The following is a 72,089-nucleotide window of genomic DNA, read 5'->3' as shown; positions in this document are numbered from 1 at the left end:
AGGGACAAGAACCTTGCCATACTCATTTTCAGATCCCCAACAAACTCAATCCAGGATCTAGCTCAGAGTAGTGCTCACTAAATGTTTGCTTAGTGAAAGAATGTGTATGACCTTGGACAATCCCTTCACCTCTCCACACCTGAGAGTGCTAGGAAGATGGCCTCAACAGTCCTTCCTGACTGGGAAGAATCAATGGCAATGCCTCTCTGAATTCTTCTAACACCTGTGGGTACTGCATGTCAATGGGGCAATAGTCAGTCCATCCAGCCCCTTATGTCACTCAACACTTGTGTATTCATTTCTTATTGCTGCTGTACCAAACTGTGACCAAACTTGGTGGCTTAAAGCAATACAGGATTTCTGTGGTGGTGCAGTGGGTAAGAATCTGCCTGCCAATGCAAGGCACATGAGTTTGATCACTGCTCCAGGAAGACTCCATACGCCGCAGGGCAACTAAGCCCGTTTTCCACAGCTACTGAGCCTGTGATCTAGAGTCCTCGAGCCACATCTACTGAGCCCATGTGCTACAACTACTGAAGCCTGGAGAGCCCTAGAGCCCGTTCGACAAGAGAGACTACCACAATGAGAAGCCTGCACACTGCAGCTAGAGAGGAGTCCCTCCCTACTGCAACTATAGAGAAAGCCCCAAGGGCAGCAACAGAGACCCAGCACGGCCAAGAATAATTAGCAAATCAATTAAAAACAATACACATTTATTCTCTTTTAGCCTTGGGGGACAGAAATCAGCTTCATTGGGTTAAAATTAAGGTATCATTTGGACTGGTTCCTTCAAGAAGCTCTGAAGGGAGAAACCATTTCCTTGCCTTTTTCAGCTTCTAGAGACCACTTGCATTCCTTGGCTTGTGGCCCTTCCTTTGTCTTCAAATTATATCATTCCAAGTTCTGCTTCCACCATTACATCACCACCTTAACCTCTGTGGCCAAATCTCCCCCTGCCTCCCTCTTCTCAGGACACCTCTGATTATATTTAGGGCCCACCTAGATAAGTAACATTCACAGGGATTAGGACTGAATATTCTTAGGAGCCATCATACAGCCTACTGATGATCATTTTATTTACAAATTCACCTCTTCATTGTATATTTGCCTGTCTCTCCAGTAGGCTGTGAGCAACTTGAGAGCAAAGTGTCTACCTTATTTACCTCTGTTTCTAATATGGTGTTTGACACATAGTTGTTGTTGTTTAGTCTCTAAGTCTTATCTGACTCTTTTGCAACCCCATGGACTGTAGCCCACCAGGCTTCTCTGTCCATGGAAATTTCCAGGCAGGAATAGTGGAGTGGGTTGCCATTTCCTACTCCAGGGGATCTTCCCAACCCAGGGACTGAAACTGCATCTCCTGCATTGTAGGCAGATTCTTTACCACTAAGCCATCTGAGAAGCCCTTCAAACACAGTTGGTGCTTAATAAATAATTATACAAATAAAAATAACCATATATCTATGGATTGTTTCCACAGAACAACATTCCAATAAAATCTAACTTCAAAGGAGCCTTAGAAGATGAGTCAGTCTTTAGCAAAATTCTCTTGCAGACATAGAGGAGGAGGACATTACATGGAAAAGCTTCCTGAAAATGCCCTGGAGACATGCCTCCCTCTCCTCCAGGCCTCTTCACTCAGTCTCTCCACTTGCCTGCCCATCCAACTGTCCCAGGCAGCCAAATTTGTAACTGTTCCCAGGGAAAACACGAGCATCAGGATTTAATTTTGACAGTACTCGCTTTTAACCAATGGCCAGGCTATCAAGGGAGGAAAAAAACCCACCATCCACTTCCTAAACTCTTGGGCGTGTTCCTGGATCTGTCTGCCACACAGCAGGGTCTGAGTCCCCGGTGGTCCCATTTGGACATATTTAGGACCAGTTCTCAGTCACAAGAAGAAATTCAAGGAGAACTGCCTCCAGCCAGGGCCCAGAAGCTGACTCCAAGGAGGAGTCAGGGGAAGAGAGAAACCTGCCTGACAGTCCATCAGCCTGAATGCTCAGGGATGCCCCACCTCCCCAAGCCAGCACAGCATCTCCAGTGTGAACGCCTTGAAGGCATTCCTTCTTCCTCCTCCCAAGTTCATGTCAAATCAACAGCAACAACAACAAAAAAATGAGTGTGGCTAAAATCTCACTTGGTTCAGTAACTCTCAGCTCTAAACTCCTTATGCTCCTGTGTGATCTAGCCCTTTCTGATTCTCCAAGCTGTGCTCGTAGACACTTTGTTGTATGAGCAAGTCACCCCAAGTGCCTAAAAATGACAAGAGCTCCAGTGTAGGAGGTGTGCCTGTTCTGTTGCATCTACTCCTCACAGCGACCCTACGAAGTAGGTACTATTGTTATCCCACATTATCCCCAGGGGGAAGTTGAGCCACAGAGAACTTAAGTGACTTGCTCCAGGTAACTCGACTAACAAGTGGTAGAGACGGAGTTCAAATCTGGGCAGCCTGGCAACATTAAGCAAACACCTCATCTTCCTGCTTACCTGGATTGTGAACTGGACAAATAAACTGCTGCTTCTCTCCATCTTACCGTGTCCTCTATCTAAGCTTTCAGGGATCCTGCCTCATATGCAGAGGGCTCTGGAGCCACATGAAATTCCTTAATGTTGGACCTTTCCTCTGGCATTTTCTTATCCTCAGGTTTGCCACCCCTGTAACTTCTGAGAACAGCTCCCAAGCCCAGGGCTCCCTGTGAGATCCTCTAGTTTCCAAGAACCTTTGAGACGGTTTACTGCTTCCTCCTCTTTGGGTTCTCAGCCTCTAAGGAGACATTACATTACTTTGCCAACAAAAGTCCATCTAGTCAAAGCTATGGTTTTTCCAGTAGTCATGTATGGATGTGAGAGTTGGACTTATAAAGAGAGCTGAGTGCTGAAGAACTGATGCTTTTGAACTGTGGTATTGGAGAAGACTCTTGAGAGTCGCTTGGATGGCAAGGAGATCCAACCAGTCCATCCTAAAAGAAATCAGTCCTGAATATTCATTGGAAAGACTGATGCGGAAGCTGAAACTCCAATACTTGAACCACCTGATGCGAAGGACTGACTCATTTGAAAAGACCCTGATGCCGGGAAAGATTGAAGGTGGCAGGAGAAGGGGACGACAGAGGACAAGATGTTTGGATGGCATCACCAACTCAATGGACATGAGTTTGAGTAAACTCCAGGAGTTGGTGATGGACAGGGAGGCCTAGAGTGCTGCAGTCCATGGGGTTGCAAAGAGTCGGACACGACTGAGTGACTGAACTGAACTGAACTGAAGGAGGCTGGGCTCAGCGTCTGAACTGTTCAGTCCTGCCTATCTCCTCCTCCATTTAACTAACTGCAGGGTAAGTGTGTCCACAAGACCAAGTTAACAGCCACAAGAGCCTAAGTTAAATCCTGACTTCCAGCCTCAAGTCTCACCAAGGAATTCCTTAGATTTTTCATTCTGAAGAGTTGCCATCACTCTGTGTAAGGCGGTCCTTCATTTGCTACAATTAGTGCTGCATGCCTTGCCCCAAAGGTGAGAATTCTGATCCCAAAGTTGACCTCTGCTTAATTATAGAAAGATCACACCTAAGTTCAATGCTTTGGACGGTAATTATGCTGTGTTGACATTCACATTCCCAAGTGTTAAAAAAAAAAGTCCCCACATTGCCAGTTTTAATGGTCCAACATGTTATTATAAGAAAGCTTGCTTAGAAATTCCTTTACTATTTGGCACTTGGGCCATTTCCAATTTTTCACTTTTTTACATAGTATAAAAACAGATTTTTTTGTTTGTTTGTTTGCTTAATTTTTCATTTATTTACTTCCTTGTTGATAAGTTTCATAAAATAGAATAGTCTGGAGGAGATAAATACTGTTGTAGCTTTTGATACATATCACCTGATTGTTTAAATGTTTAAGAAAATAAACAAACTCATATTGTCACCAGCAACATATCAGTATCTATTTCCCCACAGTTCTGTTAACAAGCAGTCTATCACTTTTATTTGTTTTAATAGTTTGATAGTTCTAGAATATCTTTAATTTGTTTAAATATGTATTTTTATTGCTTTCAAAACTGTATATTTTTCTATGTGATATTTGTTCTGCCATTTTATTTGGAAATAAACTCTTCATCTTTGGCCACTTACAGACTGGAATCCAGATACAAACTATATATTTGTATCAGTTCTTCCCTATTTTGGAATAAGCTGCTAATAACTATATTTTTCATGTATCTTTTGTTTCTATAGCTTTGATTTATATGTGCATGGGTGTGTCCATGCTGTGTCACTCCAGTCGTGTCTGACTCTGCGACCCCATGGATGGTAGCCTGTCAGGCTCCTCTGTCCATGGGATTCTCCAGGCAAGAATACTGGAGTGGGTTGCCATGCCCTCCTCTAGATCTTCCCGACTCAGGGATCCAAACTATGTCTCTTATGTCTGCTGCAGTGGCAGGCAGGTTCTTCACCACTAGCGCCACCTGGGAAGCCTGTTTTATATGTATCTACCATAAAATTTAGAATAATCTTTACATATTCATATTGCTGTCTTGTCCTTAATAATATTTTTCATTTCTTCAAATCAGAAATTTATCACCTCTTCAAACATGAGATAATCATGTTATTTTTTCCTATTCTTAAAAATACTAGTGTACATTTTACTTTAATGCATCTGAAATTTATTATTTATATGATGTGATACATTACTCTAGAGTAAATAACTTCCTTTCTATTGTCCCATTGCCCAGATAATTAATAGCCAATGGAGTCTTGCCGCATTTTTGTATTGCTTCTCTTTTGTTGTAATTAAGCTGCTAAAGTAGGACATCTAAGCTACAGGAATTTCTGTTTTGTTTCATTCACTCAGCAAATATTTATTGAGCACCTACTACACCCCAGGCCCTGTTCTATGCACTAAGTGTAAAGCAATGAAAAAACAAACATACCTGTGCTCATGGAGCTAACATTCTGGTAGAGGAACGAGGGAAAGAGACAAACGTTTAAAATAGATGGTAGATGGATAGAGAATAAGTAAGGTGGAAAGGGGCTTCCCAGGTGGCCCCAGAGGTAAAGAACCCTCCTGCCAATGCAGGAGACATACGAGATGTGGGTTAGATCCCCGGGTTGGGAAGATCCCCTGGAGGAGGGCATGGCAACCCACTCCAGTATTCTGCCTGGAGAATCCCATGGACAAAGGAGCCTGAAAGGCTACAGTCCATGGGGTCGCAAAGAGTCAGACACAAATGAAGTGACTCAGCATGCACGCACAAGGTAGAAAAGAATAACAGGGAGGCTGACACTGGGGGGGTGAAAGTTGAATTTTTGTGTTTTTTTTAAGTTAATTTATTTATTTTAATTGGAGGCTAATTACAGTACTGTAGTGGTTTTTGCCATACATTGATATGAATCAGACTTGGGTGTACATGTGCCCCTCATCCTGAACCCTCTTCCCACCTCCCTCCCCATCCCATCCCTCAGGGTTGACCAGTGCACGGCCCTGAGCACCCTGTCTCATACATCGAACCTGGACTGGCGATCTATTTCACATATGGTAATATACATGTTTCAATGTTATTCTCTCAAATCATCCCACCCTTGCCTTCTCCCACAGAGTTCAAAAGTCTGTTCTTTATATCTGTGTCTCTTTTGCTGTCTCGCATATAGGGTCATTGTTACCATCTTTCTAAATTCCATATATATGCATTAATATACTGTATTGATGTTTTTCTTTCTGACATACTTCACTCTGTATAATAGGCTCCAGTTTCATCCAGCTCATTAGAACTGATTCAAATGCGTTCTTTTTAATAGCTGAGTAATATTCCTTTGTGTATATGTACCACAGCTTTCTTATCCATTTGTCTGCCGATGGACATCTAGGTTGCTTCCATGCCCTGGCTGTTGTAAACAGTGCTGTGATGAACATTGGGGTACACGTGTCTCTTTTAATTCTGGTTTCCTCTGTGTGTTTGCCCAGCAGTGGGATTGCTGGGTCATATGGCAGTTACATATGGCAGTATTTCCAGTTTTTTAAGGAATCTCCGCACTGTTCTCCATAGTGGCTGTACTAGTTTGCATTCCCACCAACAGTGTAAGAGGGTTCCCTTAAAGCTGAATTTTTCAATGGGGAGCTTAAAGACCTCACTGAGAAGATGACATCTGAGCTAAGACCTGAAGAGAGGGAGGGAATAGGCATGTGAACAGCTGAGGGAAAGAAGGTTCCAGCTGAGAGAACAGCGGTTGTAAAGGAATGCCCAGGTCCTTGAGGAGGAAGGTGCCGGATGTGGAGTGGCTGTCGTGCTAAGACAGACTGTAGGAGAGCAGTGAGGATGGCGCCTGTGCTAGGAGGTCCACAACAGGGACCGGCAAGAGGCAGTGGGGACTTCGTCAGGCGGATGGAGGTGAGGCAGCGCAAGGGGGCAATTCTGGCTCTATTTTTGACCTCTTAGATGTGGAGGGTGGTGAAAAAGAAGGTCAAAGATGACTTCAGATATTTGGGGCAGACCGCTGAAAGGGTGGTTTTGCCATTTACTTAGATGGAGCAAACTCAATTTTGGATTTGGAGAAATATTTTGGACTTTGGAATTGGTCCTGTTTTAAGTTTAAGATGCTATACCAATTGGAGATGTCCCACTACTGATTTATTTTTTCTGTTTGGGGACCTAGGGTTTTGATAAATTTTTTTTTGTAATTCATTTTAAATCTTATGAGAGTCCATATTTTTTCCCACTATTCTCTCTCTAAGGTTGATATCAATTACTCAGCTTCTGTAAGTATTTTATAAAGCCTTTAACTACCACTGCATTAAATCTATTAACATTGTCACATTTATCAGATTTTTTTTTCAATAATGATCTGGTGTATCTCTCCATTGGTTCACATCCTCCTTTTCTTTTCCTGTTATGATTTAATAATTTTCTTGGAATAAATCTTGTGGCTCAAAGAAGGTCCTCAAACTTATTTTTGGTTTGTGGTTATAAATGGAATCTTTCTCCCTTTTTTGTTTTATGTTTTTATTAATATGCAGCTGTATTTCATTGACAGATGGAAATGCCATTGTTCTCTGTGGGTTTCTTCTGGCTGTATTTTTGCTGAATTCATTTTATTAATTCTAGTAATTTAGGGGTTGCTTTTCTTGGAACTTTCAGGTGTATAATCATGTCAACTATAAAAAGCATGCTTTTTATCCCTAAATTTATATGTCCTTCCCAAATAGCTATTTGGGGCTTCCCCACTGGCTCAGCTGGTAAAGAATCTGCCTGCCAGTTCAGGAGACGTACGAGACGTGGGTTCAATTCCTGGGTTGGGAATATCCTCTGGAGAAGGAAATTGCAACCCACTCCAGTATTCTTGCTTGGGAACTTCCATGGACAGAGGAGCCTGGTGGGCTACAGTTTATGGGTCACAGAAGAGTCATAGATGACTTAGCGATTAAATACTGACAAAATTTTTCTTATAGGTAATGAATAGTTATATTTATCTTATAACCCAGTCTTTAAACTTATTTTCTCCTCATAGAGAAGTCTATCTCCTTGACATGTAATATAAATAATATGATCTTCTTTGTGCACTTATTTTTATTGCACCATTTTTTACTTCCCTCTTTTCTTTAAATTTGTGAAGAAACAGAAGCATCAACCTTTATTGTAATATTTAGACAGTCTTGAATTCCTTTTGAAATTATAGTTTTTTAGGTAGGATTTGGCAGATATTTGAATGTGGACATTTTTTTCCCAATAGTGTCTCATTGACATGTGTTAACAAATCTGGGAAGTAAATATTATTAGCCTCGCTTTGTATACTTTGAGGCTCAGAGAGGTTAAGTGACAATATTTTACACCTAGTAAATGGTAGAACCATAATTAAATTGTATTAAATATTATATTACCAGTTGGGTTTACTTTGATTCATTAGCCTTGTCTTTCAGCAATGTCTCAGGTGGATTACTTTTTCCTAAGGGTTTTTCTGTTTTGCAGACTTTTCATCCCTGGCTGTGGTCTTTGCCTCTGGGCTCTGCTGATAAATAATATCCAGACTCTTCCTTGCTCTTCAAAAAGAGAAGTTGGAAGCGGTCAGTCTCACTTGCTTATTGGCAGAGAGGAGGCTCAGATCCAAGTGTGCCTCTCTCCAAAGTCATGAGGTAACTTCTATGACAGTGTTTCTGTAGAGGCGGCCTAGGGACCTCGCCTTAGACACAACTGAAAAATTAATGGCACACCAGCAAAGCAAATTCCCAGACCACATCCTGGACTTACTGACTCAGAAACTCTGAGGATAGGTTCCAGGAATCCTAACTTAATCTTAATAGGCTCCCCCAGGTGATTTTTACACACATTAAAATTTGAGAATCTCTGCCAAGTTTGGAAAGTATGCTTCCTATGGTGACACATGTAGAATGGCCCCAATGACTTATGTGCTTGTGTAACCTTCTCCCCTGAGTATGGGCAGAATTTGTGACCTGCACCTAACCAATGGTAAAGGTGATGGGGTAGATACTCATGTGATTATATTACATTATATAAAACTATATCAGAGGAGAGAGATTCTCCTTACATGAAAAGGTAAGTTGCCATCCCACAAAAGGAAATGTGGGTGACCTCTATATGCTAAGAACAGGCCCCAGATGACAGCAAGAAAATACGGACCTCGGTCCTACAGTCACAGGAACTGAATTCTGCCAATAGCTATGTGGGCTGAAAGAGGACTCCAAGGTCCACAAAAGAATGCAGCCCAAGCTCAAATCTTGATTGCAGCTTTGTGAAACCCTGAGCAAAAGATCCATCAAAGCGACACCCAGGCTCCTGACCCACAGAAACTACCAGATAATAAATGCAGATTGTTTAAGTTGCTAAGTTTGTGATACTTTTCTGCACAGCAATAGAAAACTTATATCCCTCCTTTCTAAAAATTTCAACATCTAACTCTCTTATTATCACATTAGTTACAGACTTGGGGAGAAAGGCTATGAATAAATATCCATTTTTAATCTAAAGTGTATCTTTTAAAGCAGGTAATACACCATCATATACTCATCATAAAATTTAAAAGATCAACACCAAGTATTAGCAAGGATGTAGAACAACTGAAATTCTCATACACTGCAGGTAGGAATGGAAAATGATCTAATCATTTTGCAAAACTGGCATTTCTTAAGAAGTTAACATACATATACCATACAGTCCTGCCTTTCCACTTCAAGATAATTACTCAAAAAAAAATGAAGACATAATTGCATTCAAAGACTTGTACATAAAGGTTCACAACAGCATTATTCACATAGTCCAAATCTGTAGACAACCCAAATGTTAACCAACAGTTGGTTACACAAACAAAATGTGGTACAACTGTATGCTGCTGCTGGTGCTGCTAAGTCGCTTCAGTTGTGTCTGACTCTGTGCAACCCCATAGACGGCAGCCCAGCAGGCTCCCCCGTCCCTGGGATTCTCCAGGCAAGAACACTGGAGTGGGTTGCCATTTCTTCTCCAAAGCATCAAAGTGAAAAGTGAAAGTGAAGTCGTGTCCAACTCAGCGACACCATGGACTGCAGCCTACCAGGCTCCTCCGTCCATGGGATTTTCCAGGCAAGAGTACTGGAGTGGGGTGTCATTGCCTTCTCCACAACTGTATGATAGAATACTATTCAGTAAGATAAGGTAAGGTGAAGTCACTCAGTCGTGTCCAACTCTTTGCAACCCCACGGACTGTAGCTTACCAGGCTCCTCCATCCATGGGATTTTCCAGGTGAGAGTAGGAGTAGGTTGCCATTTCCTTCTCCAGAGGATCTTCCCAACACAGCAATCGAACCCAGGTCTCCTGCATTGTAGGCAGATGCTTTTACCATCTGAGCCACCAGGAAAGTCACTATTCAGTAATGAGCTATCAATACACATAACAACATGAACGAATCTTGAATCATTATGCAATGTGCAAAAGCCAGATACAGGAGTACATACTGTGTGATTCAGTCTATATCAAATACACACTAACCTCTAATGTTCAGTGGTTGTGAAGGACCAGGGAAGAGAGCGAGATGGACAGCAAAGTATTATGGGGAATCTTTGGGGATGATGTAAATGTTCTGTATCTTGATCATGGTGATGTTTTTGCAGTGTATAAAATTTTCAAAACTCATAGAATTGTGCCTTTTAAATGGATATAGTTTAACTGTACATAAATTACTCCTCAGGAAAGTTGATAAAGAAAAAATAGATCCATGTGATACAAAATTCAAAAGGTACAAAAGGTGTAAAGTTAAGACTGTCCACCTGAGAGGCAGCCACTGGTACCAGTTTCCTTCTAGAGATATTTTTACTTGATATAAACTGAAACTCTTTACATCAGTACATTTAAAAGAAAAATACTCTCACTTTTTAATAGTTGTATAGTTGTCCCTTTATGGATGTACCAGAATTTACTGAACCAGTTTCTAATGGAGGGAACCAGTTTTTAATTATTTCCAGTCTATTTACAAAGAAAACAACAATGAGCTTATTAAATTGTTGGGTTAAAAAGTATGCAATTTAAAAAAAAATTTTTAAAGATATTGCTAAACTATCCTCCTTAGAGATTGTATAGATATATATTTCCACCAGCAATGAGAGTGCCTATTTTCTTCACACCTTTCTAGCACACTATGTTATCAGGTGAAAAATTCAACTTGACAGGTGAAAAATATATATCATTATAACTTTACCTTGTATTTCTCTTATTATGAGTGAGGTTAATCTTTTCATATTTTTAAAAATTATTTCTAGCGGCTTTTAAAGTAACATTTTTGTGAACTATTTTTTCATGTCTGCATACTTTTCTAGAGCATTGTTGGTCTTTTTCATATTGTCTTCTAGTAGTTCTTTATATGGGCTTCCCTGGTGGCTCAGATGGTAAAGAATCAGCCTGCAATGCAGAGACCCAGCGTCCATCCCTTGTTTGGGAAGATCCTCTGGAGAAAGGAATGGTTACCCACTCTAGTATTCTTGCCTGGAGAATCCCATGATCTTGACTCAGATTCCCTAGGAAACAGAGGCTGAGACAAAGTTCACTTTCTCATGCTTTACTGGGGGAGTACAATCCTATGAGAGTGAGAGTGAAGGGGGAAATGGAAGTGAGGAGGGAAAGCAAATACGAGGTCGTATAACATAGTGCTGGCTCCAGCTTCACGAGGAAACAGTTACAAGAATGTTGGGTGGAGGGAAGGCAGAAAAGGGGATGGGAATTTTATTCATGTCTGTCATTTCCTCACCCTCCATCTGTAGTCTCTCACAGTTCAACATTTGCCCACAAGGCATCACTTCCCTGCCCTTCCAGGTTGCATCACCCAGTATAGCTGGTGGGGAAGCCAAGTTCCATGTCCTATAGCATGATGCTCAGTCTGAGTCCAAAAGAGGGAGGGTCTACATCTTTCAGATCTGGGCACCAATGCAACTGTGGTTCTAGTCCAGGCTTCATCCTGGTGGAGGACGAGTTAGGCAGTGTGTTGGGGACAAGGTAACAAGGGCAGTGGCCAGACACTTCACTGAGCAAGCAACTGAGGTCCTGCAGGAGCAGGTAGATATGAGCAATTCTGGAGGGAACTGGAGGAAAAAAAAAAATATATATATATGTATACACACATGCATAATACTATAATTTTGTATATTAATGAATATGTAATTCCCTCCAGAACTGTTTGGATCTACCTGTAATATCCAAAAATAACAATTATCTGTATTTTATATTAATAACATATAATCATATATTAAAGTATATATTACTATATTAAAAGGATATTATATATTGTCCTTTTTGCTAATATTAAGTTTCAGATATACCTTCATCCAAGTTTGTTATTTTACTTTGACCATTTACAGTGATTTTTTTTGTCATGTAGAAATGTTTGATTTTCATGTGACTAAATTTATCAACACTTTCTATTATCAACAAACAGATTTAGCTGTTTTGTACTGCAGGATTATGAAAAGGAAGACACAAACTCCCTCATGTTTTCCTCTAGTGCTTCTAGGATTTCATTTTTCAAAGATTAAATATCTCTGATTCATCTTGATTTTATTTTGGCATATAGGTATAGAATATGGATCAAATTAACTTTTTTCCAAATGGCCAATAGTTGATAAAAAAAAAAAAAAGATGCCTTTACCATATATTAAATTTCCTTATTTTTGAATACTTATTATTGAATCTTGTACTTACAGAGTCTGAAGTTCAGTAGATCCAAAAAACGATTCATGAAAGGAGAGTCATACAATTGGACAGCTAGACTTTGCCCTGCATTGTTAGTCACTCTAAAAGGGGCAACAGTGGACAAACAACAGGCAGTTAAAACATAATTAATACTGCATTTTGTAATACTGTGGTCAATGTTTCATCTCCTTCATTTACCAGATGTTGCTGGCTGTGGAGACATTGCCCTATCTTGACATATTGTGGTTTGAATTATAGCTTCTTCCTCTGGAGAATATCATAAAATATAAATGCAGTTTGATATGGCCATTTTTATCTGGCATGGTCTGTGGAATATCCTCAAAGGTGCTTAAAGTGCCAAGAGACTGGGGTGAATAGGAAAAAGAAGAAAAAATACATTTAAGAACCTAGACCTCTGAAATAACCCTTGGCATATAGCATCAACCATTCCTTGTGCACCCCAACACAATTTTAATGTTGAGTTATTCGCAGTCTATCCCTCCAGGTTAGACTCTAAGTTTCTTAGGGACATATACTGGATGGAGACTTGCCTGTGTTTAATCCCAGGGCTTAGCCTAGAGCCTGAAACACAGTAGTTGCTTAAAACATGTTTGGGGGATTAAGGAAATAAAGATCAGGATAATGAATCAATTCAAACCACCTCCTTTGAACGCTTTATCTGACACCAACACTACTCCCTTCAACCTGACCTGGATTCTGAGGTCCCAGTAAGCCCTTGTACTTAATCATTGATTTCCTCACTTATCCACTTGTCTGTCTTCTCCATGACAGTGTGAACTCTTTTTTTTTTTAATTGAAGTATAGTTGATTTACAATATTTTGTTAGTTTCAGGTATACAAGAAAGTGATTCAGATATTTATATATATATAATTTTGGATTATTTTCCATTTATAGATTATTAAGATATTGAATATAGTTCCCTGTGCTACACAGCCAGTCCTTGTTGTTTAGTTTATATATAGTAGTGTGTATCTGTTAAACTCAGACTCGTAATTTATCCCCCTTCCCCTCTTGTAATGGTAGGTTTGTTTTCTATGTCTTGAGTCTATTTCTATTTTGTAAATCAGTTCATTAGTACCATCTCAGATTCCACATATAAGCGTTAGCATATAGTATTTGTCTTTCTCTGTCTGACTTACTTCACCTAGTAATAGATAATCTCTATCAACGTGGTCCATCCATGTTGCTGAAGAGTGTGAATTCTTTAGAGACATGGACTCTTCTCCAGTTTTGAATCCCTATAGCACCTAGTGAACACTCACTAAACATCCGTGGAATGAATAAATGAATTGCAGTTACAGAGGCAAATTATTAGAAAAGGTCTGAAAGTTATTTGGGGTAGCTAGTGTCTCTGGTCTTCATGTCCAGAGAAGAGATGTCTTCCCAGGAGAGACAACGTGGTTGAGAAGAAAGAGTATATGCTTCAGAGAAAGAAGACTTGAATTCTGGTTCCAACTCTTGCCACGTTGGACAAGGTGCTTTTTCGTTCTGAGCTTCAGTTTCCTGCACTGTAAACTAGAAATAATTAGGACTGAAGATAAAGTTTGGAAAGTTCCACCACAGGGCAGGGCATGAAGCAGGCCCACTATAATAGCTGGGCTACTGCTATTGTTATTAATATCTACTATTATTGTTAATAAGTGGTATAAAGGAAATACAGAGGAAACTGTTAGAGTTTAGATAGCTTTGGAGGAGAGAGTTTGGGCATAGATTGGAGTATGGCAAAGGGGCCTCCAGTAACCATCAAAGACACCTACTCTGTCAGGCACTCCACATGTGTCATTTCATTAAACCCTTGCAACAAACCTTAACATCAGTGGTATCATCCTAACTGTCAAAGTGAGGAAACTTAATCACAGAGCAGTTCCCTGAGTTTCAAAATCACAGAGCTAGTAAGTGATTAAACTTAATACTTATCCTATTCTGAATAATTCAGGAGCTGAGAATGTTCTGGGAATAAAACCTAGATTAGAGACCTCAAGAACTTAGATTTTGAGTTAAGCTGGGCTAAGGTCTTAAGTAAGATTACAAGGCTACCCATACTTATTTTTTCATTAACCTGAAACTTATCACCCCTACTGTTATTAAAGATGCCTTAGCATTTTTAAATAACTGAGCTTGTTATGAACCACATGGATTGCATTTGGTGTGGGAAGCTGGTCCTTAGAAAAAAATCTCTACCTGTACCTCTGCCTTTAGCAGCAGAAAGTTACCAGTGGTTTTAGGAAAGCTGCCTTTTAAGGAACAGCCCTGGGCCTAGCTTATCACATGAAGAGAGAAGTTCATTGGTTTGCATTTCCCGAGCACACATCAGATGTTTGCCTTAGCATACCACACATTCTCAAAGGGCACAGAACATGGAGACTCACCCCAGGCCTGGCTGTCGCAACGCGTCATCTCGCTGCAGCTTCTCTGACCCCCTCTCTGGTGTATCTGAAGTATCTGACCTCATCTTGGTTATACACGTCTCTTCAGCATCAGTTCCCATGCATTGCCTGCCATTGTTGTGCAAGCCTGCTCTCCACCAACCAGATGGTCTTAAATGTGCTCTGACTACCCCCCGCCCAGTTCCCAATAAGTTGCAGAGTGCTTGATAGGTATTCCAAAAATATGCTCTGAACTGAGAGGTTCACTGAACAAGAGGACGTGAGCAATACCTCCTCTTGGCATCAGTTTTATGTAGCATCAGTATTCAGGAGGGGTGGAGGGGGTTGTGGAGCAGGGATAACTTCTTTAAAACCTCTCTGTTTGTGTATACGTCTCCCCTACAGAGAGTCCTGCTGAAAATAAACATACCCTCCCCTGTGTGTCTCCACCACAGGCGGGTCATAAGACATGGATAAGAACTGGCTTCTCTAGAGGAGCTTTTCCAAAGGATAGCATCTATTTACTCAGCAAATATTTGCTGAGCAAAATGGGAGGAGGAACGGCATTCCAGGGAGAGGAAACAGTTTGAACAAAGCTAAAGATGAGGGAAAGCTAGGTGTATGTATGGGGTCCAGTGAGCAGAGAAATTTAGACGATAAAATCTGAAAGCAGGAGGGAGCTGATCAAGAAGAGCTTTGAATTCTTGGCAAAAGAGTTTGGGCTTATTTCAACAGGCAAGAGGGAGTCAAAGAAAAATTTTGAGCAAGAGATGGACAGAATCAAAACAGTTCATTAGGAAAATCAATTTGACAGTAGTGGCTAAAATAAACTGAGATGAAGAATAATTATATAAAGCGGTCAGCAATGGTAGAGTACTTACTATGTATCCAGCACCATGCCAAGCCCTTTATATACATTGTTTCATTCAATAAAAGTAATCCTGCATTTAAGATTCTGTGCCTGGCACATGGAGTCTTCCAATCCTCATAATCACCTTGGGAGTTGAGTATTACCACCTTAGTTTTACAGATGATGCTCGACCTCAAAGCAAGGATGTTAAGAATATTACGTTCAAGGTCAAAAACAGAGAGAGTGGCAAAGCCAGGATTTAGAGTCAGATCAGTTCTGGTTTCAAAACTGACTTTTTTTTTTTTTTTGGACTGAGCTACATGGCATTCAGGGATCTAGTTCCCTGAGCAGGGATCAAATCCGTGGCCCCTGTAGTGGAAGCAAAAGTCTTAACACTGGACCACCAGGAAAAGTCTCCTGAAGCTGACTGTTATGAGAGAGAGATGTTAGGAAATAATTGTAAAAGTCCCAACAAATGGTGATGAACTGGGGGAGGGGCAGGAGGTAAGAAAAAGAGAAAATGGATATACAGCTAAATTCTGAATACATAATAGATGGGACATGGCAATTGACAGACGATTGGAAAGAAAGAGTAGCCAAAGAGGGCCCAAGGTTTGGAGTATGGGTGACCAACAGGAAGGCGGCACTATAATGAAAATCAAGAACAGAGGAAGCAAAGTGAGTTAGAAGGATTTAAAATATGCTGAAATATGTCGATGGCATTATCAAGTACAGGTATCTTGCAAGAATTTGGAAAAATTACCCTATTCCTTACATGCTGTTCTTCATATATAAATTCTAATTCTTTCCTTTGAAAAAAAATTGTTTATCATTTAAAATATACATAATATAAAAGTTACATTTTAACCATTTTAAGAGTCCTTTCTTTTTTAAATTAACATAAATGGATTTCTGGTCTAGCATGCAAGGAGCTTGGAAGTCATCACTCCATCATAACACCAAGTAAAAATCTGGACAGATTGGAAAATCAGCAATTCTTCTTAGATCCATCAGAGAAATGAGGTCTCAGGGCAAACTGCTGCTCCCCAGATTGGAGAGACAGACAGACAGACAGACACAGAGACAGACACAGAGCATCACTACTTCCCAGAGCAGGAACTTCCGTGAAAACAAGTATTGGGGTGGAACAACATACACTGTAATTAATTAATTGCTAGATGCTCAGGATGGACAAGTATGAGAGCTTAAAACTCCAGGAGGTCCAATCAGGGGAGATTCCCCACACTTCTGTGAGTTTTAGCTATAGGAACTCTACCAGGCTCTCATAGAGCAAGTCAGAAAAAAGTCCCCTCGTGATTCTGGCAGGGGAAGGGGAAAATGACCATACTGAAATAAGCTAGCAAATTCTTTCTGTTCCTCTTAACAAGGCCTGCTCTCAAGAGGAACTGCTTTACCCAACTTATTGGACCCAACTTATTGGGGTTTTATCACAGCTTAATCAACCTGGGGGAAGGGAAATACTCAATTCCACCCACTCTTGACATTCTATTCCACCAAAGGGGAGAGAAAATTGAGAATCACATATGAAATTCACAACCCAGGGGCAGAGACTCACTAACAGCCCAAGTCCTAGTCATAGGAGCACAGAATGCTTACCTTCCCCCCACACCTTCCCCCCACAACACGAAAGGCCTTTTTACCAATGTTCCTTTTATCCAGTACCTCATGTCAGGCCTTCAACCAATTTTTTTTAAGTTGCAAGGCATGTTAAGAGGCAAAAAACACAGTTTGAAGGGACACAGCATACACATAAAAACCAGATTCAGATATGGCAGTAAAGTAGGAATTATTAGACCAGAAATTTAAAACAACTATGACTAATATGCTAAGTGCTCTAATGGGAAAAGTAGACAACATTCAATAACAGATGGATAATGTAAACAGAGAGATGGAAAGTCTAAGATAGAATCAAAAAGAAATGCTAGAGATAAAAAAAAGAATACAGTAACAGAAATAAAGAATGCCTTTGATGGATTTGTTAGTAGACTGGATATGGCTGAGGAAAAATAACCCAAGTTTGAGGATATGCCAATACAGCTCTCAAATTGAAAAACAAAGAGAAAAAAATGCTGAAAAAAATGGAACAGAATATCCAAGAACTGTGAGACAACTACACAAGGAGTAACATTTGTACGGTGGGAATACTAGAAGAAGAAAAGGAGAAAATAGCAGGAAATATTTGAAGCAAATCATGGCTGAGAACTTCCCCTGAATTACTGACAGACACCAAACCACAGATCAGGAAGCTCAGAGTACACAGAACAGGATAGATGCCCAAAAAAATAATAATAATAACCCTACAACTAAATATGTTATATCCAAACTGCATAAAATCAGAAATGAATAGAAAATCTTGAAAGAAGCCAGAGGAAAACTCCACTACACCTATAGAGGAACAAAAATAAGAATTAATTTGACTTTTCAGAAACCATGCAAACCAAGTATTGACAGAAAAAAATCAACCTAGAGTTCTATACCTTGTGAAATTATCTTTCAAAAATGAAGGAAAAATAAAACCTTTCTCAAACAAACAAAAATTGAGGAAATCTGTTGCTGGTAGATCTGACTTGTAAGAAATGCTCATTTCTTCAGAGAAAAGGAAAACTACATCAGTCAGAAACTCAGATTTACATAGAGAAAGGAAGAACATCAAAGAAGAACTAAATGGAAGTAAAATTAAAACTTTTATTTTTCTATTCTTAATTGATCTGATAGATAACAATTTGTTCAGAGGGAGAAATTAGGAATACTTTGTTATTAGAAGATACAGCACTATTTCTGCAGTGGTATGGTGTTATTTGAAAATGGACTTGGATTAGCTGTAAATGCATATTATAAATTCTAGGGTACATTAAAAAAAGTTGTAAAAGACCTATAATTGGGGTCCTCCCTTGTGACCCAGTGGCTAAGACTCCATGCTCCCAAAGCAGGGGGCCTGAGCTAGACCCATGGTCAGGGAACTAGCTCCCACACGCCACAGCTAAAAGATTCTGCAGGCTGCAAGGAAGACAGATCTCATGTGCGTCAGCTGTCACCTGGTGAGCCACAGAATAAACACTTATTTTAAAAAATGTATAAGTGGCATGCTAAGAAAAGAGAGAAAAATGGAAATATAAAAATGGGTCAATTAAAACTACAAAAGCCAGAAAACAAGTAAAAGAAATAAGAACAAAGAATAAGGATAATGAATAGAAAATAGTAACAAATATGGTATATATCCATATATCCAACTATATCCATAATCACTTTAAATTGTTAATAATCTACTACCCCAAGTAAAAGATACAGATTGTCAGAGCGGATAAAAAACCAAGACCCAATTACATGTGGTCTATAAGAAACACTTTAGATGTAATATAGATTCTATATAAATATGATTAAAACTAAAGGGACGGGGCAAGATATGCTCTGCTAACAATAACTAAGAGAGTAGGAGGGACTTCTTTCACTCAGCATAATGCCTCAGAGATTCATCAAGACTGTTTCCTATATCAATAGTTTCTTTCTTTTTAATCCATTATATGGATGAGCTATAGTTTTTTTGTTTTGTTTTTTAAAATCTATTTACTTACTGAAGAACATTTGGATTGTTTCAATTTTGGCAATTGTGAATACTTTGGCCACCTGATGCGAAGAATTGACTCATTGGAAAAGACCCTGATGCTGGGAGGGATTGGGGGCAGGAGGAGAAGGGGACAATGACTCTATGGGTATGAGTTTGAGTAAACTCCGGGAGTTTGTGATGGACAGGGAGGCCTGGCGTGCCGTGATTCATGGGGTCGCAAAGAGTCGGACACGACTGAGCGACTGTACTGAACTGAAATATTCCTGTACAGGTTTTCATAGGAACATAAATTTTCATTTCTTTAGGGTAACCACCTATGAGTGCAACTGCTGGGTCGTATGGTAATCTGTGTTTCATGTAAAAAGAATTTGTCCAGTTGTCTTCCTGCAGGGCTGCACCATTTTGCATCCCTACCAACAATGTATTGGGACAACATTCCATTGTACGAGAGCACCCATACAATGAACTTGGTATTGTCAGCAAGCACTTGGTATTGTCAGTATCAGTATTTTTATTTTAGCCATTCTAACATGTGTTGTGCTATTTCATGGAGGTTTTAATATGTATTTTCCTAATGATTAATGATATTGAACATCATCTCATGTGTTTATTTGCTTTGTTTATCCTCTTTAGCCAAATGTTTAAGTCTTTTACTCATTTTATTGGATCATTTGCCTTCTTATTGTCAAGTAAGAAACATTTGAGAATTCTTTAGATATTTTTACACGTCTATTGTTGGACATAAAATTTGCAAATATTTTCTCCTAGTCTGTAACTTGTCTTTTCATTTTCCTTAATTGCTTCTTTTATAGCAAAAGTTTTTTACTTTGATGAAGTCCACTGTGTCAATATTTTCTTTTTGGACCATGCTTTTCTTGTCAAGTCTTAGAGCTCTTTGCCTAACTTCAGGCCATGAAGATTTTCTCCTATTTTTTATCTGAAAGTTTTGTGGTTTTATGTTTACATTTAAATTCATGATCCATTCTGAGTTAATTTTTATATAAGGTGTGAAGTTTGCTTTTCCTTGTATGGATGTCCAACAGCTACAACACAGTTTGTTGAAAAAAAGCTATCCTTTCTGCAATGAATTGACTTTGCACCTTTGTAAAATATCCATTGTCCATATTTATATGTTTACTTCCTAGAGTCTCTATTCTGTTTCACTGATCTATGGGTCTCTTCTGTTGCCTATATCACACTCTTTTGAATACTGTATCTAAGAAGTAAGTCTTAAAATCAGGCCAAATTTGTTTTTCTTTCAAAATTGTTTTAGCTATCCTGGTTCCTTAGCTGTTCTGTTGTATCTGTCTACCAAAAATCCTCTGAAGTTTTGATCAGAATTTAGTTAAATTTCCTTATCAATTTGGAGAAAATTAAAACTATACAGTGAGTCTTCTAATCCCTGAAGGGGGTATGTCGCTCCACTATTTAGCTCTACTTCGATTTCTTTCATCAGTGTGTTATCGTTTTTGGCACATAGATCTTCTATATGTCTTAAGAGATTTATATTTAAATATTTCATCTTTAGCTATTGTGAATGGTATTGGTTTTTAACATTTTTTTATTTCCAAATTTTATTTCTAGTATATAGAAATATGACTGATTTTTATGTATTGACCTTACATGCTACAATTTTGTTAAACTCATTTATTAGTTCTAGGTGATTTTTGTGTGTGTGTATGCAAATTCTTTGGTCTTCCTTGCGAATAGGGACAGTTATATTTCTTTCTTTGCAATTGGCCTTCCTTTCATATCCTTTCTAAAATCATAACCGGATGTTTAATTCTGTCAAATGCTTTGTGTGCATCAACTGCTGTCATCATGTTGCGTCTTTGCTTTGGGTGGTGGAATGGGCTGGTTAATCGAACATTTAATGTGGCAGTATAACCTGATTGAGAAATTCATCATATCTGGTTTTCTTGGTTGTGGACTCTTCAGAAAAGAATGTGAAGTATTTTTCCCACATCCTCCCAGGACGACAGCTGGGGCTTCCAGTCCTGGAGGTCACAGAGGACTGGGGCTAGTTTTCCAACTGGGAAATGGGAGTAGCCTTACCTGTGGGGCGGCACTGATTTCTGGTACATGAGAAGAGGGTGGGGGGTCATGAGCATCCACACGTGGCAGAAGTTGAGATCCAACTGGAACACACACAGCCTCCAGCCTCTCAAGGTGGCAAAACCTGATATGAAGATGGCCATGAAGGGGAGGCAGGAAGAAAGACCACTAAGTGGTCAGCTGTTGGGAGAGGACTCTGCGAGTGGGCAGCCCAGCAGTCCGACTGGAGAAGCAGTGCCCACAGACAGAAAGGACCAGCACTCAACACCAGCTACAAGGAACAGAGGCACCAACGCTATCTCCACTGAACGAGGACCAGCTTCCCCAGTTCTACAAGACCAGGCTCTTGGTGTGCTTGTCTGGGGAATTTTTTTTTTTTTTTGGAGTTTTATTCTTAAACCCAGTGAGCCAACAGATGGCTATCACCCTAATATGATATTAAAATTCTCACCAACTATAATGGTGCTTGGGACCTGATTAAATAAACTTGGAAAAATAAAGAATATTGGCCTTTCTTTCCTATCCAGTATCATGGGGCTATTCATTCTTTGCTTACATGCAACATCATGAGGAACACTTGTTGCTAAGTCACTCAGTTGTGTCCAGCTTTTTGCGACCCCATGGACTGTAGCCTGCCAGGCTCTTCTGTCCGTGAGATTTCCCAGGCAAGAATACTGGAGAGGGTTGCCACTTCATTCCTTAGGATATCTTTCCGATCCGGGGATTGAACCTGCATCTCCTGCTTGGCAGGTGGACTCTTTACCGTTGAGCCACCTTGGAAGCCCAAGTAGCCAAATTTTTGTTTTCATCCTTGCTAAGATGTGGCAAGCTTGCTGGGTCAGTCAGCTCATGGATTAAACTCCTTGGACTAAGGGACCTGTACTGGACCAAGACAGATAAGGGTGAGGGAAACTGGTTCTAGTCCTCACTGTATCACTAATGTATTTTACAGCTCCCAAACAAGTTTCTTCAACCTCTCTGTGCCTCCGTGTTCGGGTCTATACAATTCTCAGAACCAAAACGTCTTTGTCTCTTGGGAGCCCTCAGCCTGCAGCAAGGGTAGACAACATACTTGTAAGTTAAATGACACGTGTGTGGAAACTGTAAACATCTCAATACTCTCCCATGTGCTCCAGTCAAACCAGACTGTGGGCCATGTTCCAGAACATACTGTTAAGTTTTGCGCCCCTATAGGTTTGCTCTTGCTGTTCCTTCCATCCAGAATGAATGCCCCTCATTTCTGCCTTTTGAAATCCTACTCAGTCTTTGAGATTCAACAAAAACAACTCTCCTCCACAAGTCTGCTTCCACTCCTTACGCAGAAAACCATCTTTCTTCTCCTGCAGGCATCATGTGCCTTTGGCTTTAGTCACAGGGAACATTTTACAAGCTCCCTGAAGGCAGAGGCTGAGCCTCATTCATCTCTACATCCCCTACAGGACCCAGCCTAGGATTCTGCAAGTCATGGTGCAGCCAAATGTTTGTGGAACTAAATTTGGGACCTGGGCCTAGGCTTGGATGAAGTTTCAGGCTATTTCAGGCCCTGAAATGGGTGGGGTAGTGAGGGGAAGGCTGGGGCTGGGAGATGAAAGTCCTGAGCAGGAATGTGGCCTGGGCCTTACTCACTGGAAGGGCCTCTCTGCACTCCTCCTGTCCCCACCACGCCCCCCATGCCTCCTCGCCCAGCCCCTACAGGAGCAGGGAAACGCTGTGTACTTGGGACTCTCCTCTATCAGCTCCTTGGGCCCCTGAGGACCCTCGCTCCACCACACCTTCCCTGGTACCTATAAACAGGGCAAAGGCCTGAGCAGGTCTGTAGGAAACAGGGTGCTATGGAGCCAGGCCAATGTCCATGCGCCTGGATTCTGGCTTGGGCCCCGCTCTTCGTCTTGGTCTGAAACGTTGTGTTGACCCTTTGTCCGACTCTGTTTGGAGTGTGGAAGTGGCATGAGCTCATGATGGAGGCTGAGCGTCTTTCCTCACTGCTGCAGAATGGGACAAATGCTGAGGGTGGGGATGAGGGAGGTTAACTCTTTTCCTGGGGAAGAAGCGAGGCATTCATTGGGGAAGGTGGGGCCTCCAACACCCAAAGGGCTGCCAAGGCAGAACACCTGTGCATCGTGAAGCAGAAGGGAAGTGTTTAAGGTCTGGACAGGCAGGCTCGAGGGACAGCCTTGGGGATCCAGGTCTGCTAGAGGGAGGCCCAGGAGGACGAAATGGTTAATGATTTGTTGAAAAACAGGGAGAGTCCCTCCTCCAGGGGCCCAGCTGGCTGCAAAGCCAGGAGCGGAGGCTCCAAGGGTGATGCAATGGGGCCCGCCCTGCACACCAGAGAGGGTGAGGAAGGCGAGTTCCCACCCAGCAGCAGCCTCCACACAACCAGCAGCTGACCACTTTGTCTCCTCCAGCTCCAACAGACTGACCACAGGCAGGGCCTTTGGGGTGAACAGGGGCAAGACCCTGGCCACTTGAGATTTGAGAAGCTGTAGCTTCCACCTGTCCCGCCAGTCCCAGTAGTATCTTTCCAATCAAGACAGATGGCTCTACTAGCTCCCAGCAGGGTCTCTAACTGACCTGGCAAGGAGCAGGTAGCAGGCAGTGGGTGGGGAGGCAGTATGTGTGAGAGGCACGGATAGGCCCTGCTGCACCAGCTCTCAGCACACTAGCACCTCCACCAGCCCACTCTCCATTGCCTTGGGAAAGGATATCTGTCAGGGAGACAGTGTTCTAGAAGCTTCTAAAAGACTCGGGGCAACTCCAAGCATTGGTAAGTCAATCTGAACTCGGGCTGGGCTGGTGTCCTCCTCCCCACCATGGGGTCTGGCAGCATCTCAGAGACATGGAGAGGATGACTTTTACTTCTAGGAAGGACTCTTCAGGGTGGGGCACAGGGAGAGAGTAAAGAAGAGGGCTCCTCTCTCAGAAGGAACCCAGATTTGGAACCCAGATTTGGTGACCAAGGTCTGCTATTGACTCTAAGCCCCATGAGGACAGGAAGTGTGCCTCTCTTGCTGACTTTGGGCTCCCTGGCACCTAGCAGAGTTGGTGATCAATAAATAACTGACTGGCAGAGACATGGGCAGAGGCTGGAGGCCAAAGCCAGTTTCACAATTTCTGGAGTCTGCCTTTTCGGTAAACTCCTCACCATAAACACACACACGGAAAAGTACACAAAGCAGCACAAAGAATCATCAGCACAGATTCCTTGAACATTGTTTACAATTACTGGATGACTTCTCAGCCTTAATTTTTATGAGTTTCATCTTTTCAGCTTCAGAAACTAAAAAGAGATATATCAGACTCTCTGGTCCAACCCAGAAAAAAGTACCTGTGGAAGTCTGGAGAGGCTGCTAGACACACAGTAGCCAGACCCGAGGCCAAGTTGAGCCAGTGAAGTGACAGCTGCTCACGGCTGGAGCAGGTCCGGCCCTCCTTTTCAAGGAAGTACAATCCCAGTGTAAACAAGTACTCAGGATCAGCAGTGACAACCCTTTTCTGCAGCCAGCAGGTTTCTGTTTATTCCTATCATTCTGGGAAGCAGGGCACAGAGAGAGTTCCAAATTCTCAACAGTAACTCCATTCCCATCCAGATTTCTAGCCTGGACCCACATCTTAATAACTGACATTTGCACAATACATGCGACTTGTTCAAAGCTCTTGGATATTTATTATTTTGCTGGACTGGATCATCACAAGCCCTAGATGGAGAGCTTTCATCCTGTTTTCCATGAGGAAGCAGAGACCAGGAAAAACACAGGATTCCAGTGGCCAACTTGGTAGTCGAGTCAAGACTGGAGGCCACACCTCCATCTGCTTGGATGCCCAGCTTCCCTCCACACCATGCAGCCTCCACATGAGTCAGCCCTCGTGAATTCCAGGCACTGGACCTCACATGCCCTTACGGCCAAAGTGTGACTTCTCCCAGGCCCTGTTTACAGCCAGGACAATTGACCCCACTGCTTAACATTATTGCTCCCTCTCTCCAGCAGGATCTGGTGCTGTGACCCTGGCTTGTCGGCTTTGCTTGAAAGCCATTCCCATACTGTTCCTACCCTGACACACACTCTGTTTATATTGCACTGAGTTGGAAAGAACTCTAAGAACAAGAGGATAACGGCTAAGCAAACTCCTATGGCAATATGATGGCACCCTTGGGAAGCACTGACAATGATGAGTATGTAAACAATCTCAGTATGTGGTAATGTGTTTTCAAAATACTGTAATTTGACCAAAACAGAATGACATGTACGTACCGATCACAGGTATGCAAAAGTGAACTTCTGCAAACTGAGAAGAACTGCAAGTGAACTTATGGGGGTCTAGAGATTTTCATCTTTATAGGTTTTGCTTTCCTCTAAAGATTATGTTCAAAGTGAGCATAAATAGTAAAATAAATCATACATATGGTCATCATAAGCAGAAGAGGAAGAGGAGCCATTCTCCTTGGCCTTGGCCCTCGGAGAATCTTCCCAACAGGACCGGGATTGCAGAAAAGAGCAGGAAGGAGGCTAGAAGAGGGGAACAGGGCATTGAGGGAAGTAGGAGAAAGGCCACCAGCGCCCACAGACACAAAGGTACAGCCAGCAGTCTTGTCCCAGGCGTCCCCGCAGGGCCAGCAGGGCAGATCAGCAATGTGAAGCCGTGTTCCCAGGGCACCTTCCACATCACTACTACACCTATGGTGCCTCCCAGGGTTGCACAATCAGGCAGCTCTGGGACAGAAAGAAGATGGCTAAGGTGGGGCCAGTACCACAGGAGGTGAAGGGGCCTTAGGGAGAGCACAGCCCTGCCCTGAGTGTGCCAGGCCAGCAGGGAGCAGGCAGGTGTGAAAGGCACCCCCCTAGGATCGCCGGGGCCTCTGGGATATGTGTGCACGGCACACACATATTAAACTCAAATGGCTCAAGTTCACCCCTTATCTCAGCAGTCTCTCCACCTGACCTGCTTCTCCTCCTCCTCGCGTTCACCACTACCCACCCACAGCTCACGAGGCTCCACAGGATGTTGCTCTCAGAGCGGCTCTCATTCCACACAGCCCTGCCCCTATGCCCCACCCACACTGAAATCTTTACAGTTCCCCTAATATGCCAGGATGCCTCAGGGCCCTGCCTTTTCTCAGGCTATTCCTTCAGCCTGAGATACCTTCTCTGGATTGTCCAGCTGCTTATCTGTCAGCTGGAGCAGCATCTTGTGTACAAAGCCTTTCTTGCTCACCCTCCCATCCTCCACCCACTGTCACGCCCAGGCAGGGATCAGCACTTCACTTGTCTCTGTGGTCCCAGCATCTAGTACTGCTCTGGATGTGTCTTCAGCAGTCACGGTGTGTGTCAGTCACTCAGTCGTTCCTGACACTTTGTGACTCCATGGACTGTAGCCCGTCAGGCTCCTCTGTCCATGGGATTCTCCAAGCAAGAATGCTGGAGTGGGTAGCTATTTCCTTCTCCAGGGAATCTTCTCAACCCAGGGATCGAATCAGGGTCTCCTGCATTGCAGGCAGACCCTTTACCATCTGAGCCACCAGGGAAGCCCAGCATTCACTGTAGATTTTACGAATTAAAAAAATAATGCACATGGAGTGTAATTTGGGGGATAGACAGAAGAATGAATTTGATTAAGCTGTCCCAGCCCACTATGGTAGCTGTGTGCTACCATGCTTGTGGTGACACCTCCTAGTTCTCCTCTCTCTCCTCACAGTGCTCTTTTCTAGAGCATGGGCCCCTCTGATTTCTAGACTCTTCGGAGACTACTTCCCTCCACCACACACAACAGGTGCACCTGTCCTTGGGTCCCTGCTGTCCTCAAACCTTGGGTCCCCATAGCATCTGCCATCTCTGGGTGAGTGGTGCAGTTCAGGGGAGTAAGCCCTGACTCACCCACCTGACTCAGCATAGAGGCTCAATCCAGAGAGCTGGGTGGGTAGGCTTGTAGCAGACCCAGGCCAGGCTGGGTAGGACATTTATTTCTTTCACGCATAAGCGGTCACAGCCATGGCGGTGTGCGGCCATCTGGAGGGAGGAGGGAGCATGCAGTGGTTCTCACCAGTGTCATGTCATCACACTCTGACTGCGTGAACTCTTTGATCTGCAGCCCACACATGGCGGGTGGGATGGCAACCACCCACGTCCTCTGCAGAGGGCTGGTTTCCAGGAATGCCCTTGGTGGCTCTCGCCTGACATGAACCACCTAGGCCTACTGCCTTTCCACCAGGGCAAGGAGTGCTGGCCCCCCCACCTCCAGTGTAAGCACTCTGACTCCCCTCGGTCAGCCTCCCCGGCCTCCATTTGGGCCGGGCACTCAGGTAAGTGAAGTCACATCTGTTGATCTTCTTTCGGCTCAGACTGCAAAGTTACTGCTTCCTCTAGGTCTGGCCCTGTTGTTACCATTGTCCACAGCAGCAGCAGGCAATTCTGTGAGTCAACTATGAGGAGAAAACCTGTTACTTTGGTTCAGGCGGAATAAAAGAGAGGCTGAACTCCACTCCCCAGCCAGCTCTCTAGCAGTCTGAACATTAACATGCATGGCAGAGCTGGGGCTGAGACACAAAGCTCTCAGACAACAGGAGTTTTAAAACATCAAATCCAAAGACACCTATGCTTTTTTCTTTTTTTTTTTTTTTTCAAATAAGCTAACCTAAGTCACATGCTTTCCTATTCATGGGATATGGAGTTTTCACCTCTGTTCTAGCTAGCTCTGTCTCTGTTCTCTAAGGAGACAGCTCTGATCCCTGGATGCTGACAACATTTTGGGCAAACCCACATGATGAAAGCTACTTCAGGCCATATATCCAAAGAGTCCTGGCTGGGCAGTCACAGCTCCTGGCCCCAGCTGAGAAATAAGAAAAGTGCCGACTGGCAGACTTGGCACCCTTATGGATCAATCTTGTATTCTGCTCCCCAATCTCTTTGTCCCTTCTGCTACACGAATACTTCTGAGAGGGAAGTCGAGGGGCCTGAAAGAGGGGCATAAGTGGGACTTCCTTGGTGGTCCAGTGGTTAAGACTCTGTGCTTCCACTGCAGGGGCTTGAGTTTGATTCCTACTCAGGGAACTAAGATCCCACAGGCAGGATGGCGCGGCCAGAAAGAAAAAAAAGTATTTACACCATCGGAAACTAACAGAACATTGTAAATCAACTATATTTGAATTTACTTTTTTTTTTTTTAATTAAAAAAGAGTGGGCAGAGGAGAGAATCCTAAAATGAAGATTTGCAGAAGTGCATCCTTCCAGACACTTCCACAACCTATTTCAAACAGGCAACCTCATGGGGCTGGGTGGTTGAAACATGGGATTCTCTGACTAAGACTTCTGAGGCCCCAGAAGCAAGTATTTCACACTCTTCCCAGCCTTTTGTAAACCAGTGGGGAAAACGTTACTTCAAGCCACAACTTCTTTCTTCAGAGTTGACCTGCTGGGGCTCTGAGGTGGGAGGAAGAAGGTGGGATGGGAGGAATTTAGGAAAAGGGCCCTGGGAAGTCTTGAACACTCAGCAGAGTGGAGAGGAATCTGGCTTCCTAGTCAATCAAAGAGGGAAGGGTGAGGCAGAGGGATGAGAAGGGAGGAACAGGAGGAAGGGGGATGAGACCAGCCATGGACTAGGGAGCTTTGTGCGGTGGTGGGGCTAATGAGAAGTCCCCGGTGACGAGACGGCCAAAATAACTTTTCAGAACATTTCAGAAATGTGACTTCAAATTGTTTGTGGTGTGATGTAACCTCTCCCTTGTGGCCCACAAAACTTCATTAAAAGTTCTGCTACATGTTACAGCATTATTTTTGTGGTTGTTTTGGAATAGGGGTGGGAGTTGAAAGGAGAAGATACTGTTCTCTGCATTTGAATTGACAAGCAGGAACTAAAGAAACAGCCACAAAGACCAGAATGGTGACTAAAACTTCAGATGTGGCAGAAAACTAGAGCCAGAGATAACCTTGAAAATTTCTGTCCCCCCAGTAATTCACAGAAATCGGGGAGGGGGGAGCATTGGACTTTCCACAGGACATGGAAGTTTGAGCCAATGTCATTTGAATGTCAAAGGACAAGCAACCTCAGCTGACACTGCCTCATCAGCTGGACTAAGCCTTTAGAAACAAAAAACGTATTACACACATCTGTACTATCCAGGGCCTTGGCACAGGGGTAGCACATAGCCGGGCCCAGTAAAAGCATGTGAATAGTTACTGAGTGTCCTAGTGCTGCCCTGGAAGCTGGCAGAGTGAAACGCTTGGGGGTGGGGGTCATGGAGGGGCATGTCGACTTCTCTTCCCCTCCCCCACCCCTTCTTCTCTCCCACCCACTTACCCATCATTAACCCTATCCCATCAGCCTCGCGACATGAAGAACTTGTAAACAAGCAAGGCCCAGCGGAGACGGTGGTGGAGGAGGTCACAAAGTGTTGCGCAGAAACCACACTGCTCTGGTTCTGTTCTGCCCACTCTTACAGTGTCAAAGAGGCAAACGCTGCCTCTTGGGAAGGAGGTTCTGGCTCAAAAAACTTGGGCATGGGGCAGTAAGCTAGTGGGCTACCTAGGGCGCCGGAAGCTTCCTAGGACTGGCTGTAGGCTGTGTTGTGTAAGGCTCTGCTACTCGTTCCCAAGCATCCCTACACCATTCTGAGGCCTCCCCTGGCATCCCGCAGTCCAAAGGCCCTCCAGCACCGCGGCAACCTTGCAGGAACCGCGCGCTGCTCGCAAGGTAATGGCGCCACCTGGCGGCATATAAGGGCTCGGCGCACCCCTTGAGCTTCCCTTCACCCGCGAGCGAGGAAGAAACTGTGGCTTCAGCGGCCCAGTCCAGCGTGGTGACGTCATGACAGAGCGCCGTTCTCCCCGCCTCTCCCTCCGTCCGCTGGGAGCTGCCAGTACTCGACGTGGCGTCACCGCCCTCTACCCTTACTTTGCGTCCGTGTTTGCGTGCGGCGGAGGTGGCGGCGCGGGCCGGTCGGAGCTCTGCGTTGCTGCTTCTGGTGCTCCTGTCGCCGCTGTCGCTGTCCGGCTGTCTTGGACCGCGGAGCAGAGGAGGCGCGGGCCACAGCACCTCAGCACCCGACGCGGCTTGGCGCGGGGCCCGGCGGGAGGGTGGGCGAGCGCGTGTCGGAGGGCGCCGCGCGGGCAGGCGGGCGGGCGCCGGTGAGGGAAGGAGGCGGGGGCGGCGGGTCAGCCGCGGGCCCGGCCGGCCGGGGGATGTCGATGCCTGACGCGATGCCGCTGCCCGGTGTCGGGGAGGAGCTGAAGCAGGCCAAGGAGATTGAGGACGCCGAGAAGTACTCCTTCATGGCCACCGTCACCAAGGCGCCCAAGAAGGTGCGGGGGCTCTGGGTGGCGGCGGGGGTCCGGGTTGGGGCCTCGAGGAAGGGGCGCGAGCCAGCCCCGGCCCCGGGCCCCAGTTAGTTTGGGACTTAAGGAGCGAGGTTTCAGGGACCCAGGACTACGGAGGTGGTGTGAGGGGTGGAGGGTGAGCGGCCCCAGGCCTATCCCAAGCTGGAAAGGCCGACCTAGACCTCACTTTCCTTTGTCCCTCGGCCCAAGTCCTCTGGGATCTTTTCGAAACCCGGCAGGGCCAGGCCTTAAATTTGCTGTTGACTTATCCTAGATGAAGGGCCTCAGAGACGGGAGTGGGAGAGAGGTGAGCGAAACCTGCTGACCCCAGTGACCAGCCCCAGGGGATGAGGGTGTACGGGAACTCTCCCCTCAGGTGAGCGGGTAAATCTGATAGTGCTTCTTTGAGAGCAGTGGCCGGCTTATCCAACAACTGCGTGTGATCTTGGAGGCAAGATGGGGAAAAAAAAAAATGCGTGGAGCTAGCTAGCTCTTTTATGCAGGTTAAAAGCATGAGGGCAGCATGAAATTGAAGACTAATTTTCATCTTCTGTGGTCGTCTAGTTGCTTTGACACATGTAAGAAATTAACATTTGGAGGTTGGTGACAGCAGACACTGTCATGGATACAGGTTGATCGTAGAGTCGTCTGAATAGATCACTTCGGCATCCCTTGAGAAAGGAGCTTGGGTGGGTTGGAGGGGTGGGTGGTAAGGAGCGATTGCTCATTCTTTACTGCACTTACTGAGGCAGAACGAGTTCAGTCTATTATGCTGTGGGTTGAGCCCAAAGAACATCCTTCTAATTCTTTTATTTTGGAAGATTAAATGGCAGCCTTTGGAAGTATTAATCTAACCAGTTCTCTGAGTGGTGGAATTGGGATCCTTGGTGCTTTCTGAGTGTTTGCTGCCAACCACATTTTTATTTTCTACATCACTGGCACCAGTTAACGGAGAACAAGAGAACCTTTGCAGAGAGGTGACCTTTCTGAAACCAGTGAGAACCTGGGTAAATATTTCCCTCCTATATAAAGACAGAGTTTCAAGGCTGTCCACACCTGCAGTGTTTGATGGGATGACTGCTGTTGTAAGCTGCACAAAGCAAGATTTGTAGATAGTGACAGTCCTTCAGGCTGTGGGAGAGATGATTTTTTTGTTTGTTTTTTCTTTTAAGGAAATTAACCTACCACTCCAGAAATCTAATACAGGATTGAAAAGATAGGTCACCATTGTGTGCTATAGCGCTGTCTTCCCACAAAATTTAAATCTTATCCAACAGAATGACTTATAAAACCTTGCAGAAGATCCCTTGATTCTAAGAAGTCTGATTAATCTTATTTTTAGTGCTCTCAGTTCAGCTGACTGCTTTGTTGGAGCAGTAACCCTTTGTAATCTGCACTAGGTGGAGACAAAGTGTACATAAGCAGAATGTTTAAGGATAGTACTTGTGATGAGTTAGGGAGAAGAATGGGAACGCCCTGGTACCCTCATTCCCTGAGCTCTTCCTCTGCCTGGAACCTTTTGTCGGTCTAGTGGCTTCAGGGATTAGGCCTCTTTGGTCTTACTTGCCTTTGTTTTAGTAAGGTTTTATTCCTGCAGGTGCCACTCTTAATAAAACAAAAGTTTGTATTGTAGACTGTAAACTCCATAAAGGCGGAGACACGTGTTCACCATTGTATCCATCGTGCCCTAGCTCTGTACCAAGCATATAGTAGGTACTCAAATAGTAATTGCCCATCTGGCTGGCAAACTGGTAATTGAGATGTCTGTATGGCTGCCTACCAGGAATAAATAACTCTTCCCCCCCCCCCCCTTTTTTTCCAAGGAGGAATGTTGCTAATGTGTATCACTGTCAGGCCAAGTACTAATGATTTTAGAAATTTCATGTTCCATTAGCTGAAAGGAGTGGTCTCTGCCAGGAATGTGGGAAGACCCTGTTGTAAGTTTCCATTTGCTGGTAAATGTACCCCTGTGTTTCTTATTAATCTTGCTTGTTCTGAGCTTTGTTGTTTAGTGTTTGCACAGCACTTTCTATTAAAGTGCTTTATGATGACTAATTACCCTTCCCCTAGTGATGATAAAAAAGGCCTTTATTTAGTTAATGGGTTCGTTGAGGACTAGTCAAGGTCACATAGCAAGTCCTAAGTAAACTGTTTTTTCATCACTATAGCTGAACTGGACATTATGACTTAGGTCACTCTTGTACTTCTGCCATGTGTTGATAATGTGAGAAAGCATGAGCAAAGTAAGAGAAATAATTTTATCTTGACGTGTATTGAATGGTGTGAGAAAAGGCCTCTTCAAATAGTGCTGTCCTTTGCCTGTGAGAATTCAGCGTGACTCTAGACCAGCTAATCCTTGGATCATTCTAAGCCTGAGGCCCCTTAGGAAATGAGGACATTTCTGGTGCCAGCCAGAGGCTATAGGTTATTTCAGGGTGACCCTGATGGTCTTCAGTCAGATCAGATTCCTGTGTAACTTGTGAAGTTTTATTCACTTAGGGGAAGTTTGGGTGTCCTTCTCTTAAATGCATAAATAGCAAGATTCTATAACTGTAATCACAAGTTACTCATTTTTGTATGCCTTGAGATCTACCACAGTACTATGTAGATAATATGACTCCACAGTCCTATTCACAGCTTGATCTGAGTATCAGAAAGCCAACTAAATGGGTCCCAACTTGAGCAAATGAGCTTCTGTGCCTCAATTTCCTTATCTGCCAGATAAGTGCTTTGTGTTTAGAACATGTGCAGATGGGTATATGTTGGGAGTAAGCAAAAATGATTTTTAAAAAGAAATATATTAGTATACTTATACTGTCTGTCTTTAATGAGCATTTGAAATGACTTATAACACAGGACACATACAATGTAAATGAGGAGCCCAAACTATAGAAAAAAGGGAAAAAATATTGTTAACCCTGAGGGCTAAGACAATTGATGAGGCTGGCTGATCATCACATGCAACCTTAAGCTTCCTAGGAGCTGGAGAATGAATCAGAATTACAGTCTCATTAGCAGACATGGGAAATAATCTATACCAATTCCTCAGGGAGGCAAGTTCTGCTGACACTAAGTTCTAAAGGATATTTTTATGTGATAGTATTAATAGCTATAGTATGATTCGTGTATTAAATCTTGTTCGCCAACTGTCACTGGTGATTTCAGATGGAATTGCCAGGAAAATTTGGGAGAGAAAAGGATACCTTGAGTTGTGTGGTCCATGTACATTGTATCGCAGCTGAAGAGGATCCTTGTTTAATGTTGGCAGTTATCAGTCAAAGTGAACAAGTCAGCTAGTTCTCCATCTTCACTGGGTATTCATCCCTCTTTTTCTGCTACTTTGTATTGCAGTGGTAATATTTGTCCTTGGGCCTTTGGAAATTGAGATTGTGTCAAATTGGGTTGTTGGTTTTTTTAAATTTCCCCCTATAGTGTAAACCCAAGCTTGTTGATGAAGCCTCCTGAGACAGACATGTTTCTTTGGAAGGCCTGTCAGAACACCTGTACTTTTGAACATATGGATTGACTCTTTAGAGTGAACATTAGGCATTTAACTAGGATCTATATAGTCAAACCTTACCACCAACATAGTAAGGAAGAAGAGAAAAAGAACACGACAGAACTGCTTTTGCTTGTAGGATATTCTTTGTAGGATATATTTGAATAAAGCATATGTGGAACTAATTCATCAGAAGGGTCAGCTGAGACTTAGGAAGCGTACCAGGTAGAGACCCAGTAAGTAATGCTTAGATGTTTAACCTATTAGGTGAAATCCAGGATGATTTTTTTTTTTTTAATCAAGGTTTTCTTATGGCTTACTCTTGGTGCAGTTTGTAAAATTCACACCAGTACTTCTTAGACTCACTGAGAAGTGATCTGATAGATTGGCATTTCCTGTCCTCTCCACATCATTAGTATCTGTTACTTCTCTTTAGAATGACCACTGTTTTAGTGCCAGTCTTTGAACAGGAGTCAGAGGTGTAAGAAGATCCTATCTCTTTTAGATTTCTCTACAGATACTGATTACTTCTCTTTTTCTTATTTGATTCTGTTCAGGTTGTCAGGCACAGTTTTCATATTACTTTTTTGTAAGTTCCTTTAGATTTTTAGCTTGTAACAGAAATCTGTTCATTGTCTACATCCCTTGCTGTCAGTATTATAAATCTGTACCTTTTGTTTTTTGAGGAGGGTGTCATCTGGCTCCAGTGTGTTACCCAATATAATATTCTTGTAAAATTGTTTGTAAAAGATTGTTTGATACATAGAATCATGTTGATCTTTAGTTGCCTGTGACTCCTAAAAGTTTATTCTGCCACCTCAAGTAGTTATAATCTGTAAATAAACACTTTAATGCTCTCTTGAAGCTGTTACTTAAAGGAACTTGCCAGTAAAGGGGAAATCATGTATACCTGACTGTTTCTCAAGTTTGGAAATTTGAATATTAAAATTTTATAAACAAAGGCCACCCTTATACTGGGTACAATAATTAAGAATACATCACATTGAGGTGGGTCAGAAGCACACCCCTCTTATATGAAGAACAATCCATTCACATAGACTAGAATTTTTTTCCTGAAATCCAAGAATCCAAAGTTAAGGACAGATTCTTACCACAGATTTTCCTTCCAACTCTTGTCAATGCTTTCAGTGCCTTGAATTTGGTAAGTATTTAAAAATTCACACCAATTTCTATTCACATGAATTACTGTTCTGATTCCATATTTCCCTTTGTCTCATTTCCCTTTGTCTCATTCAGGTAGTTCTCTTGCGATCCCACTTTGGTTTTGCTGTTACATAAGATCTCTTAATGTCCCCCTTTCTGTTTCTAAAACTGTGAGGAGTAGTACAACGTAAGTTAAGCACTTGATTTTTGGAGTAAGGTTTGCCTTCAGAATCTACCATCTTGAAGTTGTGTGACCTTTGGACAACTTGGGTGGCTTAACCTGTTTGAACCTCCGTGTTCTTTTTGTTGGTTTTTTTTAATCTGTGAAATGAGGAATTATGATAGTACTACAGGATAGTTGAGATTAGCATTTAATAAAGATTAATTAGTGTCTTTATTTGTTTATAACTAGAGTGACCATATGTCCTGGTTTGCCTAGTACAATTCTGGCTTATGCCTGTTATCCCAGCCTGCTATTCAACAAGTGCCTTCTTACACAAAAGTACCCTGCTTTATATGGAATTTCAAAATACTCTCAAAGAGCCAAAACAAAGATGTTTCTATTGGAATATCTTTCAACAGGAAATTTCCCTGACAAAAATGTTATTCTATGTAGAGCTTACTCTTGTTGAACACTAGTCTGTTTGAGTTCCAGGAGGTACATAGACAGTGGGAGAGCTTAGAGCTTACAATGGAAATGAGGTAGGTTCTACCTGACCACTCCCCCACCTCTTTCCCTGTAACACACAGTGTACCTATAGAATATGGGTGTTTGTCAGACATTGGCCTAGCTGAGTCCAGGAGTTTATTTTCTCAACCTGCAATCAGTAGTTTGGGAGTCTTCCCAAACTAGAATCCTTGAATCACAGGAAGCAATTCCAAAGGCTCTTCTGAGTTGTCACCTTAGCTTTGTGTATACAGTCACCTTCATATCCCGTCCCTGTGTACCCCAGCTCCCTCCAGACCCACTCACATTCTGTTTCTCTCTCCTCTGACAGCCTGCTCTTGATTGTGTGTAACCGATTTTCTCTTGTAGAAATGTGTGGCCTTTACCCCACAGCAGTTATGGACCTAGGGTGGCTCACCCTTTGCCTTTGTTAACAGTTGTGTGGGTTTCATTTTTGTTCCTATCTCTGTTCAGTTTTTCTAAAACAATTCAGTCAAGTACCTTAATCTCAGAATGTATATAGTGATTAGTACTGCTTAGCAATGTACAGTGGGGTTAATCATTTACTGCCCAAACAGGACACACAGTAAAAAAGTGTAATGAACTGCTGGTAAAAGATAGTATTTGTGATGTTGGGTAGAGACTGAGAAGGGACTTTTGACAGAATCTCAGATCTAGGACTGCAAAGCTTGTGTCTGCTCTCTTGTCTTGAAAGCCCCAATGCCTCAGCTAATCTGCCTCTGTACTTAATTTCTCCGGCTTAATGGACTTAAAGTGTTCTCCTTTACCAGCCCAAACCAGTTCAGTTGTTTTAAAATGGGCACCCTGTTCTTAGTTGTGTGCTAGCAGGGAGGCTTAAACAGGAAGGGTTTGGGACTGTTCACTGTTCCATGCTGTTAATCTTGGACCTGCCACAAGTTTAGTTCTTTACAATCTGAAGAACTGCCCAGCTCGAGCAAGCCCTGCTACTTCCGTGTTTATCCCTTCTTTTCTAACCTGTGTGTGTGCAATGGCATCAGTGGGGTCCACTGTGCCTGTGTGCTCAGGTACCAAGGAAGATGCTCACATGCTGGTCTGCAGTGCGCACGGCCTTGAGCTAGATGGTGAGCTGGCGAGCAGCAGAATGAAGGGCTGAAGGCCTGGGGCAGATGAGTGTAACCATGTTTCTTTCATTTTGGCCTCCCTAATGAAGCTGTTCATATCTCTGAGCTTTGAGCAGTGTTAGGATTTTGGAAGTCCTGTTTTTAATAAATGGCTCCAACTCTTCTAGTACTTTTTAATTGTATTAAGGTGAACCTTTGGAGTATAGATTTCCATGGGCATAATGGAAATCACTGTGTCCTTTTACCCCAGGACTGGCTTGACTGCAAGTCAAAGTTTCGGGGCTATGACCTATTCGTATTACGGTTTGAAGATCCTGAAGTCAGAAAAGAGACCTGTCAGGAAAGTTAAGAGGACTGATTCTTCTCTACCTTCTTCGACCACCCTGCACTGTTTCCTTACTCAGAGGCTTTAAGGGAAACCTTTTGGGGCTCTCATGACGGTTAGCTTTATTTTGGGCATGAAGAAAAGAGCTATTTGCTTTGAATTCTCAAAATGCAGCATCCTGTCTCTAACTTCAAAAGAGAGGTCAGTTAGTAGACAAATTTGTGTGAAAGCTAGATAAATAGGTTTCTCTTTTGCCAGTTTGAGGGAATGCTCAAACCAGTGAAGTAGTCACTGGATTAGAGGCTCTAGAACTATCTTTTGAGTCATGGATCCCTTTAAAAATCTTATAAAAATCACTATTCTTTCCTCAGCAAAATTCCAGAGCACAAAAACTTACTTATGCTTTCAGAGAATTTATGGGACTCTCTGAAACTCAACTCTGGAGCCTGGCTTTAAAAACCTTGATTTAGAAGGACAGGACTCTAAGCCATGGTATCTTTCTCCCTTACAGATTCAGAAGCAGCTGAGATTAAATTTCCAGGCTTGCAGTTTGTCCTTGGAACAAAGCTGAGGTTGTTGTGTTCTTTTCACCCCCCTCTTTGGGATGCTCCTCAGCTTTCTAAGAGACTCATTATCAATGCCTTGAGGGTTCAACTCAGGAACTTGTGCGCACTGAAACCAGCATTTTAGTAACTTGGGGGGGTTTTGTACCTTCTCAGCCCCATTGCCCTCAAATGAACTTTTGATACCCCAAGAGCTCTAGAGTTCATTCCATAGGAGCATTTAGAATAGGGGGCTCACATCTTTAGGCTGAATATCAAAACTCAATAAAATTATTTGCTTCACTGTGTGTCTCAGAAGCAGGTTTGATTTCAGTATAGTACTTTTCAGACTGTTTTCAGTACTGACTTGATATCTGAATCTTACTTTCCATTTGATTTCTCTAGACCAACTCTATTAAGTACAAGGACCATACATATGTATAGTATGAAGGGCTTGGCACCCTACCGTGTCAATAATTGTTTACTGAGTAAAATACTGTGAGATGATTATCCCTAAGGGGAAGTGGGTTGGACTCTCTTGGTGACTCTGTCTTACTTTCCCCTTCAGCTGGCCAGTGTTGTTTTTCTTGAACCCCTCCAATGTGAACGCTAACAGAGCACCAAGAACTGCAACTGAGAAACTGATGGGCGTTTCCGGCAGCTTAGTAACGCCAGAAATAGGTCAGAGGATCTTTGGAGCTAACATGGTGAGAACCTCAAGACAGTAGGCTAGAAGCTTAGAGGTGTCCTTAGACATAATGGGAAAGGTAATTTGAATTTCCCACCAAGTTTTGAACACTTAGCATTAGAGACACTGCCCACAGACTACCAGCTGAAACTGGTGTTCTGGTTTACTCTTGATTTAAGCTTACTCTTAGGGTGCTTGAGATTTGGGGGCCAGTGATGAGCTTAGCAGTTTCATTTTGGAATCTGTGTTGGAATCCTAAAAGCAATAAACAACAGCTCTGCCTGGCAGTGCTGAGCAAACTTGTGGTTCTTCTCATTCTGCAATCCCGACTGCCCCTTCTGCACCAGAGGCTGAGCTCTGTCCTCAAAAGCTGTATGTGCCCTTGTTTTTGAAACACACCTTCTTCAAAGTCACAGTCTTCAGGGAGCTGGGCCAGTGCTTGCTGTAATCAAGAACTTAGACTCTGGTTGGCACTGAAAATTCTGTGTAGGTTGTTTTTCTATAGTAAGTAACCCAGGCAGGATTCAGGGGAATGGAAGACCTCCAGAATTTTTCAGCTTTGAAAGTAGAAATCTGTGCTTTATAGAGGTGGCAAATGTTCAGTTGTTCCAGTAACTAATTCAGTTTCCTGTGGGTGGCCAGGTGGTATCCAGCCTCTAATACAGTAGTTGTTTCTAGTGTCCAGAGCACCAGACTTCTTTGCAAGCAAGACATGAAGATTCCCAGTGTTCAGCTCTTAAGGAGAATAGCCCAGCTGGCTTGTCATACTGAACTAGATGAATTGTGAATGTTAATTACACTGATCAATACAGTGACCTTGGTAACAGGCTTGTAGCTGCTGTAGAATCTGTTTACTTCGGGTTTGTAACAGAAAAGAGACCAAGCTGGTTGGGAACATGGTGTTCTAAGTGCAAGTCCAAGCAAGATGCATACTGGACAGACTGACCCTATCACACCCCTTCCCCGGAATTTCCCGGAGGGAAGCATTACTCTGGTGATGGTTTCTGTTCTTTTTTGCCAGTTGAGAATGATCAAGGTTGGCAGAGGCTTGGTATTTTAGTGTGGTGGGGTAAAGGGTGTTCACAAATCATGAAGGTTAAAGAGAACACCCATGTTGAGGGGCACCTCCTCTCTACCTTGTTTGTAATTAGGAGTGGAGAGTTGATGGGATTAATTTCAACCTTTGCATTCAGGAGAAGGAACCTCTCCTATTTGGCGAGTAGAGGGTTCCGAATTCTGCACATTCTTTTCCGACTCCACAGGGAAGGGATTAGCTGAGCACTGGGCATGTTTGGAATGAGAATACCTTGCCAATTTTTACTGAATTTGGACAAACCCATTGTAAAAATACAGTCTCTCTTCCTTAGACAGGCTCTTTGTCATGTTCTGTTAAACCTCTGTGGATCCGTCTAATGGATTGTCCACAACTGACAGATGGAGTTGGTATTAAAAGCAGATTTTCTATTTCCTCGGCCTTATTTATTTCTGAAGAATACTGTCTAACTCATTTGTTCCCTGTGTTCCTTGAGTCACTTTATCAAGAGCCTGGTAAACTCCATGTGCCTGTGTTTGCTTTTTCAGATCCTGCTTAGATTGTCTCAGATCAGTCCTTCTTATGCGGTAGGAAGGGATAAAAGGTACAGTCACCTAGGCAGGTTTGTTTTTTTCCCCAAAATATTCATTACCTATTCATTACCGGGGCCTTAGCCTAAACCTACTTAATCAGAATGGGGAGGGGTGTGAAAGTAAGGGGCAAGTGGAGAATGGGATGAGACGTGGATTTTGGTACAGCTTCCTTAGTTAAACTTGAGAGATCCCGGACTTAGAACACTCTTTTAGATTATCTAGCAAGGCTAGTCAAAATTTTGAAATCTGATGTTTGGATGGTAATGCAGCTACCACCTGTCTTGGATGACTTTGGCCTTGAGGGAAATCTTGTGCCCCATGTGAGAGGTCCTGAAAACAGCCTCTACTTGCTCTCCTTTTCCAAGGTGTACAGAGTAAGCCATAACCAGAAATCATGCCACCCTGTCAGCTTAAGGTGGAGGACCTCCGGTGTCCCCAGACCTGTGCCGGCCACTTAGGGTACATCGGTGAACAAGACAAGCAACCCTGTCTGTACTGTGGCATTTACATTCTTCTTAGGTTATTACTTGGGTCATATTAGTCTGGTGTAGTAGTCCTAACAATTTGGAGTTTAGGGCCCTATCAGACCTATGCTTATCTTCCAGAAAAATTACATATGTGTAACAGTTTGCATATAAGGGGGAGTGGGCAGCCTGAAGCCCATCCATGGACCCCAGGCCGAAAACCTAGAAAACTTGCCTGGAATTGAGAATGTTGTGATTGGGATAAAGCAAGGCCGGGAGTTTGGGTGTTTGGACATTTTTTTCTCCTAACAAGACTGGGTTGTGGTTTCTTCATCCATATAGCCAAGGCAGTTTGCCAAGAACTCAAGGGTACCTCTAGAAAAAGTATAAGGAATGGCTAGAACTCCACTAAACCAATAGCGTTTCTTTAGTCTGTGTTGTCTTTGAAATGCAAAGAATGATTTTGACTCTCCATCTGCATTCCCACCTCTAGCTTCTGGTTGGCTGAGCTTCTTGGACTCAATAGAATAAAAGTCAGGTCAGAATATAAGATTTCCTTAACATGGTTATTTATATTGTGAATTCTGGACTGAGGGTGATAGTAAAATTATACGAGAGGACATTTTCGTGAAATTCTGGCTTCAAAACATAGAAAAACCACAGGAGTTGATTGAGGGGCTGAGGCAATAGCCAAAGAGTAAAAATTGGAGAAAGATGGTAGAAGAAAAAGGAGGGCACAGCTCAGAAAGACAGTTAACTAAGCTGGTAAGCCAGGTAGCCAGGAGAGCAGCTTCCTCCTTAAGCCAAAGTGAATGGACTTGAGACCCAGACAAAAGATTATTCCTTTTTAGCCCTCAAGGGGCCTGTCACTATTGCTTTTTTATCAAATAGAACTCAGGATGAAAGGGGGAGGGCAGATAAGGTTTGGCTTTATTGGTACAAATATTAACATGTCTATCCCTAGAAAAGTTGGTGTTTGACCTGCATGAATGGCCAAACGATTGCCCAGCGTTAGTACAGTGTGTAACATACTACAGAAATGTGAATGAAATTTCATTTGGGCGATAGGAGAAAGAATTACATAAAAAAGACACAGCCCGATTCAGAGTTTGGAGCACAGTCACCGCAGAACCCTGTGCCAACTCTGCCTTTGCCGCCCTGCACTCTGACCCACAGGTCAAGACCTTTCAGGTGGTCTTCACAGGGACAGCCTTGTTTCTAAGGGAAGCTTTCCAGACCCACATTGAGGGATTGCTGGGTAAGTGCTGTATTCAAGGCCCTTCAGGCCAAACTTCTGTAAATTCAGAGAACAGAGATCACAGTCCTTCCCAGAGGAGCCAGGAGACTCTAGATGATTCCAGTTGTAACTGCTCTAGCATATGGAAGAACAGTTCTGCTGTGAAACCTTACAACCTGCTGTTTAACATAAAAGACATCTCATTGTTTGCTTAATGATGCATTGAAGCCAAAGCTACCTAATCTAGTGGAATATAATCATACCACCAATTATCTTTGTTTTCTATTTTTAAAGAAACCTGTTAAAATGATCAAAGAAATTTCAGACTTCACTTCCTGCATCTGTTTAGATTTATTTTGAGGTTCTATTCAGTTTACAAAGCTTTATAGTTAAAACCTGCTCTTCAGTTTTTGGAAAATTTCTATTCTTAAAAACCGTATAGCCAAGATTTTTTTACTTACTCATTAAATGAGTACTTTAAATAATGTCTACCATGGATATGAAACCAAGATCCAATAATCACATATCATGTCATGTAAGTCCAGAATACGTCAATAAAATTAATAACCTTACAGGAACTTTTTGTTACTTGTAGAGTTAGAGAAGTGGCACCAGAAAATGGGAAAGCATCACTGACAAAATGTATTTTTATTTAAAATTTTTACTGGGAGGTCCCCAAACTTATTATAGCTCCTTTTGAATTGGGAAAATGCAACCTCACTTGGTCTTTCAGACATGTACAAAGTACAAGGTGAGTTGAGGTGGGTGGTGGTTGAGTGGCATGCCACAGTTGAGAAAAGAACCTAGTAGAATGTTCATAATTTTAGGACACATTCTCTAACTACACTAAGTGTTGGTCTGTGAAAGAAAAGTCCTCCCATCACTATTCTACACAGGATAAATACTAACACTGATAAAATCCAAATTTAAAGTATATTCTCTTTTGCATGTTTCAAAGCATGGTCATATCTTATGAAAATAGCCAGCAGGTTTCCAAAATGACACCCCCAAAATTATTATTCAGTTTTAACCATACCAAATTGAAAATCTCCTTGTATGTATAAATAAATACAGGTGGAGTTTTAAAATTGCTTTTGATTTTGATGGTAAACTCTGGGGTCATTTCTTTCATCCTAGTAAAGTGTCAGGATTGGGTCCCCTATACATTCTCCTCCTCCCCATTCCATCCCCAAAAGACAGTTGGAAGTATATATTGGAGTGGAGCTTTTTGCTTCCACAATGTTTGGGCTTAATTTGTCTCCTCACCCTTTCCAAGTCTAAGGTATCTCTCAATGGCAATTCATAGGCAACTTTAAAATATTTTCTTTGCATTGTTTCACTTCTCCAAAATCAGTATGGATTTTGGAACTGAAAGTTCTTTTCCCATCCCAAAGCTTACCATGTTCATCTGGTATTGTAAGTTCCGAAAGCAATAGTGCAATAGTGGAGTGTTCTGTAAACTAACCCTCTGAAAATAAAGAGAAAGTTGCTGCTTCCCCTAGACTATTCCAAAAGAAAGATAAGAGTACCATTTTTGGAGGGTTGTTTTTTTTTTTTTTTTTTGGTGGGTTTTTTGGTTTGTTTGTTGCTTTTTACTCTTTGAGTTTTTGTTCTTGTTTTAATCTTAATGTTGATAGCAAATTGCCTTGACCAAGACTCTTAACCACCCCCCTATTCTGTCATCTGTAAAGGGTAGATCCAACAGTCAAAGGATTCCAAAATGTTTCGAAAATACAAATCCTCTATAAGAAAAATCTTAGTCACATGCCACTAATTTTGAAGCAGGTGCTTAAACTAGAAAGGCATAGAAATCCTGGCATTCGGGACCTTGGTTTTCGCTATACTATTAAATGTGAATTTCAAACTTCTAATCAGCTTTAAGTAAAAGGTCTAATTGAGTGCTCTCAGGTGGTTTTACTTGTTCTTTGTATGTCAAGATTTAAACAAAAATGGTGTGAAAAGACATTTAGATTAATGTTATTTTAGCAGTGTTACTGGTAAAATTTGCTGAATAACTTTTCCTATGCAAAAGTTGATTTTGACTTTTCATTTACTATACAGCCCAAACAAGAGACCTTTATCTTTGTGCATCTGTCCGCTTTACTCATTAGAAAATGGCTAGTCAGGAAGTCATAGGTCAGGAAAACCCAGACTTTTGTCTTCTGGTCTGGGAAGCAGAGAGTGGAGGGGGATTGTACTGTATTCACTCTGGAACAACAGGTATCTCTCAGGTTTCAGTAGCTTCAGAGAAGTTGCAGCCGACAGTTTCTTTCAGCCAGCTTGTTTCTTATAGGCTATCTAAGGTTATGATTTTAAGCTGAGATTTTTAACTAAAATTGAACATAAACACCTCAAGTTAGAAAGTCAAGAAGGACGGCAAATACTGCCTCTCTACAATTAAAAATACAATTATATTTTTAATGTGACTGATTATCTTTGATAGATTCTTGTCCATGTATTAATGTTTCTACTCTCACTCTAGAAGCTTAATATTATGTATTTTAAAGAGCTGGGAAACTGAAGCTTGTGCTGCTTATTTTTAAAGTGGTTTCACCTTGTCCATTTAACTTGAAAATATCCAGTCCAACTACTGAATGGATTCTGAAAGGTCCCATTGACCCACTCATCTTTAGAAACAATACCTGTTACTACATAGTTAGTATTTAATGTTAGGTCTTTAAAGTCAAGTTATGTTATTTAATATTGAGTTTTGATGGTTTTTTCCTCCCTTGATGGGAAGCAGTAGATGGTGACTTAAAGTCTCATTAACCTTTGTTGAGTGTTAGTCTAGGGTTCTGGAAACTGATCCTTTTTAGACTCATCTACTACTTCTTGGGAGTTACTTGTATTTCTTCTGCCATATCACAGATGGGATTCACTCACTCAGATGAATATGTGAACAGGATTTGTTTAAGTTTCTGAGATGCCATTGACTTTCAACTTTATTTAAGCTAGTCTTCCAAATCAAGGAAGGAAGAATTAATCTTGTTCCAACTTGATAGGCTAAGAAATTACACAGATGACATTTATTCAATCTATGTGGCTTTCCTTCCAAAATGCCACAGACTCTGTCTTCCTCCTAGAGCTGTCCACTGATTACTTGTTTTCAGTGTTAACTTTTTTTTCTCATAGCGATTTGTTTGAAGAATACAGATTTGCCTAATTTGTAAGTAGTTGACAAGTTTTCATCTTAAAGAACATTCCAGCATACTTGGCAGTAAGGTTTGCCAGTTTAACATCTTGTACGAGCCTGTGCGTGCTCAGTTGTGTCCAACTCTGTGCAACCCTGTGGACTGTAGCCCACCAGGCTCCTCTGTCCCTGGGATTTTTCCCAACAAGAATACTTGCGTGGGTTGCCATTTCCTCCTCCAAGGATCTTCTCAACTCAAGAGATTGAACCCACAACTCCTGCATTGCAGGCAGATTCTTTACCACTTGAGCCATCAGGGAAGCTCCTAACATCTTGTGAGCTTCCCTTAAAATCAATATTGGCACCAAAGAGCAAATTAAGGCTGATGACTTTTGATTACAACATATAAGGTACACACACACACACACCTTATATATGTAACCAGATAACCTTACACACACACACACACACACACACACACACACACACACACACACACACACACACCCCTTATATTAAGGCTGATGACTTTTGATTACAACATATAAGGTACACACACACACACACCTTATATATGTAACCAGATAACCTTACACACACACACACACACACACACACACACACACACACACACACACACACACACACACACACACACCCTTATATTAAGGCTGATGACTTTTGATTACAACATATAAGGTAACACACACACACACACCTTATATATGTAACCAGATAACCTTACACAACACACACACACACACACACACACACACACACACACACACACACACACACACACACACCCCTTATATATGTAACCAGACTTGGTCTTCCCCAGCATTCAAGAATTGTTGATTCTTTAAAAAAAAAAAAAAAGAATTGTTGATTCTTATACTCTATGAACCAATACAAATGATTTCCAAGTGAAAAAAAAAAAGTGCAGAATATTTTAGCATGCTACCTTTTCAGAAAATGTAGAAAAAAGAGAAGGAAAATAAGAATATAAATTCATATTTGCTTTCCTCACCTCAAAAATGAACATAAGAAGTATAAACCAGAAACTAATAGAGGAGAGTGGAACAGAGTTGGAATAGGAATGGAGTATATCTTTTAAATTTGAGATGTAATTTATATGTCAAAAATAAAATTAGAGAAGACAAAGGAAACCTTAAAATTGTGTTTAAACAAACAGATGAACCTGACTGCATACCTGGAAGATTACACAGTCACCTAGAAAAAAGTACTCTGCTTATGCAGTACTCTTTGTGAAATATATTCCTTTTTTGTATGAAATTATATCCTAAGGACAAAAAGAACTTCAGTGAAATATTGACACTTCACTGCAAAGATTATTGTTAATAATAATATTAGTCTTGTAATTTTGAAATTATTTTATATGCATTATAGGCTAAAGCAAATAAGTAAATATTTTATTGCTATTCAAAGTCAGGATTGTCACCAAAGAGAAAAGATATAAATAGGAAAATTAGAAGTATAAAAAATGTGTTAAATTTGAAATAGAAGTATCGATGTGAATTCATGAGTAAAACCAAAAGATTAATTTCTGTCTCTACTGCAAGAACCTAGAAACACTGACACCTCTCATAGCAATGGGCAGACATTGTATCCAGATTTTAGTATCTAAATACCTTTTCCCTCTGAAAGAAGTGAGGGCTCCTTGGAGAAATGACTGATTTTAGACTGGAAGCAAAGAAAGAACAAGATGAGCCTGATATATCTTCTTATGTCAGAAAGAGAGGAGTCATTTAAAGGCGATCATGTCAGAAGAAAAGTCAGCTTAAAGGAAGTTCCCGCTGGCCCAGTTTGGGACAATTGGAGCATTCAGTGCACTCATGCAATTGAGTGTAACATAGATAAATAAAAATACGGATGACAAGTTAAAAATAAAAGAAGAAAAACTTTTCTTTGCAAAAGAATGCCAGCTAATATATGTGGAAGGAATGACAGAAATCACAGTTCTGTAGCCCCCCCTCCCCAATATAACTGACTCAGACAAGGATTATGAACAGATGGTAAAGTCACTAGGGAACAGGACATTCACAGGCTGACAAGGATCACCGCACAAATTAACCTTTGCTTGCAAAGGAGAAAATATTCTTTTCAAAGACTGATGTTAATCACTTTAACCAAGGGTTCAAGTTAGTGTCCCTGATAGTGGAACAACCTGACTTTAGGTGCCTCCTGATGTGCAAAGTAAAATATATAACATCAACTATTTCTTGCCAAATTTAATCTCTCTCTAATCCAGCTTCAAAGCTGAACTTTCAGTTCACAGGAGGGAAACAATCCGAAAAATTCAAATTATGGGAGATTCTATAATGCAACTGACCTGGACTCGAGGAAAATTTTGGGGGGGGGGGTGCGGTGGAGGGCAGGGATAGAACTTGTTTAGACTAGCAGAGACAAAAGAACCTAACAACCAAATGCATTTTGTGAACCTGATTCCATCCTGGGATGGTAGAGTTGAGTTTACAACTATGAAGGATATACTTGAGAAAAATTAATTTGAATACAGATTGAATATTTGATGATATGGAACTGTTAATGTTCTTAAGTATTATAAGGTTATAGTGGTTCTTCAGGAGAATAGCTTTGCTAGAAAGTATGCATGTGTGCATATAGAGAAAGAAATCTAATGTGGAAAAGGGAAAGTTTCAGTCTAGACAGAGGGTATACAAATGTCCTTTATATTAAATTTTTTATGTTGAAAATGATCATAAGAAAGATAGATAAGCCTGCGCGGTGGGTCCAGTTGCAGACCGCGGCGCCCGGTGGGAATCAGTGTGGCGGCCGAGCGCAAAACTAAGCTGTCCAAGAACTTGCTGCGCGTGAAGTTCATGCAAAGGGGACTGGTCTCGGAAACCAAGAGACAACTAGAAGAGGAAGAAAAGAAAATCATTAGTGAAGAGCACTGGTACTTGGATTTGCCTGAGCTGAAAGAGAAAGAGAGTTTCATTATAGAAGAGCAGAGTTTCTTGTTGTGTGAAGATCTTCTCTATGGAAGAATGTCATTCAGAGGATTTAATCCTGAGGTTGAGAAATTAATGCTTCAGATGAACTCTAAGAACAAAGCAGAAGAAGTTGAAGAGCAAACAGTGGAGCTTGATGTGTCAGATGAAGAAATGGCTAGAAGATATGAGACCTCAGTGGGGACAATTGGGAAAGAGTTTGCCAAGAAAAGAGACCGTGCCATTTACGAAAAAGATGAAAATGGAGACATAAAAACAATTAAAGCAAAGAAGATGTTCTTAAAGCCCCAAGATTAAAGTGGAGGCCTTAAGGTATGGCGCAGGGATGAGAGCATACTTCGGAAGTCACTCTGTCAGCTCCTCTGTCGTTACTAGGGCCGTAATGTTTATGTGTAAAGAAATACATACTTTTGGAACCATGCTGTTTTTGGAACAGACGTGTGATGGATGTTATACATCCTTTGCTTAGCGGTGTTCATTAAGAGTGGACTTTTAACCCTTGGTCTTCAAATGTACATAGGTATGTGGTAGCTTCCTAAAGAATATTTTATCTCAGATTTTTTTTCTAATATAACTCTCCAGTCACTAACCTTAAATTGAACTCATGAAAACTAATACCAGTGTTTAAATTGCCCTTATGTTTATAAACATGTCAAGTCAGTTCTACATATATTTTGGAATCATGTCATGAGAATTTATTATATGTTAATTCATCAAGAACAAACGTGCCTATTCTGGCTAAGAATTTTCATGCTACAAAGTCAATGTCAATGTGTGGAATTATGTTTTTTGTTGTTTAAGCCTTTATTTAATTTTTAGACATTGTTCTATAATAAATACCTGTTTTCATATTAAAAAAAAATAAAGATAGACAAATAAAATGCAAGAGTGGTGATGGGGGGTTGCAGTGGTTGGGGTGGGGAGGAGTTTTAGTGTATGTCTAAAGATACGGGTGTATTTCAAGAACCTAGATTTCTTCAGTCACCTATTACCCACCGCCCAAAAAAATTAACCTGGAGTTAATGATAATTCAGTGTCAGGAGAAAAAGAATGACAGGCATGTTTTCATACAATATTGGTATTGATTGACGACAAGAAACTAGGGACTGGCCAGACAGATAGCTAAATAACGCTTTGAAACATAGTCTGGATATATGTTATATTCTGTTGTAATTTGTGGTTTTCAGAAGATTAGGAAGCCTTTCCTCCTACTTGTTGCCATTTTTTAAACCTATTAATTTTACCTCTAGTTGGCAGTCAGAGGCCTAGATCACTCATTTTCACTGGTGCACTTTTGGAGATAATATCAGTAGAAAGCGTATGAAATGCACAGTCTGGTATGAAGAAAGGGCGAGTAGCTTATAGGGTAAAACCACTTTTTGGCAGAGTTTTTCAAGCTCTGTGTCCCTTCCTTACATTTGGAAAAGGAAATGGCAACTCACTCTAGTATTCTTGCCTGGAAAATTCCATGGACAGAGGAGCCTGGCAGGCTGCAGTCCATAGGGTTGCAGAAAGTCAGACATGACTGGGCGACATTCACTTCACTTACCATTTAAGTGACTCAACAGCATGGGCCTTGCTTGGTGTTGCCTCACCTCTTGCTTCCAGCAACATTCAAGAGGAATCAGGTTGAGTTCCATCTTGAAAGGAGTGTTTCTTCTGACTGTAGAATTGGCTTCTGGCTGTGTGTGTGTGTGTGTGTGTGTGAGAGAGAGAGAGAGAGAGTGTTCTATTACTGTCTCCTCTTCTGACTGTAGAATTGGCTTCTGGCTGTATGTGTGTGTACATCCTGTTACTGTTGAGACACAGAGCCAGGTGGAGTGGGGGAGGGAGATATGTGCTGTAAGTAGTCAGCTTGCCTACCGCCCTCCCTCTAGAAACTCAGGGTCCATCTGGGGAAACTGAGAACTTAAGAAACTTGGGAAGCAGGAGAGTGAGCAGCCCAAACCTACCAAGTCTCAGAAGACTGGTTTCTGCGCCAGGGAATGGAAGAAATGACTGGAGGTGGCTCTGGATTTGACTATGTGGCCTGAGATCAATTCCCTTGAGATAATTGTTTTCTGATATACCTGCAGGCTACAAGTTGAGAAAAGGATGTCCTTCATCTTTGGGAAATTTCTTTTGCCATCATAATTACAAGTCTGAAAGATGTTCAGATTTATATAGTCCTTGTACCAAGAAGCTAGTGTTTATTGATAACTGTTTCTTTGGATTCATTTGAAATGGGAATCAGGCTGATCAATGATAAGTATTAAGAACAGGTCTTGGACCTTTTTATCCTGATAGCTGTACTTTCTTCTTTTCCTCTGAGGGGGAAAAAAAAGGCAGATGAGAGTAAAATCTGTAGAAGAAAGAATAAATTAGCCAAAAGGTGTGTGGGAAAAAAAGATTAGAAAGATGTGGTAGGAATCCTGGAAGGTGTTCTAGCATACTGCTTAATAATTGCCTTTGTTAAAATTTCTAGCTTCTGATAGTCACTTTTTTGCTCACTTGCCAAGGGTTAGCTAAGAGATGCGCTGACCATGGTTTCTAAACAGAAGAGATTGCACGATACATGCTGGGGACAGGGGGACATTATGTAAATTTGAGAATATCTCAGAAAACCAGCAGTGTACCGGGAAAGGTGTATTGGCCCTTCAGATAATCCTCAGCAGTAAGGAGGACCGATCCCTCTGTTCACGTGCAAGCTGTGCTTTCTTAATGATGTGTTTTCCTAATAATTGCTGTTTACCTTTGAGCCTAGTTCTTCACCCTTAGGAGGAAACCTTTCTGAGGAAATTAAAAACTATTAGATAGGCATGTGAAATTATATCTTAATAATAAGTTGTCTAGCCTAACCTCTGGTTTTTGGGGGCCTCAGTTAAACAATATCCAGATTAGGCTGTGAAGACTACAGTATCTAGCATGTTCCTAAAGAACCAATAAATTCTATGACAAAGCCATTTGTCATATGGCTTTGGGTGGTTACACTGTGGATCAGAACACTTCTACAGATTGTAAGGGACCACATTTCCTTTCTTAGCTCTTTCCTATAATAGCACCGACAACTTAGTTGGTGCCTACTAGATGTGTTGACTAAATGAATGTAATACTCTGAGTATTACCCTGATAACTGTCCATTGGCTGTAGTGTCATAGTAGAATTCTCGTGGCTGTTAATTCTCTGATTTAGGAGCTAGAAAGCAAAGTCGGGTGGTACCTGGGAAGGAAGTGTAACTAAGCTATTTAAATATCTGAGTAGATAGACCATGTGTTTGTGGAAGTAAACTTCTCAGCTTCTGATGGTAAAAAATATCAATTAGGATCAACTAAGGAATAGTAAACAGCTGTTTTTCTTGTCTGGAGTTGTTTTCAATTGCCTGTGAATCCTTTTTCTTGCTAAGTTCTGTAGAGCAATTCTTAGCTCACTGTCACCAGACTTACCACGAGATGGTGGTATACCATACCCCAATTTGTTTCTTCAGTAGAACTTTTTTTTTTTTTACCATTCTCAGTATCACATAGATAAGAATCATGTTTTTAAAAGTGCTCTAAGATAGTTAGCATGTAAAATTGGCCTGACATTTAATTGAGTTTTTAAGGCACAGCAAGTAGACCTCCATATTTGGATGTACTCTGGAGAATGGGTCAGTCTGATATTTTAACCTTTCTCAGATGTGACTGATACTAGTTCAAGAATAGAGCACTGGTGGGAAGTCTCTGGTGGTCCGTTGGTTAGGACTCGGTGCTCTCACTGCTGTGGATCCAGATTCAGTTCCTGTCAGGGAACCGGGATCCTACAGGCCATGTGGCATGGCCAAAAACAAACAAACAAACAAAGAGGAACACTGGTATGTTTGCTGTGTGTTTGCTGTTTATGGAGGTGAGTATCAAGACACAGATTAGTTCTTTAGCATAGGACTTTTTGGTTTTCAGATCCACTTTAGATTTCAACCTATCTTCTTTCCCCTCCCTTCCATCCCCATCCTACCTCATATTTAGACCTGGCAGTCTTTACAGATCTAGATTTGAAGAAATATGAAAGCATACCAGTTAAAACTTAATAATGGTTGGAAGAAATCATAATAAATAGGAAGTAATGCAAACATAACAACTTTGTAGTCATTGTCTGTATTTTGTTTTCACCTAAATGACCGGGTTTAGCTTAAATGGAGTGAGTCCAATCCAGTTAGAAGGGTATTATTGAGATCTGGTTTCACTAGAGAGAAAACTTGTGATATCTATAAATTGCTTTTGGCAGCACTGTCTTTATTTACAATGTGAAGGTGAATAACACTCCAGGTGGTACTTCACCACAGAGAAGACAGAGATTTTTGCTGTGAAGACAGCCAGTGGAGCTTGCAGGCCTGGTGGAATCTGGCAGAGAAGCTGCATTTCACAACAGCAGCTGTTGATACAGGTTCTCTTCTGCAAGTTATTCAGGGTCAGAGAGAAGACAAGGTTATCGTGCATCTGTGTGTATCTGAATCGTCTTGCTTGTAAGCGCTGAGATTGTCAAAATGCTGCAAGAATAGACAGTAACCCATTCATGTCACGGCCTGAGTTAACTTTTTACTCACTTCAAATATGGACCATATTCATTATTTGAGAGTTGAGGTGCTGCAGTGGTTAGTAAGCCACTTGCAACAGTCTTGTATTTTTAGATGGGAAAGATTTTGCTAAGCTTTAGGCTACCGATGAGCTGTAATAATACAAGGTGGGATTATGACTGTTAGTCCTTAGGTTGCCAAAGAAATACATTTCTATGTTGACACAGCAGGCTCTCTCTCTGTTTTAAAAACTGAAAAGGTTACTGCAGTTCCCTCCCCCACCCTTCTACCCCCAGGTAGGTGGTGTCTGAAAATATTCCAGAACCTTTGGAAGTAAAAAGATGATCAGGGGAGGGAATTGTAACAGCTATTACAGACAGGAGAGCAGCTTCCAAACAGGCTGCCCGTATCAAGAGCAGGGAAGCTGTTGGAGGAGCTGCCTCTGCACAGTGTTGAATGGTGTTGATAGTCTCTTGACTGTGTGTTTTTTCTGCCACCAAAATAACTGCATATTGGGTTGAAAGTCATTACCTTGGTCCTGATTAATCCCTTCAGTAAAACTAGCTTTGCTGACTGCAGAAGTCATGTGAACAGGCAGTGGGAAATCCTATCTAGAAGGCCACATGCTGACTAGTGGCCACTTCAGTAAGTGCGTTTGTTTGGGTTTGGAAAGGCAGTTGTGTTTTTGACATTTAAGCTATTTAAAGTTTTAGCACCTAAACTGAAAAAGCTGTTTCTTCAGATGCTTAAAGGTGCTTGTTAATTAAGTTCAGGTGTAGTATATATAGTTTTGCTTGAGTCTTTAGTATTTGTTTTTGAAATTTGATTGGTTTGATCTTAGACAAGAAATATGAAAGGCTCACTCATCCCACAGATAACTGTTGAATGCTTTCTATGTACAAGACCCTGGGCTAGGTGCCCAGAATGTAGCTCTCTTTCCCTTCCACACCTTTAGGATCTGTCCTTATACTTTAAAAAAAAAAAAAAAAGAAAGTTTGTGGACTCTGCCTCCTCTCTATTTTACAAAATAACCTAAAGAAAAACCATAAAATTGGATACCTATGACAACAGTATTATTATTGTTCAGTTGCTCAGTCGTGTCTGACTCTTTGCAGCTCCGTGGACTGCAGCACACCAGTCTTCCCTGTTCTTCACCATCTCCCAGAGCTTACTCAAATTCATGTCTATTGAGTTGGTAATACCATCCAACCATCTCGTCCTCTGTCGCCCCCTTCTCCTGCCTTCAATCTTTTCCAGCATCAAGGTCTTTTCCAATGAGTTGGTTCTCACATCAGGTGGCCAAAGTATTGGAGCTTCAGCATCAGTCCTTTTAGTGAATATTCAGGATTGGTTTCCTTTAGGGTTGACTGATTTGATCTCCTAGCTCTCCAAAGGATTCTGAAGAGTCTTCTTCAACACCACGGTTCAAAAGCATCAATTCTTCGGCACTCAGCCTTCTTTATGGCCCAGCTCTCACATCCATACATGACTACTGGAAAAACCATAGTTTTGACTATACGGACCTTTGTTGGCAAAGTAACGTCAGCATGGTTTTTCCAGTAGCCGTGTATGGATGTGAGAGTCCGACCATAAAGAAGGCTGAATGCCAAAGACAGTATTCTCTGCTTTGATTCTTGGTATAAAAATACAAATCTTGATTCTCTTGATTACTGCTTCCTTATTTTTTCCTCCTAATTCAGTAACCGCCTTGTTCATATTAGCTGCACATTTAAGCCTGACTCTTATACTGCCACCAGATGCTGCCCTAGCTCGAGGGTACATGTGACAGGAGGGGAACCTTTAGCAGAGGTAAATAATGGACAGTTTACTAACGCTGGCTTCAAAATGCCTATAACCAGGCTGCCAGCATTATGGAGAGAAGATTTTCATCTGTAATAGGTTACATTTCCAGTAATAGGTTACATTTCCAGTTGTTTGCTGAAAGCTTAGATTAATGAATTCTCTGTGGGAACCTTTTCAGATTTAGTCAGATTGTGAGGAGAAGCTTGATTCAAGTTCTCAAACTTAAATTGTTTCTCAATTCAGAATCTCAGGTTCTGTTTTTCAGCTGAGGTTGAGGTTTATTTTACATTTCAAAGAAAGGGTTTATCAGTTTAAACAGGAATTCAGGAAGGTCTAAACCACTTCATAGAGTGTTTTCCTACACTTTAGAGACACTCATGAATTTATCTATAGGTAATTTTAATTGTAAGCTGTTTGCCATTTATTAAAGCCAGTCTTCCAAGTATCCTTTCAACAGTTATCTTGTTCTGCTTTATTTCATTAAAGAAAGTTTTAAACACAGAGTTTACCAAGTTATTATTTTCTCCTTCCTTCAAATTAGTTGGAATTTATTATGGTGAGTGTTTTTAAATTTTTATTAGGATATTCTAGTATTTCACTGGATATAGCAGGTTCTGGTGTTATTCCATTGCCTTTGTAAAGGATAGGTATATGACTGGACTCTGGCTATTAGCACCCCCATGCCCATCGCCATTTAAGGCATCTCTTCATAATCTTTTCAAGTAACAAAACCATTGCTAACTTCAGGATAAGATATACTACAAGAGAATATTCTGAAATAAAAACCAAGAAGAAACCCTAAGAGATTATGCCTGCTTTTGGATAGAGTTGTGAACAAGGGGGTAAAAAGTTTACTTTAATGTGTCAAGGTTATAAGAGGAAAGAAAACCTTATGGAATGTGAGAAAGAAGACCTGTAAAATTAGACAAATGCTGAATGAAGTTGGATCTTAAGCTTTCTCTCTCTGCTCCCCTTCTTCTCTCCGCCGCCCCCTCCCCCCGCCCCAAATTCTGCTGAAACCTTTGAGAAGAGATAGTAATTGGCATTTTGGGAGGAGTCAGAGAATAGCTTCTGCCACCCTCATTTCTGGTGGAAGAATTGCTGATTTAGTAGGAGCCACATGATAACATTAGGGCTTCCTTGATAGCTCAGTTGGTAAAGAATCCACCTGCAATGCAGGAGACCCTGGTTCGATTCCTGGGTCGGGAAGATCTGCTGGAGAAGGGATAGGCTACCCACTCCAATATTCTTGGGCTTGCCTTGTGGCTCAGCTGGTAAAGAACCCGCCTGCAGTGCGGGAGACCCGGGTTCTGTCCTTCAGTTGGGAAGATCCCCTGGAGAAGGGAAAGGCTACCCACTCCAGTATTCTGGCCTGGAGAATTCCATGGACTGTAGTCCATGAGGGTCGGACACGACTGAGCCACTTTCACTTGATAACATTAACTTTTAGGGGAGACGTTGTATGGCCTTTAAAAATGAAACATTTCATAGAGTCCTTGTTTTAAGTTAAAACTTTTCGTCTTCCTCTTATAGCAAATTCAGTTTGCTGATGACATGCAGGAGTTCACCAAATTTCCCACCAAGACTGGCCGGCGGTCTTTGTCTCGCTCTATCTCTCAGTCCTCCACTGACAGCTACAGTTCAGGTAGGTGTAAACGTGTTCTCTCTGCTCTCTCTTCCCTGTTCCAGAGCCTTGAGCTAGTGCTCTACCCAGTTCTCTTCACTTATCTAGGATCTGAAAATACCTCTTGTCAGGACTGCTCATCTTTGTGCTCAAAGCTGATAACTAGCGGGTGGCAATGGGAATGTTCCCAGCAAGGCTTATAGCTGGAGAAGCTTTTGTTGTCTTGAGACTTTCCTCCTCTGATGATTTCTGATTGTGGTTTGTGGCCAGTGCGTGGTTGATAGTACTGGGCTGGTTCCCATTCCCACGTTTATCTACCCACATTGAGAAGGGAGAAGGTCATTTTGGCTGACAGAGCTGGCCTTGAGAAAGAGGTATACTTTGGAAGCATAATTTCTGATTTCTTTGTTTAAGATATACCCTGCCACCTATTTTTTTTCTTGCCTTTTAACTACGTGAATCATCACAATAAAAATTGGTATTTCACTTTTTTTAGTTTTCCTCTTCTATCTTAACCTTATGTAAGTAATCTTTTTTTTTTTTTTTGCTTTGAATTGTGCCACTCTCAACTTCAGAGGAGGATGTTAGAAAATTACCATGGAAAAGGATATACAATCTTAGTTTGAGTACTGGAGGAAATGGGGCATATAATCCAACCCCCTCAATGTTCAACTTGAGGAAACATTGTTAAAAGATTAAAAGACTTGCCCAAGGTCATAGATTGCTGTAAATGTCAGCAAAGGAATTTGTACCAAAAACCATTTCTTCTCTTTTGCCAGAATCTTGTTTGCATTGTATTATTAACTTAAGGACTGGGCTTGAGGTACAAGGACTTTTAAAAAATAAACAGTTTTTGAAAACTTTTTATCTGCCCTGTGCCACTACACTGTGTCCCACCATGGACAGGATAAGCAGACAAGTACGAATGGTAGTGTATGTACATAGTTCATTCGAAAAGAAGTGAATATGCACACTCACTGTGGGCGTGTGTGCAGGGAAAGTTCCAAATATAATGGCTGTCATAAATGAAAAAGTGTCTTGGAGTGAGATAGATACAAAAAGTGATAGGTGACAAGCAGGCTAGTTATAGCTAAGAAAGAAAAAATTTTGGAAGATTGAGTTATAAGAGAAAGAACGTTGAGATGAGTGACAAAAGCTTTAAGGAAGTTTTAAAGATCTTGATGGCCATGTTTTATGGGGACCTAGTAGAGCATTTTAAAAAGCTTAGTGATAGAGTTAAATTGTCCTAGTGGGTAGATAACCTTTAGTACTGTTTGTGCTAGCTGGACAGAGGAGGATGTGTATGTAGCAGTCACTGAGAGACCTGGTATACTGGCTGAGACAGTGATCAGGAAAGCGGAAAAGAAGTGATTTGAAAAAAAAAAAAAAAAAAAAGAAGTGATTTGAAAGGTAAAAAGCGATTGTTATATATCCTCTTGCATATCTATCTGAAAGGACATTTTTAGCTTTTTGTGAGGCTTCTTTTATAAAGTTGACTATCTTGAGTGATGTCAGGGCTGGCAATAGAACCAGAGCTGCTTATCTTTTGTGTCATTTCTCTGTTCCTTGGTGCAACCTAATGTAAAATCTCTATAAAGTTTTGTAATAAAAGATTATCTTATTGTTTTTATCCTTTTGCATTAATGGTTCTCAGAGTTTTTCCTCTAAACAGCAACATCAGCAGCACTTGGGAACTTGTTTGAAATGTTAATTCCTGGGTGCCACCTGAAACCTACCGAATGGGAATTTCTGGCAGTGGGACCTAGCCTTTTGTGTTTCAGTGAACCGTCCATGTGATTCTGATAGATGCTTTAAATACTTTGAGAACTGGTGATCTATAGAAATAGCATTCCTTATATGCCCTAAATTACTCTTCCATTTTTGCCATGTCTGGTTCCAGTCGCAGTTGGGACCAAGTGCCCCATGAGCTGGTGCATATTTTGGGATCAATAACTCCTTATCACAGGCACTGATGGCAAAATTATCAGGATGTGTAAAAGAGCTGCAACACTGAAGGACCTACAGGAGTTTCATTCATACCATTTCTTAGACCTGAAGTAGAACGGAGAGTGATGTAAAAGGTGGCTCCAATTAAGAGCGTTTGCTTAACTTAAATGAGAGTCCTTTGGGGACTGTACTCTGTGGAGTTGGGGCCATTGAGGTTTTTCTTCCCTCATTTCTTTCTTTCCTGGCTTTAGCTGCATCCTACACAGATAGCTCTGATGATGAGGTTTCCCCCCGAGAAAAGCAGCAAACCAACTCCAAGGGCAGCAGCAATTTCTGTGTGAAGAACATCAAGCAGGCAGAATTTGGACGCCGGGAGATTGAGATTGCAGAGCAAGGTAAAGAAAGGGAGTGAGTCGGGAACCAGAAGCAACGCACTTGCTGGTCATCAGGATGCACAAACAATTTAAGACTTGAAAGCTAACGAAAGTCTCCTGGGAAACTCCAATATCCTGAACTTTTAAATAAACAGCTCTCTCTGTATGGAGCTCGAGCCTCAGGATTCTTGTTCTTGTTCTCTCTGCTGCTTCCTGTTCTCAGTGTGTGGTAATTACACAGAGTAGCTTCTCTTTTCCTCCCCCATGACACCATATTCAGAGATCTGCTTGCAGAGTCAGCAAATCCTGGATCAGTACATAGTGGTTAGTTCTGCGGGATCCTACCATCGCTGCCAATCTCAGAGACCCAGATTTCCCAGAAGTAGCAAATGTTGGGAGGGTTTTCAGCTAAGGATGTGGTGACCTAGGGTCTCTTTTGGTCTTTGATCCTAAGCACCCTCTGCTGGATCAAGAGTAAAAATAATTTGACAATCAGTTAAATCTTGGTTTCTCTACCCAGCCCCACTCAAAATAATGTCTCTTTACTTTTTTATCACACTGGAGACATGTTCTATACTGGGTGGGAGTACAGAACTCAAAAAAACCGACGGATAGGATTAGACTGCATAGGTGAATAGAAGCAAGTGGCTTCTGCTGATGCAAGGTCTTTCTTCCAGATATGATGATTTTACTCTGTATAATCCATTACCCAGTGACATAACTACTCCTTCTTCTCCCAAATGAAGGATGACACTCACCTTCCACTTCTGAGAATTTGACTACATATAAACCCTCTATGGGCTTCCCTGGTGGCTCAGATGGTAAAGAATCTGCCTGTAATGCAGGATACCTGGGTTTGATCCCTGGGTTGGGAAGATCCCCCTGGAGAAGGGAATGGCTATCCACTCCAGTATTCTTGCCTGGGAAATCCCATGGACAGAAGAGTATGACGGGCTGCAGTCCATGGGGTCACAAAGAGTCAGACACAACTGAGTGACTAACACTTTCACTTTTCACTTTCAAGCCCTCTACATATAAGTCTGAAATAGTAGAGGAAGAGAGAAATTCCAGGTAGTTGGATGACAGCTCCCTGCTCATGTTCTACAGTTGAAGCTGCCAGACATCAAATAAATATGCTTAGAGGAAATTCCCTGGTGGTCCAGTGGTTAGTACTCTGTGCTCTCACTGACAAGGGCTCAGGTTCAGTCCCTGATTGGGGAACTAAAGTTCCACAAACTGTGTGGCAAGGCCAAAAAAGAAAAATAGTTTTTCTCCCTTACCGCACCATATCTCAGCCCTAGATGTTGCTGGGGCAGAAATTAATGATCTCACTAGTGCAGACCTAGCTCAAATCCTCTGTTCTTTCACAGACATGTCTGCTCTGATTTCACTCAGGAAACGTGCTCAGGGGGAGAAGCCCTTGGCTGGTGCTAAAATAGTGGGCTGTACACACATCACAGCCCAGACAGCGGTGAGTTTGTTGGGAGAAAATGATGGACTTCTGGTGGTGGGTTGAGGAGGGGCGTGGTGATTTTTTTTTACTTGCTTTTCCTTCCCTATCTAACTTCCAAATGCTAACTATTAACTGGACCTTCCAGTTACATTATAACGAGGTTTTCTACTTTGATTGTATAACTTACTTTTAACAAACCTGCCTTAGGGAGATCTAGATTTGCAAAATATGATAGCTATAAATATGTTACTAAGATTACCTGTTTTGGGTCAAGGTAGATTCTGGTGCATTAAGTAGTGGATTACACCCTGTTGTTATTTGCCAGTGTTGCGCCTGTTGCCACTGAGTTCCTAGGTATTGTTCTGTTAGTCAGCACTCCTGCCTGGCCGCCTTCCTCACCCTCTCTTTATACATCTGCACAGGTGTTGATTGAGACACTCTGCGCCCTGGGGGCTCAGTGCCGTTGGTCTGCCTGCAACATCTACTCCACTCAGAATGAGGTGGCTGCAGCGCTGGCTGAGGCTGGTAAGTTCAGCTTTTGTCCACTGTTTACCTCAAAGTAAATATCCAAACATCATTTTTACATACCAGAATTATCTTTACTGTCATGTATGTCTCGGAGCTATAAAATGTAGAGGGTAATAAAAAATGTCAAAAGGAAGGAAATGGACAGTGAAGATCCAGATCCATAGTGGAACATTATATAGTCATTTAAAATGATCTTTGTACACATTCACTTTTTTAAAAAGTGGTCTTTGTAAAGAATCTAATATGTGGAGAAATGCCTAATTCTAATGTTAAATGAATAAGAACTTTAAACTATGTGAGCTATATGAGTATGAGCTCAGCTGGTCTCCTTTCACAAAAGTTTCATCACTTTTGAGAGGACACAAGAAGTACCTTGTGTTCATTAGATCTGATAGTTCATTAGATAATTTGGTGTTCAGTATTGCACTGAAAATATATGAACTAGTTATGAGTTAGTTAAACATAAAACAATTTTTATTGTTAAAATGTTCAAAGGAAAATCACTCTGAAGTTTTTTTAAGGGTCTTCCACTTTCCTTTGATCCTCAGAAAGCAACTGTATCTCACTTTTGTTTTTCTTCTTTACTCTTTTCAGATGTTTATTGCAGAAAATTTTAGAGGTTCCCAAAGAAACCTAAAATCCTACTACACAGAGATAATATATTATCTCCTTTTTTTATTATCATATATTATCATGATATATGATAAATATATTATCATATTTCTCATTTTTTCTGTTCACTTTTTACAGAGATGAAATAAGTCTCAGTATGTATCCAATTTTATAACCTAAATATAACATTTTCAGAAGTAGTTTCCATGTCTTTCAAAAATTTGACCATATCATTTATAACAGTCATGTGACCATGTGATTTTTACTTCACTATTTTCCTAATGTTGAACATTTAGGTTGTTTCAAGATATTTGCTAACATAAGCAATGTAATGAACAACTTCATTTGGATTCCTGCTTCATTTTATCTCCTTAGAAGAAAGTTGCATATAAAAAATGACCAAAGAGGGGCTTGCCTGATGGCTCAGTGGTAAAGAATCCACCTGCCAATACAGGAGACATGGGCTTGGTCCCTGATCCAGGAAGATCCCACATGCCACGGAGCAGCTAAGCCCGTGCGCCTCAACGTTGAGCCTGTGCTCTAGAGCCCAGGAGCCGCAACTACTGAGCCCATGTGCTCAAGTACTGAAGCCTGTGTGCTCTAGAACCCATACTCCAAAACGAGAGAAACCACCACAATGAGAAGCCCACACGCCTGCAAGTAGAGTAGTCCCTGCTCGCCACAGCTGGAGAAAAGCCCATGCAGCAACGGAGACCCAGCACGGCCAAAAATAAATAAATCATTCAAAAGAAAAATTTGACCAAAGAGAATAACATGTTAAGGTTCTAAAATACTTTTAAAAATAAAAATCCCTTAAATTCTTGCCTGATTTCTGGACTAAAGATGCTCCCTTAACTTTCTGCCCTTCGTAAGTTGTTTCCTTTCCAGAATAATTTCCGTAGCCTTTTTCTCTTCAGGTCTCAGAGATGTTGGGATAGGACAGTCCCCAAAGGAGGAATCAGCTGATATGTTTTCATCTCTACAGGAGTTGCAGTGTTTGCTTGGAAGGGCGAGTCAGAAGATGACTTCTGGTGGTGTATTGACCGCTGTGTGAACATGGATGGGTGGCAAGCCAATATGGTAATAATGCATATTCATCCTATACTCTTGACAATGGATTTCTTTCCTTTTTTCCCTCAAAGCATGGTTCCCTAAATATGTTTTGGATGTTTGGTCTTACACACTTACTTTGTTGCCAAAGTGGTTAGCTTGATACCTTTTCAAAATGGGTCTCAGTACTGAATGGAAAGGCGGGGGAAGGGTAAGACCAACTGAACACATGTGGCTCAAACACAGCAGAATGATAGAGAAGAACATGATATGGTATCTCTGTGGAGTAGAATTATGGTTTCTTTCCTCCCTGCCCCAGCTCTCCTTTTGTGTTCCAAGGGGCTGTATTTCAGGGCTCTAGACTGAAAATGAGTCTGTGATTAGCCTACTGCTACTCTTCATTATAGCCTAGAACAAACTTAGGAATCCTTTTAACCATTTTACACCAACAAATTTGACTGTGTTTCCACTATCTAAACCTGCTCTAAGGAGCTCTGAGAAGTGCTCTTCCAAAACATATAGGGCTCTCTTACTAGTGCAGAAAGTGGGTTCAAAGTTCCCCCCAGCTCTAGCAGCCTGAATGCCCATAGAAGTCTTCTGGCTGTTCTATAGATCCTGGATGATGGGGGAGACTTAACCCACTGGGTTTATAAGAAGTATCCAAACGTGTTTAAGAAGATCCGAGGCATTGTGGAAGAGAGCGTGACTGGTGTTCACAGGTAACAGATTCTGGAGTAGCTGCCCCTTGTGTCCTTGCCTCAGCAGATTCTTCTGGTCTCTTTTAGGCTTTAGGGCTGTGTTTCAGACTTGTAACTTAAATGGGAGTATTTTCATTAGATAACACTTTTGAGTTTTTACCTTTAAAAAATCAGGGAGACCCTAAAAGAAATTATTTCAGATTCTAGTTCAGACGTTTTCTCACCTGTTTATTCACTGTGATTCCCAATCAGTGCTAGGAGGTAGGGAGCGAGTATATCTTGAAAAACTGTATTCAATTTTAGATTATACTTTTATATTTGAAATTTAAAAATCTATTGTAAAACTACATGTTATACATATTATAAAAAATAAACCTGGGCAAAATATGATTTGCTTGTTGTAATACCTAAAAAATACCTGAGAGAGTATTTCTCATTTGGGGGTACCTTGCATATGCTTAAACACACACACGCACGGAACCACATCAGAATCATTGATAATCTTTATCAGAAGTAGGCGTGGGTTTGTTTGTTTTTTTAAAGATTGAGAAAATGCTTGGTCTAAGGAACTATATCCCCTTTTATGGAAGAGAAGTAAATTTCTTAAATTGAAAGATTGGTTTTATTCCTTCCAAAAAAAGTAGTGGGGGTTGGGGAAGAGAAAATGAAAAGACATGAGGAGGGATAACAAGGAAATACCTTGTTTACTGATATTCTTGGGCAAAAAATAAGACTGGGGAGGGCAGCACAGAGCTTGAAGAGAATTAGGCAGACTTTGCCAGTTACTGTGTTTTACCAGCTAACTTTGTTTTTGTTTTTGTGGCTTTCTTCTCCCTTTAGGCTGTATCAGCTCTCCAAAGCTGGGAAGCTCTGTGTTCCAGCCATGAACGTCAATGATTCTGTTACCAAACAGAAGTTTGATAACTTATACTGCTGCCGAGAATCCATTTTGGATGGGTAGGTTGAAATGTATAATTATTCATATTTGTAGGAGATAAATTTGGGTTGGGTTGTAATGTTAGTCTGATATCATTCCAGTTTTGCCCCCTGGTCTTCCAGTGGCTTTAAAAGTTTGTTAGAGGGGTTCTATCTCATATGAGCCCAACCAGCTTCTAGTTGAAGTTTTCATGGGGAGCTGCGCCACACTTACTTTCAGAGGGACTGTGTTTCAGCTGATAATGTTTGAGTTGAGCCCTTGTCTGTTTCCACAGCCTGAAGAGGACCACAGATGTAATGTTTGGTGGGAAACAAGTGGTAGTGTGTGGCTATGGTGAGGTAAGTAGCTGGGCCTCAGTGTCTGCCTTTTCACGGGCTTGTTACAAATGTTGAGTGAAGGAGATTTGTGTTGTCAGTGTAGAGTACTGATAAAGAGTTTAGAATATGCTTTTAGATAAAGTATCTCAAAATTGTAGCAAAAGTCCTTTATTCACACAAATACAGACATATGGAATGAATTGAGTTTTCAGATTGCACCACTTTGTCTTATGATATGGAATGTTGGCATCATTTCCCCCCAGTTATAACAGTAACCTTTTATGAGACTTAACTCGAGTTAAATATGTAGCATTTTGGCTCCACAGGTGGCCAGTGAAGGGTAGAATCTGAAGTGACCTATAGTTGATTATCTCTAAACTAGAACAGATGATGAGGTTATATTTATTGTCATAAGCAATGATCCACAGAAGTTCCTGAGCTGCTAGACTGTCTTGAGTTAGATACTTCTCAAGTGACAGTTAATCAAGTTTTCCTAGAATAAGAATCTGAAGGTAACCTTCAGACCAGGCTGCTCTTCCTTGGTCTCGTTTCCCTGATGGTGATACTTTTATTTCCTTTATCTCTTTTACTGTCCCAGTCTCTAGCCTTTGCTATGAAATGTCTGGTAAAATCACTTCTCTGATCACAATATAATTAGGATCAGTTTCTCCTCTGCTTGGATTGAAGCGTCTTTGCCAGGATTTGCTAGATGATTGATGGGTTCGAGGAGGTTAATTCCCATCTCCCAGAGAGCCTGCCTGCCCAAATGTGTGTGTGTGCTCTGCTCAGTTACTCAGTCGTGTCCAGCCCTTTGGACTGTAGCCCACCAGGCTCCTGTGTCCCTGGGATATTCAGGCAGGAGTACAGGCGTGGATAGCCATCCTCTTCTCCAGCAAGAGGACTGAAATGCGTTGCCATTTCCTACTCCAGGGGAATCTCACAAACCAGGGATCGAACCTGCGCCTCCTGCATTGCAGGTGGATCCTTTACCGCTGAGCCATCAGGGAAACCCATCCTAAATACCCACGCCTTAGTGGACCTGACTCTGTTTTACATCTGCAGGTGGGAAAGGGCTGCTGTGCTGCCCTCAAGGCCCTTGGAGCAATTGTCTACATCACGGAAATTGACCCCATCTGTGCGCTGCAGGCCTGGTAAGAACAGAGTGGTCATACCATTAGATTCACTCCAGGTACTTTATATTTCCAAGAGTTTGTGATTGATTGTACTGGGAAAATTCCTCAAAGAAGGAGACAGCTATAATTGCTCTGTTCTCTCCATTGTAATCATAGAGCACTCATAGAGCTTCTTGGTATTTTCCCTTCCTGGATGGAACCTTGGGGAGTTTGAAGGGGCCAGTGTGTATATTTTAGCACAGCTTATCACTTATCATTCCAGTGAGGTAGCCCTACTTCAGAAACAGATTTGCCTCATTTTGTGACCAGCTTCTGTCCCACTTTTGCTCATAGTATTCCTTTCTTTTCTTCCAGCATGGATGGGTTCAGGGTGGTAAAGCTAAATGAAGTCATCCGGCAAGTTGATGTTGTAATAACTTGCACAGGTGAGTGTCAGAGCTTTGTGTTAGTCACTCAGTCATGTCTGACTCTCTGTAACCCCATGACTGTAACCTGCTAGGCTCTTCTGTCCGGGAATTCTCTAGGCAAGAATACTAGAGTGGATAGCCATTCCCTTCTCCAGGGGATCTTCCCGACCCAGGGATGGAACCCAGGTCTCCTGCACTGCAGGGAATTTCTTTACTGTCTCAGCTATCAGGGAAGCCCAGCAGTGCTTTGGTGTACATGAAAGAGTATTAACTGAGGTTAAATCTTGAATGTGATCTAGTTGACTTTTATATAAAGTAAGTAAGACCTGTGTCCTACATAAAAGTCTGAGAACTAGAGTAAGCAGTCAGAACCTTAACATATTTTCTGGAACAAAGAGCCCTTTTTCTTGATGTCTTTATGTACTGCTTGATCTTAAAAGGAAATAACTGAACCTTAAAGAGCTGTTATGCAACACACATGTCTTTCCTCACATGCTCTTTAGTGCCAGGAGTTCTCTTTCCCATGTTTTAACTGAAAGTCAGTACCTTTCCCCCACAGGATCTCTTTCCTCAGCTACTCTGTTTTACTTTTAGGAAATAAGAATGTAGTGACACGGGAGCATTTGGATCGCATGAAAAACAGTTGTATCGTATGCAATATGGGCCACTCAAACACAGAAATTGATGTGGTAAGGTTTCTCTTACCTGTTGCTAGACCTTTTTCCCTTCTTCCATTATAGCCAGTCAGCTTCGCTCTCTTCCTTTCAGACCAGCCTCCGCACTCCTGAGCTGACGTGGGAGCGAGTACGTTCTCAGGTGGATCATGTCATCTGGCCGGACGGCAAACGTGTCGTCCTTCTGGCAGAGGTGCACATCCTGAAGGGTTTGGGCCGCGCGGCAGTGGGCTTAGCCCCCGGGGAGGGGTGGCGGGGTAAACACGTTCGGCCAGTTTTTCCCTGAGCTCTATCTTTGGATGGAAGTATATTTCTCAAATATAGTCTGGTCCCCAAAATAGAATCACTCAAAAAGTATCTACTTTTTACTAAACAACACACTACTTCCTGACCACAACTGATTCCTTAGTGTGTCAGACTCAGGTGGACTTACAGAAAATAAGATAAAACCTAGAGTCCTGATTTGTAACTGTACTTCTTCCTCTACCAGCTGAGTCGAGAGGGGTATAAAGTCCTTTCCTGCATTTGTGTGGCTTTCGAGATGGGACAGGGGTCACACAACTCACCCCAGGGCTCTGTTCCCACATTTCAGGGTCGTCTGCTCAACCTGAGCTGCTCCACGGTTCCCACCTTTGTTCTGTCCATCACAGCTACAACACAGGTACGTGACCAAATGTCAGCCTAGCCCGCACTGAGATGACTGGATCTGGGCCTGGATCCGAGTTCCAGTGAGAGCGTGGCCTCCTATGTTCTTAGCAGCCTGTTTTCTTCAAGTTACAAGTTGTAAAGATTTAGGCTTTCTCAAGTATAGAAAATAATCATTAGTTAGAGTCAGTGTTTGTGTTCCTTTGCGTTAACTATTTTCATTAGGAATACAGTGTTCCAGCTTAGTTGTGTTTAGTCTGTTCTTTTATTAGGACCTAAACAAAAGCACCAATAAATCCTCTTATGATGTGTGCTGGTGTTTATTACAGTCGACGTCCTGGGTGCTGCCACTGTGGTAGTTCACTGAGTACTTACCCCAGGACCTTGTTAAACCTAGTTTTATTTTAATGTCCCTAAGAACTGTTTCTGTGTTTTCTGACCCACTTTTCCTGCCTTAGGCTTTGGCACTGATAGAACTCTATAATGCGCCTGAGGGACGATACAAACAAGATGTATACTTGCTCCCTAAGAAAATGGGTGAGTGAAGACAGTAGAAACCTGTGTTGGTCCCTAGACTGTTGCGTGGTTTGGTAAAATGAGTATCATGAAAAGCATTGGATTTAGAGTCAGGATTATAATCCCTCTTCTGGCACTTAATGGTTTTCGGACCTCAGGACAAGTTCTAATCTCCATGAACCTCAGTTTCTTTATCAGTAAGTTGAGAATACATCCATTGCAAAATTGTAGCAAGAAATACAGCTAATGAGTAAAGGTGCTTTAGCACAGTGGTTTAGGGTAGACGCTCTTATCCCAAGTAGTTTATGAAGTTTAGTAAACTTAACTACCACTGATTACAGCCAGGGACCAAAATGGAAGAAACAGAAACCAAGTCTAGGTTTTATTGTCCATCCTGTATGAGACATACAAACAGTCTCCTGTCATTGCAGCAGTCAGCAGTGCTGTATTCACATGACATAATACATCTAACACATTAGATCCTTACCTTTCCAGATAGGATGCCAATCTCCCCTCTCATTCGTCAGCCCAAACCCCTGTCCTCTTAAAGCTGAAAACCACCTTGGTTTTGTCCCCTCCAGCAGCTTACCTCAGATTGCTTTTTGGTTTTTAATTCATATTCATAAAGGTAAAAGCCCAGGAAGCTTATCTATGGAAAACTAATATAGTTGTGCCAGCTGCCTTAGAAATCCATAATCCAAAGATTTGAGGCCGTAATGGATCTTACTCTAAGTAAGTGTTGATGACTTAACTCTTTTGAGCTTACTAGGATCCACCTTGATTCAGAATTTGACTATAATTCAGCTAAGGAATTTGTTGCAGGAAGGTGAGGGTAGTACGTGGTATGTTGGCCATTGAGGTAAACCCAAAAGCTTTACCAGAGAAGAATGGAGGGTGCAAGTTGCCGTATTTTGTCACCCTGGCAAATGGCTTTCCTAATACGTTCTGGTTGTACTGAAAGATACCTTAAAGACAACCTTGAGTGGTTTTTTAATTAGGCAGATATTCCAAGTTAGATTCTTTCAGGGTTATTCCAAGCTTGTCCTCTCTCTCAGAAAGCTTCAGATGAAATAATGGGAGGTTATACCCTGAGAGGCATAATTTAAATGGAGTCTGCTCCCTGCTGCTTTGTTCTTCTTAGATGAGTACGTTGCCAGCTTGCACCTGCCATCATTTGATGCCCACCTGACAGAGCTGACAGATGACCAAGCAAAATATCTGGGACTCAACAAAAATGGGCCATTCAAACCCAATTATTACAGGTAATTTGGGGGAAAGTAAATGAAAAGATATTCTCCCTGATATAATGCCAAGCAGACTTTTCTAAATAGTATTATAGCTGATTTTAAAATGTACAAGAACTCTGCCCCCACACTAAAAAGCAAACAGAGAAATTATTTATCTAGTAGTAGATGTAAAGAAGTCAGTAAAAAGAAGATATAAAAAAAAATTCTAAAATTTTGGAGCTTGAACCTCCCCCACAGAGATTCTGATAGATTTAGTCTAGAATGGGGCCCAGGCTTATTTTGTAAAATGTCTTCAGATTATTTTAACATATTGTCACATTGAAAATCACTGACTTATTAGGGAGTAGGAGAGAAAGCTAGAGATGGCATTGTTGGAAATCCTGGGGAATGACTGCAGGAATCCCTGGCCTGATTTTTGATTCTTCTCTTGGAACTCTCATGTGGAAGACACAAGTGCTAACCAGTCACTCTTTCTTTACAGATACTAATGGACCATATTACCAAGGACCAGAACACATGAACCACACAATTCTAAAAGAAATATTTTTTAAGATAACTTTTATTTTCTTCCTAATCCTTTCCTTTTGATTTTTTTTTCCTATAATTTCTTTCTTGTTTTTTTCATCTCATTATCCAAGTTCTACAGACCACACAGGAACTTGCTTCATGGCTCTTTAGATGAAACTGAGATTAAAGGTTTCTCACCCTAGTCACTAAAGAAGGATTTTACTCTCCCAGCCCAGAAAGGTGGTCCTTTCTTTTCCATTTCTGGGGACTTAATAGTCTTAATTGGGTACCTTATTAACAGGAGATGCTAAGGTACCGTCTGTGTGGAACAATCTGCAATGTCTAAATTGCCTTAAAAGAGCCCATTTCTCAGCTGCTGGAATCAGTACTCTTTCACTTCTTCAGAGGAGCAGGGATGGCACCTACCAGGCAGGTAGGTTAGACGTAGGTGGTGCATGTTAATTTCCCCTAGATGTTCCAAGCCCTGTTTCCTGTGTAAAGGTGGTATGTTTGGTTCGGAGACGTATACTAGTGAGCGTTGCTTGTTAAGACCCAGTAGGCCCACTTGGATTTAGTACAGCCCTTCCTCCACTCCCACCAGACCCTCTCATTTTCCAGATTTTCAACCAGACTATTCTGTTAAGTTGAATTTTGTCCCCTAGCATTTATTTCTGTTTTTGTTTTAGGGTTTTTTTTTTTAAGTAAGAAAAATGTTTAGTCTTAATATTGAGGAGCTGCTTGAGTGATTAGTTGTTATCAATTTATCTTTTGAACCTTTGGAGCTAAAAGTACAGAGTTGAGTCTAGAGAAATGCTGATTTCAAACTCTGATAATCCCAGTTTCTAGCCCATAGTTCATAGCATCAATGAACTGGGGCCATAATAGCGGATTTTATCAGCTCTGCCCATCAGCTTGTGCTGGAAGCAAATTTCTTGAGTCATTAGTTAGTATATAGCACTGAACTCTCTTTAAGAGCAAATTTCTGATCAGCTGTGCTTCTGCAGTTTAAAATATTTAAAGGGAGGTAGGTGTGGATGGGAGGAGGAAGGCTAAATTGGGCCAGGGCGAGGGAAATTAGCTCTGTTTAACTTGTCTGGGACATTAGGCCCCATATAACTTTAGTTTTACAGAAGCAGTACCACTTTTGATTTACACGTGACACAGAAGATGTGTGAACTGAGACCTCAAAGGGCAGTTTGTGCATAGAGTAATCAGTATGTCCTGGCTCACGCTCTCTAAGAATCCCCAGAGAGGCGCTCTCAGAGATCAGCGAGATGATGTATTCCCCTGCCATGAACCCTGCTTACCAGCATTTCTGCATGGTCAGACGAGCTCTATGCTCATGAGCTTTAAGTGCATAATTATCCAGGATTCTAAATCCTCAACTTGTTCTAGCTTGTGATCCTTCAAAGTTGGGTCAGGCATTAGTGCTAGATACTAGAAATTTTCATTTCCCTATTGCCATTGATCAGAGAGACAGGCATTAATTAAAAACAGAAATATAAGAAAGGAAAGCTTCCACCCTGTGACTTCCTATCAGGGGACAGTGATCTTGCCAAAAATTTTTTCCCTTTCCTTTTTCTCCCCACCCTGCCCCTTCCCACTCCTTGCCAGTGCAACCATGCTTTCTTCTCTGTAGATGCTAACAGTTCAAGCCCTTTTCCCAGGGCATTTAACCAGCCAATCAGAACAGCACATCCTTTAGGGGAGATAACCTGGCCAACAGTGGTATCCATCATGTCAGCTCTGCTGGAGGGAAGGGGCTCAGGTCCTGCTGCCCTCTGGCTTGCCCCCTGCTCCCATATCTATTACTGTGTCCATAGGAATACTCGGTAAGGGCTCCGTCTCTGTCAAGCCATGTAACAAAGGACACTGTGGGAAGATGTCTGGCATCAGAGGGAGCATGTGGAGAGCAACTTAGGAGGAACAAGTTTATTTTGTATTGAATGATTTTTAATGAATGCAATATTAATCCTTGCAGATGAGCAATAATCATTAAAGTCAATTAAAATGATAAGACCTCATTGGAATCCTGTGTCATTCTTGGTTGAACAACACCTTCATTTAGAATCTATTTTCCAAGATGAGACAAGTCATGAGTCAGTCAGCAATATCTAAGAGAGATTTTTTAGGACCTAGTATGTAGAGGAACAGGCTAGATGCAGAGTTCCTCAGTAATATCTTAAATTTTGTTTCTGCTCTGTGCCCAGCATTGGGTCTGAACACTTTGACTCTAACTTCGTTCCTTCAACTTGCTGCCTAAAATTCAGGCCTCCTCAGGTACACAGTCCCCTTCATAAGACCCTGTACCTAATTCTTAAAAAATGCCTCCAAAGTTATGTAAGTTTTAGCCCATCCCCACCCCACACCATACCTGTATCCATCTCTGAAGTAGTCTCCATATTTTCTGATTTAACAGTGTATCTGTTAATATTGTTCAAAAGTAATACCTTTTCTATTTTATTAAACTGACCCCAAACAATGTTGATGTTTGCAGTACAGATTGGTAAAATGAGTGTTTTTAGTTCTGCAAGGTTTTATCCATGCACATAAATCCAAATATAAGATAAACTTCACATTGCCTAGAGTGAAACTTTTTAAAAAACTGTTTCCTGAATCTGTTTGATAACTTTATAAAAAGTTTATCTATTATAATGGGAAAATATTTGGAAGTTAAGTATTTGAATATAAAGAATTTAAATGAACTGTTGACTGTGCAGTTTTATAAAATTAATTCTTCAAAGTGTCTTGTATTGCTTTCCATGTGCTAGGAACTGTTTTAGATATTTGGGATACATCAGTGAAAACCAGGATCTCTTCCTTTACCCACAGTTCAACATTAGGTAGGGCTGCCATCCCAAATGGGTTCCCAGCCTGGAATGTGTGGGTGAGAGCTGGGATGTGGCCTAGTTCTGGGAGTCTTCTTACACTTGGGATGGGGAGGACATCCATGCAGGAAATGGATGGCAATGTTGGATTGTGTAGGAAAAGGGAACTCGATTAAACTGAAGAAATACTAAGGATAATGGAAGCCAGCTCTCTGATTTTTAGAGGAGTTGTTATCAGAAAGGGAAAAGACTAGAACAAACTCTAGTGTTGAGTTTGAATAGGAGGTACAGGGTTTTGGTGTGAACTCATGAATTTCAACATAAAGAAACGGGAATGGGTGTATGTACAAACATTCCCTGGCTCTGTCTACTAAGTGAGCCTTGGAGCAGCAGTTCCCCTCTTCCTCCAGTGCAGTGCATGCTCCTAGCATCCAGATTCAAGCACTACATTCTCCACTTAAAGGAGTGAGGACTCTGGAGA

At 41.7% G+C, this 72,089-nt stretch overlaps 2 protein-coding genes across 2 annotated transcripts; both read left to right on the top strand.

Moving 5' to 3' along the window:
- The first annotated feature begins 29,842 nt into the window (after positions 1 to 29,842).
- On the top strand, positions 29,843 to 70,799 carry AHCYL1 (adenosylhomocysteinase like 1). The gene is made up of 17 exons (XM_043460390.1): positions 29,843 to 30,327; positions 55,645 to 55,756; positions 57,934 to 58,077; positions 59,427 to 59,527; positions 59,932 to 60,034; positions 61,635 to 61,729; positions 62,312 to 62,418; positions 63,238 to 63,354; positions 63,609 to 63,672; positions 64,714 to 64,802; positions 65,139 to 65,209; positions 65,786 to 65,880; positions 65,960 to 66,058; positions 66,458 to 66,526; positions 66,969 to 67,047; positions 68,168 to 68,288; positions 68,755 to 70,799. The coding sequence occupies exons 1-17, from the start codon at positions 30,208 to 30,210 to the stop codon at positions 68,759 to 68,761; spliced, it is 1,593 nt and encodes a 530-aa protein (XP_043316325.1). The 5' UTR covers positions 29,843 to 30,207; the 3' UTR covers positions 68,762 to 70,799.
- LOC122437355 (M-phase phosphoprotein 6-like) lies at positions 37,210 to 53,483 on the top strand. The gene is made up of 2 exons (XM_043462252.1): positions 37,210 to 37,215; positions 47,541 to 53,483. Exons 1-2 carry the CDS (start codon positions 37,210 to 37,212, stop codon positions 48,075 to 48,077), a joined length of 543 nt encoding a protein of 180 aa, XP_043318187.1. The 3' UTR covers positions 48,078 to 53,483.
- Positions 70,800 to 72,089: the final 1,290 nt, after the last annotated feature.

Source organism: Cervus canadensis, chromosome 2 (genome assembly GCF_019320065.1).
Source record: "Cervus canadensis isolate Bull #8, Minnesota chromosome 2, ASM1932006v1, whole genome shotgun sequence".
NCBI lineage: Eukaryota > Metazoa > Chordata > Mammalia > Artiodactyla > Cervidae > Cervus > Cervus canadensis.
This window is presented reverse-complemented; position numbering and strand designations above follow the sequence as displayed.

Excerpts from the sequence above, each read along its gene's own strand:
- AHCYL1 (XM_043460390.1), top strand. The coding sequence starts at position 30,208 with ATGTCGATGCCTGACGCGATGCCGCTGCCCGGTGTCGGGGAGGAGCTG. Across the intron at positions 64,803-65,138 it reads ATCTGTGCGCTGCAGGCCTG|CATGGATGGGTTCAGGGTGG; the intron begins GTAAGAACAGAG and ends CTTTTCTTCCAG. Across the intron at positions 65,210-65,785 it reads TGTTGTAATAACTTGCACAG|GAAATAAGAATGTAGTGACA; the intron begins GTGAGTGTCAGA and ends TTTTACTTTTAG.